Consider the following 72089-nt stretch of genomic DNA (forward strand, 5'->3'; position numbering starts at 1 on the left):
GGGTCGGGGTGGGTCGGACATGGTTTTTTTAAAGTTAAATCGGGTAATTAATGGTGGAATTGGGGATTTTGTCGACTGAGGGGTATATTTGTGTACTTTCTTAACGGAAGGGGTACATTTATCTACTTTGACTAACGGAAGGGGTGTATTTGTCTACTTTAACTAACGAAGGGTATATTTAACTATTAAACTAAAGTAGAGGGGTATATTTGACCATTTTCCCATTTAAAAAAGACTTGACATGAGTATTTTACTAGTCAATCTAATAATCACAATTCACAACCAACCAACGACAATTAGGGTACTAAAATTGATTTACAACCAGGAAGAAAGATTCAATTCAGAATCCTCTACTTTATACATCTACTTGTCAGTGACTACATTACTTCCGAGCAAACATTGCCCCTTCACAATCTTTCCATAAAAAATTCAGTGTGCAAATTAAATAGTCTTAATACATAGTTTGACCCCTGACCTTTTCTAAAAGCGTATCTTTTACACACCACTTTAGGTACGTGTTCCAATTGATCATGCCCAAAATTCGTCCTAAAATAATAAGCGATCGTTTCAACTATAACCTCATTTATGAGTCCTGGGTAGTAAACCAAAAGTATGTCAGAATTGAAACTTTTTTAATAGTTCACAATCTTAAAATAATTTATTTTCAAAAAATATCTTAAGATTTTATAGTAACATATTCAAAGGAAAAAAAGAACAGAAAAATAGAGCAGTGATTATTTAAGAGAACCAACAACTGTATAGACATAGTAATTAATGAGCAAAGGTCCACAAAACCACAATCAAGAATTCTGCATAACAAGAAAAGGACTCTTCCCTCTTTTTACTCCACACTCCACTCTCCCACCTGTTTTCACATTTCATTATTCTAAAGCAAAAAAGTCCTCTCTGCCTCTTAGACTAAAGAGTAAAGAGAGATGCCCATCCTTTTTTACTGATAAAAACCACTCCCCCAACATCACCCTTTTACAGTATTAGCATCTCTCTTTCTTGCCATGGCCAAAGGTAGAGGAAATTCCAGTACTAAGCACTCTAAAACCAGCAAGAAGAGAAAAGAAGAGAAACCACATTCATGGGCAGTTGTACGAAGCCTCTTTACTTGTAAACACCTACAAGTTGAAATATTGAAAGAAGAGAAAAATAATCCTAAAGGCCATGAAGGTAAACAGGTCGACAACAACAACAACAATGATAAAAAGTGCAAGAAACAAGAGAAAAATCTTAAAGGCCATGAAGATGAACGAGTCGATGACAACAACAACAATAACAACAACAAAAAGTGCAAGAAACAAGAGAAAAATCCTAAAGGCCATGAAGGTGAACGCGGCGACGACAACAACAACAACAACAAAAAGTGCAAGAAACTGAAGTGTTCTGGCTCCATATGTAGCAACACAAAGGTCATGCATAGGCCCGAGCCATCGCCATCGCCTCCAAAAGGACGTAAAAATATCGATGGCTCGTCGAATAGATCCATCAAAGTAAATAATAATGGCATTAGTAGTTTTTCTTCTTCTTCTGCTTCTTCGTCTTCGTTACTCTCAGGTTCTCCCACTGCTTCATCTTCGATAAGAGGAATGCCATTCAGAAAGCTTTCGGGTTGCTATGAATGTAGAATGGTTGTTGATCCAATAGCTAGGGATCCTTCTTTGAGATCAACTATTTGTTCTGAATGTGGAGAAATCTTTACGAAACTTGAAAATTTGGAACTTCATCAAGCTGTTAGGCATGCTGGTACGTACTAATTTCTTTTCCTAGATTTTTTTTTTCTAGTTCTAAAGCGCTTTCTAACAAATGTGACTTCATATTTAGCAGAATTCGAACTCGATATCTCTGGTTAAAAAATGAAGGAGTATTTATCAATCCACCGCAACCACTTACACTTGTGGGTTCTTTCCTATATTTTCATTTACAAAAAGTTAATGTGTATTTTATTTTAATCCTCTGTTTCATCAATTGGTTACTACTTTAAAAAGGAATCTCTTTTTCCTCAATTCTTTAGTCAAACTTTTTTCTGTAGCCTCGAACTGCATGACCTCTGTCTCCCTCTAGCTGATTGGCATATTTTATATTTGTACAAGTTTTTTGGCAGGGAGTGTGTAGTCACCATGTTCGTCTCCCAAAATCATTCATACTATGTTGTAGTATTAGTCTTGTTGTCATTATGATTCCAAATAATATATTATATTTCACAGTGTTTAGTATGTCAATTACCTATGCCATTTCTTTAAATGTTGTCATTTCTATCACCAGTTTCTTAGGAAGTTACTACTCCTTCCGCCCCCACTTAAGTGTCGATTTACCTTTTTTCACGTCTACTAATGATATGATTAGAAATTATTGTCAACTTTAATCTTGAATTTCTAGTGACAATTATTTTTGAAATAATTCTTTTGAACTAAAGTGACCTGTTAATCTGGGACGGAGGGAGTACTAATTAGTACTAGTATTGCACTAACCTCCAAGCCTCCACTTAATTCCGCCCTCTCATGCTACCTAATTTCTTCTTCTTCTTCTTCTTCTTTTCCTTTTAGATGTACCCTCCCATAAATTTCTGAACTAATATATACAATGGAAAAGTTTACCGTCAAACTAATCAAATTATCTGAAAGTTGATCTTGATGATTCTACAATATAAATTAAAGAACCGCATGACTTGGGCGCCATACCTAAATATTTAGTCTTATTAAGTTCCTTCGTTCCGCTTAGGTACGCCTGGCAACCGGTTTCATTTAACCGGTTTTAACCGGTAACCGAACCGGTTAAACCGGAACCGGAACTGGAACCGGTATAACCGGTTAACCGGTTCCGGTTAACCGTGTATTGGTTTACCGGTCCGGTTTCAATATTTTGGAAACCGGAACCGGACCGGTTAAACCGGTGAAAAATAATAAAAAAAAAACGTTGGTATATATATTATATATAAATATATAACATATATATATATTAAGTATATATACTTATATAGTATATATTATATATAAATATATATAATATATATACATATATTAGTATATATATTTATATATACTATATAAGTATATATTCTTATATAGTATATATGTATATATAGTATATATATTAAGTTATGCATATATATAAGTATGTATAGTATATAAATATATATATATAGTATATAGTACATATATATATATATATATAAGTATATAGAGTATATAGTACATATAAAAAAGTATATATATTAAGTTATACAAATATATAAGTATATGTAAGTATATATAAGTTATATTAAGTTATATATATATAAGTATATATAAGTTATATATATAAGTTATACATATATATGTATACGAAAAACACTATTCTGTATATACATATATATGTATACGAAAAACACTATTCTGTATTGCTGACTTGCTGTTAGTCAGTAAATATTTAAACTTTAATTATAAACTTGTCTAACATATGTAAATATAGCTACAATATACTAATAAATACTATAATATATATATATAATATAAAAAATAAAAAAAAATAGATTTTAACCACTCCAAACCGGACCGGTTCCGGTTTGGAGTGGAAAACCGGTTAACCGGTTGGAACCGGTTCCAGCCTTACGCTTAGGCAACAAATATAACATGGTAACAAGGAAAAAAAAACATAACTTACCCATTTATTTATTCTTTTGTGTCTATTTTATTCTAATTTTATGAATAATATGAATTGGCAGTATCTGAATTGGGTCCGGAGGACACAAGTAGAAACATAGTGGAAATCATATTTCAGTCAAGCTGGTTGAACAAAAAGACCCCAGTTTGCAAGATTGACAGAATCTTGAAAATCCGCAATACTCCTAGAACTATTTCGAGATTTGAGGAGTACAGAGAGGCTATCAAGGCTAAGGCAACTAATCTTGCCAAAAAACACCCACGTTGTATTGCAGATGGGAACGAACTCTTAAGGTTCTATTGCACAACATTCATGTGTTCCCTTGGCCTAAATGGCTCCTCAAATTTGTGCACTGTCCCAAATTGTAATGTGTGTACTCTCATCAAAAATGGATTCAAGATGGCTACTACTACTGATCATGGTACAAAGAAAGGTATTATTGTTGGAAATCGACTTTCTTTTCATATAAATTTTTATTATATTTACCTTTTCTGGCCGCCCTAAAATATAATAGCCAACAAATGCATATGATTTGTACTTAAATATACATGTAATATACATATTACATACGTAAATATATATTTAATATACAATAAATATACATATTTACTTAAACATACAAAAATTATACATATTGTATACATGAATATACATATTATATAAATGATCGATGTGTTTTGCATATTTTGACTAGTGCCTGTAATTAATTTCGGCCGACGGGCCAAAAAAAAAGCTTGTTATTAAATTACTAGAGAAGAATGATCGATTGAGAGAATAGTTCTTAAATTGTGCAGGTATATTGACGACCGCGACGAGCGGGAAGGCACACGACAACACAAGAGTTGTGTCAAATGAGGAGGATGACAAGAGGGCAATGTTAGTTTGCAGGGTGATTGCAGGCAGGGTGAAGAAAAATTTGGATGGAAATAATAGTAATAATTTGGAGGAGTATGATTCCATTGCTGGAGCTGCTGGAGTTTATTCCAATTTGGATGAGTTGTATGTTTTTAATCCTAAGGCTATATTGCCTTGCTTTGTTGTAATTTACAAGGGTTTCTAGTAAGATACTGATTAATTAGGACGTTGTTTTCCTTCTTGTTCTGTGACAACAATATTTTTCATTTGTTTTTGTTCAAATGAATGAAAATGTGTCAATAACTTCCCGTCTATGTACTTGTTCGTAAGTTATTTGTTTGATTTACTTTTGTCAACGTATATAAAAGGTTATGGCACTTTCACAGTGATACAGACTAGTCAGACACCATTGTTCCGAATTGTGTCTTTATATCATCCTCCTCCTTTTACATTTATCTCAATTTGTATTTTCCATCACGTATAATGAAAATCAGCTTAATATTTTTAAATTATTTATAATATTATTTAGGGAATAATAATAATTGATGAAAAGATACTTTTTTAATCAAAGATGAGCAAGTTAATTAGACTCTCCATAAAGTAAAGGTCTATATATGTACAAATTTGAAATGTACGGAGTTCAATTTGAAATGCTGCCTCTACCAAGAAAAGAGTTATATTTGTTATAGATTTAGTATTAACTTTTGGAATATTCTAAATTATCGTTAAACCAAGCGAAGCGGGTAATACTAGGGATAACGGCAGCATTGGTACTTAAAGTTATTGGTAAATTTTACTTTTGATATTATTGATATATGACTCAACATATTAATCCTTGATTAATTAAATGTGTGATTTTGGTCCATTCGTGTAGAAACTATGTTATATTTGACTATTTATAGAGTTGTTGTACTATCATAGATGAAGTAACAATACAAACTTGACATAACACATGAGTAATTAAGTAATAGAATATTTAAAAATTACTATGATTTATGAATGTTTACAAGTAAAGCTATCAAAGGAGTATCCTTTAATTAATTGAAAGTTTGATATATTTAGTCAGATATAACAAAGATTAGAATCAAAATTTATCTATAATTAAGAGACCAAAAGTGTTATTATCTCATAATACTTAGTACTGCTATATATTTTGACTTTAGACTAATTAATTCCTCCCATTTATGTGGCAAAATATGGTTGGATCCTTTATTCGATCAAGAACCAATTTAACCAAACCAAACTTTTAAGAAACACACATATATACACCAGCAAATGGCTAACGTGGGTCCGGGTATACAAGCATGCTCTAGCCTGTGGTACAGTACAATCAATATAGGTCACGCTCACCACTAAATACCAAGGCACTTTCAACATGATCACAAAAAAACGGACACTTTCAAGTAGGGGTGGGCATGGTATTCTATGATACAGTATTGGATACTTTAGTTCTGTAATTTTGATTTTCAGTTTCAAAAATACTATATACACTATTACCTCATTTCGTATGGTTCAGTATTTTTTAATTCGGTTTTGATATTTTGCGGTACGATAAATCAGTAATCATAGTTTGTTCGATTTCGACTTACATATAGAAAATTATAACTTTGGCTACTCAAGTAACAGTCTCAATTATATCATACTAACACCTTACACATGTAAAACTATTCACAAGCAGGTACAAGCAATTCCTTTTCTTAGTCAATTACTCAAAAAACATTTCAATCAAGATAGAATAGTGAAAGTTCTAACGTCTAAATAACTAATTTTGTATTAATACTAGTTTATAAGTATTTGTTAGTATTATAATAATATATATGAATTATTCATGTACCTGTATATTTCGGTATGATAATTCGGTATTTCGGTTATTTATTTATAAATATTTGAATACCAAAAAATTTAAAATGGATACCAAATACTGCATCAAATACCATAATACAAAAATCGGGGTATCGAACGTCCACCAGAGTCCTATCAACCTCAAATTTTATACATTGTTAGTGTAACTAAATTGTACACCATCATGTCATTCAAATGATAGTTATGGGTAGCTCTCTTTAAAATATGGGATTTCAACTTTCAAATCTTGTACATAAGATATGCTACTTGCCTTAATCAAAAGAATGAAAATATTTAATAATTCGTCCTTCTCAATGCCTATGGAAACTGAAAGGAATTTAAGGTACTACTAGTTCAATTTTGCCTTTATTTAAAATGGAGTGAGGGTAAAAGGAATAAGTGAAGAACACATCCTCTGAAGGAAGGTGTCAACTTTAACTTCACCCACTACAGGAATATGTATCTCCTAGGATTCTTTTTCTAACATTTTGTGCACAATCAAAAACACTTGTAAAGTTATAACTTTGTGGGTTCCAGAATGATATATGATTTACTTTTGTCTAAACATAAAGAGTGTCAAATAAATTGGAACTAGCTATATAGGTTAGATAAGCATCTTAAATAATGATGCAACTTTTTCCAGCTTAAAATGTACTCCATATTATCCAAAATCGGACATATACATAAATTAAAAAATTATCATTGGCGTACCTTAATCATGGCCAGACAATTGGTATTATTGAGTTCCTTACAGTACGTTTTAAAGAGAGAAAGTAGAGAGTTTTATGCTCTGTGCTTGTCTTTTAGCCTGAGTTTATGGTCGCGCATGGCTGCTTTGGTTTTTGTTACGTTCCCATCCCCTCTTGTTTTTTGGGAGTTGGAATTTTATTTTATTTTAAATTATTTTGACTCTTGTTTTGTACTACTCATTAGCTCATAATTTGGACATCATTACTTGTTTGACTATAGTCGGGCAATGCAGCATGGGCTCTCTTAAAATTTACAAAACTTATCGAATCTATCTTCTAATTAACTTCCTTGTTCTGTGATCTGCCACTAGTATTTATTTTATTAATTATACTTTTTAGGGTCATAGGGATGTCAATATAATTTTTTTCTGGGTTAAGGACTAGCTAGCTCTACCTAGAGCCCGTTTGGATTGGCTTATAAGTTGGCTTATAAGCTGTTTTCAGCTTTTTTGAGTGTTTGGCTGGCCAGCTTAAAGTCATTTTATGCTTAAAATAAGCTCAAAAAAATAATTGGACCCATTTGACTTAGTTTATCTAAAGCAGCTTATAAGCTGAAAACAGCTTATAAGCCAAAAAAAATAAGTTGGACTACCCCAACTTATTTTTTTCAGCTTATAAGCTGCAAACAGCTTTAAGCTGTAAGCCAATCCAAACGGGCTCCTAGTGAGTTTACCGCTTTCCATAGTTAAAAGTAGTGGGTTCAAGCTCCATAAATAGTGTAGTATTAACATCACTGATGTCATAGAAAAGATTTAAAAATATATACTGTAGACTTGGTTATAAGCCCTTGATGATGTTGCTTGACTGGCCTAAAGTAAATACATAAAGTATTTGTTCTTGACTGACCAAAATAAAATGCTATAAATTATGTTGTCATGGTAGAATCAATTTTGACTGCTTTGTTTATACGTTTTTTAGTCGAGGGTCTATCAGAAATAACCTCTCTACCTCATAAAAATAGAAATAAGGTCTGTCTATATATTACACCTCCCAGATCCACTTGTGAAATTACGTTGGATATTTTGTTGCTCGTGATAGTGATGGAATCAATTATAAAAGGCGGTTTCTTGAATTCCCAAGGATTATTGCAAACCCCCACAGGCCCACCATATATACATAAAAATCCAAGATAATTCACCTTATCATTGATCCAACTAGCAATAGTAGACCTTGAAATACAGAAATTTAAAGCACAATCCATAGTTCATTGTCTTCTTTAAATATCTTGGGTGACTCATTTTACATGATTTCAGACTTTCAGTGTTCATTACTTGGTTTACTAGTGTATCTACAACAATTTACATACTGTAAAACCAATATCCGTTCTAGTACACGCTATAGCGTACGTTAAACACTCACATAGCTCTTAACATATTCTAATCGTAAAATAGGCTTACCTTTATTAGGTGTAATTTTTATTTTTTATATTTAACCATATGGATTAGAAACCCACAGGTCCAACTAATAAATACCATTTGCAATCGTCATTTCGTTAAGACCCTATTTTTCCTCTTCTTTTTTTACACCATTTTGTTATATAGTATACAAGGTGCAGTAACTTTTATGGATCATGAAGATACATGATCACAGACTCACAATAATCTAGATCAGACTGATTCACTTTAAATACAAAGATAACTCAAGCCTAAAACAGGGAAAAAATTCAGGATGCCTTATTTGGACACAATATTTCGCATGTCAAGTTTGAATATCTCTCAAGACAAATAATTAAGTTAAGAAGTGATTGCTTAACAATAATGTTCTCCTTTACAGCAAATCTCTTTACCATAAAACATAAGTAATCCATACGTCAAACTCTATCCATTCAAAGTTCATAACATTAAATTATAAAATTGAAGCACAAATCAGTAAAAAACACAAATCAATTATGTTGAAAGTTAAAAAGAGACTAATAAACCGAACAGGCAACCAGTAAATAAAATTTCTCAAATTAGTGTATAAAGTCGAGAACAAATTAATGTATTTTTTAAGTCGACGCACTTTTCTTCATTTTTTTTTTGCACTAATCTGTAATTATATTTTTAACATGTCTTTCATAAGGGAGCTCTACATCAAATCATTGTACATGCAGGATTACATGGAAGATCTTTCGAAGAGGTGCCTGTGTAGAGTATCCAAGCGTATGTGTGGGGATTCATGTGAATGCGACGGGACACAATGCATCATTGTACAGAGAAACCTATTGTATACAAGTGCATAGTTCCCCTAAATGAAACTTCATAATTTTATAGATGATGTGCTTGATACATTTGTCTTTTTATATTGGCCAAATACATAGCCCTTTAAACTTGACTGAAATTTTCATTTTGACATCTCAACTTAGGTCAATTTACGTTAACACTCCAACTTCATTCCTTGTGTGCCTATTGAACACAAAGTTGACATGGCAAAAAAGAAGTGTATTTCACACTTGTTAGGCACGTGAACAAGTCTCAAATAATGTGTTTTCACTTTGTTCATTTTCAGAAACCCACTTTATTTAAAGGCCACCACACCAGCAGCTCTCCTCTGCTACTATTCCTTATTTTTTTAGCACGATTTCTATCATAAACAAATTGTAGAGATCATTTCTAAATAAATTATTACTAAAATAAATGTACCTTAATTTTTTTTCAATCTGAAATATAACCGGTGTACAGAAGTCAGAAAGTAGAAAATCAAGAATTTCTACACCCACCAACAAATCTTGTTTCCACGCCACGATCTTCCTATTGGAGATATTGAAGTCTTGTAGAGAAAATTAGTTCATAATAGCACACAATGTCAGCAGATGCCGTAACCATAGAGAAAATTCCCAAAATCATCTTGCTGAGATAGTTCATCACATTTCTGAACAACAATTATAATTTTAACATAAAAAAATTAAAAAAGTTTTTTTCGAGATTTAGAAAATGGCAATCATCTCATCTCTGCTGCTGTCCAAAAGGTTAAAAATAAAATAAAATAACGGTTGATAAAAAATTGAATGTTTGCATATTTCAATCACTGTCTTTCTTCAAATTTCTTTCAACCCAAAGTTGAATATTTTTGTTGTTGTAACTAAAAAATTTCAAGCCAAAAATTAGTTGCCCCACCAATTTAGTTGACTTTTTATTCCTCCCCAACTTTTTAGATTTCGCCACTTTTTTTCTTCAAATTCCTACGTAAGAAAAATTTTCCTTTCAGTTAATCATTTTCTCTTTTTTCTTTATTTAGTTTTTTTACTATTTTTCCCTTTGTTGACTTGTCCTTTTTTTAATTGGTCGTATTTCTTTGGTCTATGGCGAGTAACTTCACGCACTTAAGTTTGTTTAGGGCTGTCAAAAGTGTGTTCAATAGGCACACAAGCAATGCGGTTGGAGTGTTTAATAGAACTTACCTCAGTTGAGGTTCCAAAATGTAAATTTCAATCAAGTTTGAGAGGCTATTTATGTATTAGGCCTTTTATGTTTCAAGGTATTAGACAAGGGGACCCCTTCTCTCCTTATTTATTTATCATCTGACTGAAAATGTTATCTAGAAGATTTATACAGGTTACAATTAAATATCTAAAAGATGTTGTTGTCATACCTACTTTAATGAGCATCTTATATAAAAGTAATAGCCGAAATTCAAATTTCTCTAAGATATCTTAATCTTTTTAATAGGGTTTACGTATGCATGCATACACAAAAAGTTAGTGTCACATTTCTTTTTCCGTATTTTTTATTTATAGGATAATACTATTAAAAGACACAAACTTTAACTTCACAACAAACATTTGATAGTAATATTTATTTATAGTGCTAAGGATTAATGCACGTTAAGAAAATGTTAGATGTGTTTGCACTACATTGCCTTGAATATTATTGTACAAAAAATTATATTTACTAATATAAAATTTGAGTAGTTTAATTCAAAGTTTTAAAGTATTCTATTAGTAAAAACTAGATTTATTTAAAAGCAAATTTATTATGCTCTTGATGTCACCATACAAGAGAATAATAATGTAGCTTTCTTATTAATTCATGAATAAGTCAAATAATGAATTTTTAAATATTCATTGTAACATTTTGACAAAGGTGTTAATTCTATTTCTTCATCTATTAATCCAAACGCAAAAACATGTGTGTGTATAAACATATTAAATTGGTAGGGTTAATTTATAAACCTACTCACTTGACTCCTTAACAATTTTCCACGAACCGAACCCTAACCCCTTAATCTTGATCCAACCCTCTAACCTGAGGGGTTTGAGCAGAGTTCAATTTCTTAACACTAACCAGAGACTAGCTCAATAAAACTGAAATTTAACAGAATATCTTTAATGCATTTTAATTTTGAAATACGCAAATTGTTCAATTTCAATTTGTAAGCCTAGTTAGTTTTTTTTTATTCACATGTTAAATTTGAAATAAAATACATAAAGTTTGAATATTTTCCTTCATTTGTTTCTTGTTAAGTTTGACATTAAAATCTTATTTATTTCAAATTTTTAATTAATCAATTTCAACTTGTAAGAATAAAAGCTATTTATCATAGGAAATTTCAAATTAATAAAAAAAATCATTTGTTATTCTTATATTTGTATCTTTGTGAAACATTTATCTTCATCTAACAACTTAATTATATGGAGTATAATATAACACAAAATATGGAATATAAAAAAAATTAAAAATAAAACATCTTAATGGACTCAACCTGTACGGTTACGGGTGGATCAGGCCAAAGAATATCACAAATGATTCGAGCTCTAATCCAACTAGTGTTAAGTGACAGGCTGGATCAACCTATTAGTGTAACGACTTGTCCTGTTGTTTTGATTATTAATTTTTTCTTTCTAAATCACACAATTCTAATAGGTTCAACATGCATACTATGACTTCAGGGGACGGTTGGAATGGTTTCCGAGGCAATCGGATGAATATCCGAGAAGGAAATCAAAAAGTAAGGTTTTGAGAAAAAATAAAATAAGAGTTCACCAAAATCAATATTCGGGATAAACGGACTCAGAATTGAGGTTTCAAAGTTCCCATAGGCTCGGATGATTATTTATAACTTAGTTGGAAGCTTGGACGAATCCCGATGGGCGGAGTGATTCAGACGCTTGAGTTGCATTCTAGTAGAATTACAAGTTAAGATTTGACCACCGCCAAATAGTTGACTTAACGATTTTGGATTCATGATTTGAAAGTTCCAGCCAGTTCGTATGATGATTTTGGGCTTTTCCATAAGTTTTGGTTAGATTCCGATGTGTTTAGAATGAGTTCGGGTTGTATTGCACTCACATTTGATATTTCGCCGTTGTTTTGAGCATAAACAGTACCACATTAAGCAAATGAGCTCTAAATTGCATTTTGATTGCACCATTAGATCTGTATAGTGATTTCAGAATCATAGCAACAAGAATCGTCAAATTTCGAGGTTGTATGAAAGAATTATTGTCATTAGAGCATAAAAATTTGATGTGGTGCACCTATGGTAGCGATCGCGAAGCTTTAGCCCCGACTGCGAAGCCTTTCGTCGCGACTGCAGACCCTTTACCGCGACCGCGGAGCCCTTTCGTTGTGACCACGAATAGTTATCACAAAAAGTGAACCTAGTCAACTATAAATTGACAGATTCGTCCCCACAATATATTTTCATGATTTTGAGAGCTCTAGAGCTTGAATTTGAGCGACTTTTGAGGGGTTCTTCTCGTTTCAACGAGGGGGTAAGAATTCAATCTCGATTTTTGTATTTCTATTTGATTACCCTTATTTATTAGTGGATTAATTCGTGACTTGGTTGGGAATTTGAGGGTTTTGCCCTTAAATTTAAGAAAGTGAAATTTAGAATTTAGAGGTCGATTCAAAATCGTTTTGGGCTAAAATTTCAAATATAAATTCCTTAAGGGATGAGTAACCTAATTTTGGAAGAAATTTCTGGTTTTGACCTCAAGGGCTCGGGGTTGACTTTGTCACGACCCAGCCCCGTGGGCCGCGACTGGTGCCCTACTTGGGCACCCATACGGACATACAAACTAAATCATCATAGCAAAGCTTAATACAGATTTCATATTCATCATTTTTTTTTAAACAGAGTTGAGAACGAATATTATCTTGCGCGATTGCGCGTACAAAACATTATATCAGAATCAGAAGAGGCGGCAGAATATACATCGCCGAACATATGCACATATATCAAAAAGCCGACAAGGCTATCAAATGTGTCAAAAGCCGACAAGGCTGTCAAATATGTCAAAAGCCGACAAGGATGTCAAATATGTCCAAAGCCCACAAGGCTATCAAATGGCACAACGGCCCAAAACATATACAAATGCATGCCGACAAGGCTGCCATAGCGAATAGGGTCATATAAACTCATCTGTACAGAAGTAGGCACACACACCCACAAATACGTCTACAGACCTCTAAACAGACAAACCGAAACATATGGCGGGACAGGGCCCCTCCGTACCCCCGAACAAATACATATATACATAGCGAACAAGTATATACCAAAATGTGTGCTCTGAAATGAGAAGAGCACTCCAAATAGCAGAAGAGGGTGTCCTAAATGGGTAGATCACCAAACTGTGCGTCTGTACCTGCGGGCATGAAACGCAGCCCCCCGAAGAAAGGGGGGTCAGTACGAAATATGTACTGAGTATGCTAAGCAGAATATACAGAAAACAAACCTGAGACATAAACGAAGCAGAAGTGCCGAACATAAGTACAAATCCAATCATATCAAAGTGTTTAGTTTAAAAATATAAATCATGCATAGAGTACAGAGGAATATGGTCGCCCGCCCGTCGATGGCGCCATAACACAACATAACACCAGAAAGTCTCAAATCTCCGTATCCCCATCACACATCACATCACAGCATAACACCAAATATAAGTGGAACCCGACCCTCTTTTGCGAGTAGCTCGGTGAACCATAAACACAACATAACTCCGGAGTATATCAAAGTGCGCACGACAATAGAACCAGCCCGGGACTCGGCGAAGGAAATAACAAAGTGCACGAATAGAGTCGTGAGTAGTCATATGCATAAAATCATTATCATAAATTCAAACATAAGTAAAATGATCATATTTGAAAATCGAAATAATAGTCTTAACAAATTCTTTCAAAAGTTCCCGAATTACATAAAGGAAAGTCGCGGGACCCGCAGACGGGAATTTACCCAAGTCGGGCCCGCTCATGGAAAACGTACTCATTATTCATAATGCAAACTTTGATAAAAATATTGGAGCAATCCGAGCATTTATGTGAAAGGTATGGCATTCAGAAATTTCGAAGTTCTTTAAAGCGAAACCTTTTTTGCGCAAAGTTCGGAAAACGATTATTTCAAATACATAAAGGTTCATATTTCATCAAATCATACATAAGAGTGCCAAGGAACATATATGGATCATAACATGCTCGGATTTCGAATTTAGAATTTCCTTAAGGCTTATAATCTAGCCTATACAAACTAAGGCATGCCAAAAGAAAGAAGGTTGCCTTACATACCTCGTACGCACTCCAAGATAGCCAATCTAAAGTAAATTTTAATCTACGCCTCGGGCTCCCCAAGGTCTACAAATATGCCAACGAATATCCAATATTAAACATAGGCACTTAAGCCATTTATTCCCACTAACATTAAATTCTACAGAAAATTCGGCAGCATTTCCCCTGTAAATAGGCCATCCCGAGAATTTAACTCGCTCAAAATCAACAACAACAACCACAATAACCAACCTAGCAACATCGATAATCAATTCGAACGGCAAAATAACAATATAAACTCTCTTTTACATCATTCCACAACTTTCATAATATTCGTTTCGACGGCTTACATTCAAGCCACAATATAGCTCATACATTCAATTATCAACCCAAATTCTTACCAACAGCATTCAAGAACATTCTAAACAGTTTACATAATTTTTCCAACGACCCAATAAATTTTTTCCATTTTGGGCCGAAACAGCCCCTAAATCCGAAACAGCCCCTATGCCACACTTCCGACTTTCAATTCATGTTTTGTATCACAATCCACCATATAACGATATCATTCTCATAAAATATACGAATTACATCAAACGTACAATAAGCCTTAAATCAGCCCCTACCATTTCAACATCATTCCTGAGTCATTAAACACTTATTTCCAACTAGAATTCATAACGACGACAATTAAAACGCTAAGCAATATTAATGCGATCTTCGGCATATTATGTGACCCACATTCGTCCACACTACACATATACATATGTTAATGGTTCTCATAAATAAAGATTACATTAAGTGCACCAAATTCTCCAAATCAATCCGCACATTTACCATATCAATTTTGGGACATTAAACTCTCATTCCCAACATAAAAGTCATCACAATAACCATTCAAACGCTAAGCGACATTAGTGTGTTCTTTGGCATATAGCATGACCCATGTTCATCTATCATTACACATATATATATTTCGATGATTTTTATTCTCTTCTCCTCTCTACAACAATCAAATAGGCTACAAACAATTAATCAGCAATTCAATTTTTCAACACCCATTTGCACGGCTAGACCACCCTTCACACAACCCACTTCCAACATACAATATTTCATGATTTCCATTCATATTAACATACTAAAATGTGCATACAACATTTATAACTCATAAACAAGAGAAAAACTTACCTTTCTTCTCCAATTCCACACTTTGGTTAGGGTTTGAAATCCACAAAATTGATGGCTTGATCGCTCCAACGACACTTCCACGCTACTTAGGGACCTCAAAATAGTGGGTTTATACCAAAGAAATTTTTTTGGAGAGGCTAGAAATGATCTTGATTTTTCCATGGTTCAGCCGTGAGGTTGGAGGGGTTTTTCTCCTTCTTGCTATTTGTTCTAAGTGTGGGAAATGAATAAAGATGACTTGGTTTTCATCTTTTAGGTGTCCACCAAATATCTATACAAATCTTTGGCCCACACAATGTGTTGGACCATTTAAAATTGGCCACACAATTGTGTGGGACCACTTCATATACACGGCCACCATGGCCTTATTTTGCAAGATTTTTAAATTCCCATTTTGTGAATTGTGGTCCCAATTTTTTTCCTAAGTGTACAATGCCAACAATTTTATATACAACTTATGTCTCAAAATAAAATCAAATGGTCAAAAGTCCCGACTTCAAATCCCGGAATGGTCTTGGCCTTACATTATCATAGTTAATCCGGGTTGTCCCAATGTATAAAAATACGGGACGTAACAGACTTTTAGTCCGATTCTTTTATACTTGTGTAGATTGTGTATTTGATCAGATTAGGATCGTTCGGAGGCATTAAGGAAGGGAAAGCTCATTTATGAGCTTTGAGACATCAAATCAAAGGCAAGTTTAGACTTTTTAGACTCTATATGGAGATCAAAGACAAGTTTAGACTTTTTAGACTCTATATGGAGTATTTTATTGGTATTTGACTAATTAATAAGGGAAATGGGTAAAAGAGGGTCCCGTACTTGTGAGGTGACGAACACTTGTATGGTACCAGTGCCATGTTATGGATATGTAATCTGTGAATTGATGAAATATTTGACTGATGGATTACATCAGTGTTATTTGAGCATGATTTAGTTGAATTTGAGATGATCCTCATGATAATTGGCTATATGTGCATACATCAGTCTGAAATTCTCGTATATTAATGAAAATGAGCTATTTAGAGAATTTTTCCTGTACAATGTAATTCTCTAATGTGTGCATGTTATATTCATGATTTCATACGGTATCTCATGCATATTACTGGAAAATGGTTCTGGGCGGGTTGATGTGATTGATAACCGAATTGGATGACTACCGATGGGAAATGGTTCCGGAAAAGTGTATGAACCTCGCGAATCCTGCATGGGTTACAACTTCCCACTAAAGGAGTGTGTGTATACCAGGTTCCATTGCATTACATTTCATTCATTAGTTCTGACATATTGAAGCTGCTGAGCTTACAATCGGATTCTAAGATTGATTAGTGATTATCTATGCTAGTTGTTGGATTCTAATACCTAGTTGAATTATGAAGATTAATCTGTCTCTTATCTGTCGAATTTATTATATATTTTTAGTGAACTAACAACCGTTAAAGTGTGGATATAAGCATTTGCAAGACCAACCCTCGCTGCCACTTTAGTTAGGATCGGTCGACGATGTTGCTAAGGGCACGTGCTTTTGTACTCATACAATCATACTACACTTGCTGCACTTTTATGAGCAGGTCTATAAGTGAGTACTAGCTGATTTCAAAGAGATGATGAGAGTTCTGTCATTTGGAGTTCAGGATGAGCTGCTTATCGATCTGCATTGCCAGACTCTGACTTTTCTATTTTATCCGGTTGTCATTTAAACTCCTAAATAGTTTGGTGGTAAATCCTTGTATTTACTTTAAGTTAGATGTTATCGACTCATATCACTAGGTCTTTCGGGTATTTTTTTATTTTATCTTTCGCACTTATTATAAGAAAATGAATTAAATATGAAAATAGTTCGCCTACCGGATTGGGTGTAGGTGCCATCATGACTTAAAAAATTTGGATAGTGACAATTAGTATAGTTTATATCAAGCAGTAAACTTGCATCAACATGAAGTATAGAAAGCTTGTTAGAGAAGGCATTCATATTTTGATAATTGCTAAAAAGATTTCTTCCCAAGCTGATTGTTGAAGTAAAATTTACAAAATATGTCAATATTTTCATTGTAATTGTGATTGTGCTGAACAGGAATTTTGCTATAATTTGGACTATAAAATCGATGTTATGTTTCACGACTTGGATTTGCTAATACCTAATAGTTAGTTACAAAAAGACAGATTATTTTGTTTGTTAGTCGTAAGTTTTACTCTAGATCATATTGATTGCTCAAATTTAATACTTTTCATGATTTCACTTGATTTCTCTTATATAGTTTTCACCCATCAACTTTGTTAAGTACTTTAGATATCAACAGGTTATAACTGATCATGACCAAAAACAGAAACTGGTTATAACTGTATTTGCTCCATACCGATTGCAAGAGTCGCATGCTCTCAATTCCCAATTAAAAAATGGAATAGAAACTTTTTTACATCTCTTTTATTCTAATTTGCATAACCATACAAGGACAAACCAAATGTCTTATCGAGGAAGACTAACAAGAAGAGATTGATATCAATCAAACACAAATCAAATAAAAAGAAATGTCTAGTTAAGTGAAAGCACACATGTAGTCAAGTAGATTTCATACCATGCAACGAGATACATATACAACTAAAGTTATCCCGGGATTAAAGGTGAGATAAGTTTATCCTACTTTTGGTTGAGATAAAATCACGGTATAACTAATCCCGGAATCAGTTATCCCGGGATTATAGTGCTATTTTATCTCTATGGGAAGGTGGAATAACTAACCCCAGGATAAGTAATTTTGGGGTAGCTGTTTCCCAACCAAACGACCCCTAACAGATTTAGGAACATAGAAAGTCGATATGACCAAATTTGAAGGAGATGCCTCCAACTAAATGCAAGATATTGACTTCTAACTTACTGTTATCGCATTTAGGGTCCTCTTATGTTCTTGAAAAAAAAAACTGAATTTGTTAAATTCGTTGAATCTATGATAGACTTAGTCATTAAGCCTAACCAAATGATCAGTATCCCCATTAAATTTATCAAAACTAGCTCTATGCATCCTTCATCTTCTTAGTCTAGGGACAGTAAATTTGAAAATGAAACAATATTTTAAGGTTAATCACCTGGGTGTATAAAGATCTAAAACAACCGACAATGAACCAACTTATTCATGAAGGACCTTATCAACACTTAAGGTCTCATTTTAATGACTTACATGCTCGTTACTATGAGCCTGTATCTTCTAGGGAAATGGATTAAATTTGTCCATTTACTATGCGAAAAGAATTATATTTACTTTTTAGTATATTTTTTTGCATAAAAATACTCACGACGCTATTTATGTGGCTTAAATATTCCCCTCCTCTATTAGGACCATTCAAGGTGGACGTCCAATCTCATATGATACAAACATTTTGGTGAAGTGCTCACCACGTGGCATGTCATCTCACTATCCCAACCACTCTCCTCCCTTTCTATTGCCAACATATACTTCATACCTTTCCGCCAATAATGTGGGCGGATCTCCATCTCCACCATCACTGTCACCATCAATATCATCATTTACGACTTCGACCACCTCACCTTCTCTGTGAACACTTCTATTATAAATGAGTACTCTTTTACCAAGCAATATTTCCCTACTTTTACTTCCAGTTTCAGTCTTATCACCTTTATTTTGCTTGTTAAGAAAGTTATTAAGTTCTAGTTGGTCGGCATTCTTGTAAATCCCTTTTTTTAATGATAGGAAAAAAAATCTTATTTTATAAAAGGTATGTATCCAAGTAGAGAGGTATACTAGTTAGTCAGTGAAGCTATTGAAGAACAGATCGTGTTGCATTTCCAAATCCACTATTGAAAGAGAATCAATAACATAACCCTTGGATCCAATTGAATAAGAAAATCACTTTTTTTAAAAGAGTTCGTCGAGACTGCAGCCCTCTCAATCCAAATGGACTTGTTTATCTCTCGTTCTATTTTGATTTACAAACACTTTTTCTTAGATAAAAAAAGACTAAAAAATTAAAATATAATTAGTCTGAACAGGGAGCATTATGAATGGCATATTACACACATAGAGGCCCTTTCCTGGAGCACAGTTACAACACTTATTCACCTATTATCTGCAAGCCACTCTAAGAAAACAAAACCAGGTGACAGTGACCACTTTGTTTTGAGTAGTTTTAGCAGTAACTTGGCAGAAGACTTCAAAGATGGAGACGGCTTTGTAACTGCCCAAAACCTCAAAGAATCTAGGACTGAAGAAGGCTAAAATGTATGAATCATATTTAACATTACATCATTGTTCCTCTTTCTGAGTTTCCCAACTGTTCTTGGAGTTGAAGACAGAGGGAAGAGACATCACAAAGCAACTTCTGGTATTGGCATACAGGTAATGCCTCGTATGATATTTGACTGGGGTGAACTAGTAAATTTTGGAGTTGCGTACATAGCATCGATGCCTTTACATCGTTTTCACATGATTTAGCAATTAATTGAAGCAGTGTACAGGATTGCTCAGCACGAGCAGGTAATTGTGGTGGAACAGGGGGAACGAGGAATGGATGTTGGAGTAGCTGAGGAATCCTCCATCTTTCATTTCGGTCCCATGCAAGACACTTCTTCATAAGATCAAGTAGCCAGGGGTTGGACAAAGGTTCGTACGCGATTGCATGGTTTGGATCTGTTATAACTTTAAATTTCGCCCAGAAAGTTTTGTATTCTGAAAAGGGTGTTCTCCCGTAAACCATTTGATAAAGGATGCATCCCAATGACCAGATATCTGAGGGCCGACCACACTTTATTGTATTGCCATTTGCATCTGTCTCATTACACATAAAAGCTTCAGGGGACATGTAGCTTAAAGTGCCCACCTGTATAAGAGTTAACATCCACTAAGAAAGCAGAGATGAAGTTGACATTTCTGATTACTATATGTTAATCTTCCTCCACTAAGAAAGCAGAGATGAAGTTGACATTGCTGATTACTATATGTTAATCTTCCTTTTGGCAGTACACTTCTCTTCTTATAGATGCTAAGTGGGGCAATCAGATGCATTCCATGTAAATCGTAAAGAAAAAGAGTGAAATACCTGTGAATCACGTTGAATGTTGGTTGTGTCACACATAATAGCCTTAGCTATACCAAAATCAATCAGCTTTAGTGAGCCTCTGACAAGAAGGAAATTAGCTGGCTTTAGGTCCGAGTGGACTATCCGTTCCTCATGTATGGTGTTAACAGCAAGAAGTATTTGCTGCAAAGTATGTCTAGAACTTTTGAGTACAATTCAAAAATATTAAAATTTTGCCAGATTTCAAGTCTGTAGAATGTACAACATACAAAAGTGGTACATGAAATTAAGGTGGCTAATCCAGTCTTCCCCTATACTAGATGGAAGACCAAAGGGTCCTAAAGTTCTGCCATCAACAGAAGTTTATAATTAAAGAAAAAATATACATACAACCAAATGAGCCAGGTAAATATCTTATCAAAAAGAAATAAAATAATAATAATAATAATAATAATAATAATAATAATAAATGAGCCCGGTATAGAGGCGGGTACTGAAGATTCTTTCTTTAACCAAACTTTCCAGAATTTGAATTCAAAATCATATTATGAAGAAATTTAAGCATAAACAAAACGTGCCATAAATCAAAAAGGTTTGCAGATTGAGATAGAAAAGTGACAATCTCAATTTATCTAGAAGCAACTGGCCAAAGTTCTTTTATTCTGTTGTTTATAGAATTTACTTAAGATATACAGGAACAGACTCCTGAATTGGACTTCGGTTCAATGATGGCCAGTTTCAGTTACCTTAAAGCAACATGGAGCTCCTCTTCCCCTTCACCTTCCCCTTCCCTTGGAAGCATTATGGAAGTGTTTCTCAGGTAAAGTATCTTGCCCTAGGTCTATCTCTAGCTTTATAAGTTTAAGTTGAATATGGAATTGCATACACCTTAAAATTGATCAAATGAAGAGACTTTAATGGGTAAATGAGCAAATCTCCACCATTCCTTTTGGAGTAAAGAATATTGAGGTTCAGGAGCTCATCGAGACATAATACTGAGAGTTGAGAATGGCCATTAAAGCACATTCCTAATAAGAAGACAGCTAGGATCAGTACTTGATTTTCGACATAAGTCCACGAAAAGTATTCCCGGATCAATCAGTTTTGACCTTCATGAACCTTAACATATACACTAAAAATTCTTTTAGCAAAGAACAGCGTGTAAGAGATATTCGCAAAAGGGTCGACTCCAACAAAGGCAAGAGGATGTTTTTCATTCCTAATTTGCAGTTCTTCGTTGTCCAACACCTTCCGCAATCTCCACTACCCAACTCCTAAAAAAGAAAGAAAGAGGATAAAAACCAACCAAGAGAAGAGGGAAAAGGCCGTAAATGCACATTGGTTAGCTGCTGAGTGGTTTTCCCCTCGGAGTCTCCCACATTACCAGTCAGTTGGCTACAACACGGTTTTTTCTTCATCACTACTAGTCTACTACCAAGGAAACATATATGAGATTATTTGTTGTTCTCCATGCGCATGCCATGTGTGGTTTACTGGTTTATGTGTGATTATTTTGTTGTTCTCCATGTGCATGCCATGTGTGGTATTAGCCTTTTAGGGCAGTAATAGTTCCACTTTATACAAGTGGGAGGTGTGTAAAAGGATGCCTGCAAAGAAAGATTTGTAAAAGGATTCTCGTACAAGTTTAGGGGGTAAAGTATGTATTAAGGCATTAACATGAAATGCCGAAGCAAGATAGATTACGAGGGCATAGAAGAACTGGATACATGTTTATCATAAGACACTAAACTAGAACCTGTTAGCTAAAAAAAAATAAAAAAATATTAACAACTTTGACTTCAGAACAGAAAAAATTTAGGACCTGGAATCAGCAATGAAACAACTTCATAAAGATTAGGAAAATGAATCCTCAGTAAAGATTAGGTCATGACAGCAACTTCATAAAAATAATCTGTAACTGCAGAAAAAGGAGAAAAAAGAAGGAAATGACCTGCCAGTAAAATCGAAGCCAGTTTTCATCTATAATTGACTCAGAGCTATCTAGTTCCCTCCATTTCTGAGACAGCATATGAGCCAAATCAATTTCACCGTATTCGAGAACCATGTATATGTATCCATCTTCTTTGACTCTGCTTTCATTATTACTCATCGAACCATTCATGACTTCATCTAGTAAACTCTTATCTGTAACCTAACAAAGAAGTGGATGTCAGTATTTGCTCCAAAAAGCAAACTGCAAATACTCTAAAACCCCAGATGCTGAACCCTCAACACCAAATGCAGGCACATGAAGTTCTAACCACTTTGGTAAGCCTATAGTTTGGGTTGAGGAAGCTAAGTTAGCAATTTAAACACAATCGTATCTAGAGATAATCTTTTTTTTTTTTATAAGGATATCTAGAGATAATCTTATCACAGCGATCTAGCAAGAAATGCAAGCAACCCAGATTTTGTTTAATAAATTCATAAGATTTGAACTTTTCAAGGCCTACGAGATCTGTGTATCAGCCTTCTTGTACTGCACTCATTACAGACTTCATGTTCTGAGTTCAAAATCAAGAGATCATTAAGAATATTGTGTAAAGATTTTCTTAATGATTATATTATGGTCAAGAAAAGCATTAAGATATATGTCATAATAATTAGAATCTCAGGAATTAGGAAAGTTTATGCTCACAATTCCTATATAGGGAGCTCTATTGTTTGTTATAAACCCATTTTGAGAAAGGAGTGATTTTTCTCTTTTCTATCCTCTCACATTCTGGAAGATCCTTGCTTAGTTCTCATCTCTCCAAGGGCCTCAATAAGCCTATGGAGTTGCAAAGGTCTCAACTTGGAAATGTCCATTTCCAGATTGATTCATGGACATTCATATAGCAGTACTAAAAACTTAACTATAAGATTTCTTGAATGTACGCCAACAGTGAAACGTATGAGAAAGAGAAAATTGCAGCTTTATTTGAAACTAGATGTCTAACTCCAGCATATTTAACGTGATCAATCTCAGGCCGCATTCAATTTTCTACACTATTAAGATAAGTTATTTATGATATCAGCATCCTTGGATGTTCTAGTTCTCACTTTGATCAATATCAGTACAAGACCAACATTGGATGGTCTGCTTCACCTAAAGCAAGCTTCTTTTTCTTTTATCTTCTTAGCATACAATTAACACAAGAACCTAGCTTGACCAGACATTTTATATATATATATACATTGCAAGTTTAGCTTATGGTGAGATTAGACGGGACTCTGATGTCTACATACAAACAATTCAGCCATCATGGCTTGATGCTCAAGGAGAATGGTAATAATAGTCGAAGAACATAATCAAGATAAGATGGTTGAAATTGAGAAATTCTATCTAAGAACATAATCAAAATAAGATGGTTGAAATTGAGAAATTCTATCAGAGAGTTATAAGATAGGAAGATACCAACCAAAGTGAAAATCAAGTTTTATATAACACTTGTAAGACTAACAATATTATATGGGATGAATGTTGGACCTGTCAGAAAAATATGGACGTTATGATAGATGTGCAGTCATAAAAGATTAGACAAGATTAGAAATGATCAAATACGTCAGAAGGTGCAAATGACATATATGGAGGATACATGAGCTATACGAGGTCACTTGAGAAGCCTTTTTAGGTTGCTTGAGACAGTTTGATCACGTTCTACGTTGACCTCCAAATGCACTGGCTTGAGGTGTGAAACATGATGATTGAAGGTGTTAAAAAAACACGAGGTAGACCTAAATTCACCAACAAGGAAATTGTCCAAATAGACCTACAAGCTCTTAGAATCCATACAAACTAAGTGAAAACCGAGCATAATGGGGACAAAAAACTATACAAGGGATATCAATTAGTTGAGATTAAAGTTTAGTTATGTAGATACTCTTACTCTAATACCCATTAGGAATCTTTAACCTCGTTTAGAAACTTGTATGGTAGTGAAAATGTAAAGAACCTCCAGTGTTATAAACCCCAAATTATTGATAATTAGATTGAGACGGGTATGAATGGAGTGACATGGATAGTGTTCATAGAGCGGTCCAGGTAGTTGGGATTGAGGGGTAGTTGTTGTTGTTTTACTTTTTAAGAATCCTTAACTGATGCAGCTTTTCCACGAGGTAATCCTAGGCAAATCCAGCCGTTGTTATGTTCCATTAGCATGTTCAAAGATAGACCTGATAAGTAACTACCATCGTCCTCCTGTTAGCTACAGAATGTTTTCAACTGATTTTCTTATGTTTTCAACTGTTGTTCTTCCCTGATCCTTTCAACCAAAACATAAGCTAGAGTTCAACCCCAGCAAACAGTTAATGTTTTTGAAAATCATGAATGCTAACGTAAAGTACATACCTCATAGTCAATTAGTTGAATGATGTTGTTCTTTCCCTTCAGTCTCTTTAAATACTCAATTTCCTGACAAAACCCATATGCAGTAGCATAGTCACGACCTTTAAGCTTGATTTTCTTCAAGGCATAAATTGAGCAATCTGATGCAATGACTTTGTGGACCTCACTACTTCCACCACTACCTATCTTGCCAAGTCTTTGGTAAAGCTTTCCATTAACTTTGAAAAATGTATCAGGATCATAACCTTTTTTACGAGATGAAGATGCTGCTTTACTACCCACGCTTTTTTCTTGCTTTTCAGACTTAGAAGGTTCCAACTTCATGTTGGAAGATGAAACTTTTGACAAGGGAGCTCCAGATTGTATATCTGTAACACATTCTTTGGCTGAGTTATCCTCAAGAGGGGAAGTATGTTTAGGCATGTCACCTTTAATCAGCATACTATTCCTTGGCCCTTCAGCCACATTAGGTCTCTTAACTTCTGAATCAGTTTCAGTGGTAGAACTAGGTACTGCAATAGCTGTCTGATCAGGTGAAAGCCTGTTTTCATTCTTTGGAACCGGATAAGAAGATTGCATCAGATGATCAGATTTCAGTTTAGATTCCCCCAGTGATTCCGTAGAGTTGCTCACAAGATGAGATTGTGGACAATAAGTTGTTGAGCTTAGCATGGGAGCAGATGTCGAGTTTATCAATGTTGTTGTGGTGCAGGTTGACCCAACCACTGAAGCTTGAGTCATGGGGTGGCTCAAATCATTCCGTAAGAAGTTCCTGAATTGGTGAATCTGATCTGCAACTCCTAATGCTCTATTTGCCAATAGAGAAGAGTTCCCGTTACCATCCACATCTGTGGTTTGAATATTTTGATCTCTCAAGACTTGGCTAGCAGCAGTCACAGCCTCCATCTGATTGCCTACATCCCAATCCATTTCTGTCAATGTAAGTGAATTCACATGAGACAACAAGTCCTCCATTCCAGTGACCATTCGGTCATTGACACCTGCATAAATCATATGTAGTATGTGCTATAATGTGCAAACTACTAAACAGACCTAGTTTGCAGTGTGTTAGCTAATAAGACATCTTTAGTTTGATGATAAGCATTAACAGATTATTCAGTCGACTACATATGGAAAAGCTGAAGATATGTCTACGAGAAAAGATGGTCATATGCATTGTAGTTAGAGGAGTTCATAAATGGACCATACTACATTACCCTGAGACCTGGAAGTGCTATCAGCAGCAAAATGGACCTTCTTCTGCCCTTCAGCCAATAAAACCTGCTCACACTCTGTAACCAAGGAAGCAGATGTAATGTTGCTTCTATGACCAGTGAAGGATCTTGGTTGATCTTTCAAACTGTTGAATGAATTATAATTCTCTTCATGTGCGTCTACAGTGGAACCATACTCCGAAGGTTGCATAGATGCATCCTCTTGAGCTTCTACAGTAGCAGAGCCAATGTTCTTTGGTTGTGAAATACAGTCCATTAATCTATGACTCAGGGGAGTCTCATCTTGGGTCTTCTTTGCTTCCAGTGTGCAATCTGTATTCAAAGTAGAACCTCTTGACGCTTGCCGCAGAGGAGCTACCAATCTCCTTGGCATAATACTATTCGACTTCATTGTACCTAAAGAATACTCATGTTAGATCTCTTGGCTTTGAAAGTTGTCACCAGGTAGTGAATCAGAATGGCCAAGCTCCAAGATTTTGGGAAAAGGAAAACAAACCAGAAAAAAGGAAAGAGAAAAAGCTCTTGGAAGCAACTACAGATGAACAGAAAGCAATTTCCAATATGTAAAACAAACATGCAACAGATGTATTTAAAATGGAAAAATAAAAATTACATACGGTCATAAGTGGTAACCGTAGGATAATCAGATCGTTGCTGGGAGGATAATGAAATTTGTAGTGATAAAATAAGGTGAAACCAGAAGTAACCAATATAGCAATATTAGTAGCTGAATGGAAATGATGATATGGTGCCAATCATTAGCAAATAAGTGCCAGGAAAAAAACACAAAGCTTAAGATTGTTGCAGATTTATAAAACAGAAAATATGAGAGCTTCTAGGATCCCCTTCATTCCGTAGCAGAGCTCCCACTTCAGCAACTAATTCTAAGACGTGCACAACTATTCTGAAGACTTGTCACCTTTTCATCCTATCTATCCTCTTTATACGATGTCTATCCTGAAATACTGCTCATAAGCATCTCAAGAGCTACTTGGAAATGAGGCTCGAGTACAGGAGATGGTCATATGCAAAATCCAGCTGCAAGACAACTACTGCCAACTATGTTTCTTAAGCCTATAACAACAGAGACAAGTTACTTTCTAGATTGAGCACCAGAAGGAGGTAATTTTTTATCACCGAGAAATCCTTCAGGAGCCAACCTTTGGATCAACCGCAGCATTCAAAACTCAGGGTTGATGGGCCCGCCTCTTGACTCATCTCCACTTAAATACTGGACTTAATTCGCTTGGCGCAGAGCTATAACTTGTGACCTAAGACACAAATTCCTCAACCTTTGCCCATAGAGCTAACCCCTAGGGGCTAGGGACAAAGTACAATTTTCTTTCCAGGTGCTGTCTATGATTCTCTTTGTGCCATACCCTCAATATATTTTCATAATATTATCAAAAAACATAGGGTGCTTCCGATTGCTTTCAAGTCCAACACAAGTAATACACTTGTATACATGTCTAAATTCTTTAAGGACCCTTTTGGCCATAAGAATTATTCACTTTTTTCCGGAATTTTTTTTCACTTTTTTCAAAAATTAGTGTTTGGCCATGAAAATTAGTTGTATTTGGAATTTGAAAAACTTGTTTTTCACAACCAAAACAAGTACATTTCAACAAAAAATACTATTTGCAAAAACTATGGCCAAACAAAACTCCAACTCCAAAATTCCAAAAAAAAAGTGAAAAGTTTTTGGTTTCTATGGCCAAACGCCTACTTAATAGCAAAAACACCATTTGATGTCGCAATTCCAAGCATATTACTTCACAATAATGCATTCAATTGCCACTTCAACTTAATCATCAAATACTCCTGTCAAACTTCCTGTACTCTTCCTCGCGAAAGGACAAGATATTGGATGTAATCTCAGTTGCATTTGTTATCTTTTCAACGGATAAAGAACATCTTCAACAACCTAAATCCACAACCTTTTAGATTCATGGAACTGAAATGGCTATGTTTCAAAAATAATTGCTTAAAGATGGAAACAGAAATACATCCACGATCCTCCCATGAGTTCCAGCCAAAATATACCCAAGCCTAATAACTCAACAACTAAGAAAAAGCTTGCCATAAACTCGCTAACACTTGTGCATTTTATACTAGCACAACAAGTAGAGAAGGGAAAAAATGAAGCATCCAGATAACTTTACAGAAATACAAGTTTCTCTTGAATTCCAGCAATTTAAATTGACTACATAAAAGAAATTTGCAAAAAAAAGGTCATAATAATCCCACAAGAAGAAGATAAAACTCATCTACATCATACAACAAGCAAAGATTAAACTTCCGTCTTCAATCCTCCTCTCCCCATTGTCATTCTCTTAACTCAAGTACCACAAAACTATTATTACTCCCTCTGTCCCAATTTATGTGGCACACTTTCCTTTTTAGTCTATTCAAAAAGAATGTCACATTTCTATATTTAGAAACAATTTAACTCTATGAGATGATTTACAGCCACACAAATATCTAAGGTTCTTTCTTAAACTTTGTGTCTACTCAAATGGTGCCACATAAATTGGGACGGAGGGAGTAGTTTTCATAGCTCAAGATACAAAATTACCAGAAATTCTCTTAACTCGAGTACCACAAAACTATTACTTCCTCCGTCCCAATTTAAGTGTCTTAATTTCCTTTTTGGTATGTCCCAGAAATGGTGCCTCTTTCTCTATTTAGTAAGTTAACAATTCAAACACCCTACGTGGCAAGTTTAAAACCGCAAGATTCAAAAGACATTTTAGTACTTTAATTTAGGACCACAAGATTCAATAGTCTCTTTTTATTCCTTAAACTTTGTGCCCAGTCACACTAAAAATGTCAGTGAGGAAGTAGTTTTCATAGCTCAATATTACCAAAAATCCCTAAATAGCCAAAAGTAATATCAACAAAAAGGCCTAAAAGGCAGTGTTAGCATTGAGAATAGTTAGTTACCGATAGGACGAGGGCGTTTAAAGGCGGCTTGAATATGACGGAGGAAATCCGGTGGTGAAGATGAAGAAGACGACGTCGTTGTTGTTGTCGAAGACTGTGTAATCGAACGGCTAACATTGACTGATTCTGACAAATTATTTATCGGACGGATGGAAATGGGCTTCGTCACTGCTACTGCTGGTTCTAGAAGGTTCGGCGTCTCACCTTCCATTGATCAATTGCAACTTGCATTTCTCTACAATTTGTGAACACTACATAGTACTACCCAATAATTGGCTAATAAAAGTATATTCACACATATATAGATGAAGATTTATATGGTGTTTAGTTTAGGAAAATGGTGATGAATCTGTGGATCCATTGAACAACAAATTGAAGAAAGAGAGAATTTAGAGCTTTTGTTAACTTCATTCAAAATGGCATCTTGGCGCTCCCAATTACAAATCGGCTGCTTCTTTTGCACTTTGCGCCCTACTTTTGTCTCATTTTGCATTTTGCACCCTTTTCATTTTTAATCCCTTTTTATGATGTGTCGCACTGAGTGAGTGCTTTCAAGAAAATAATTCTAACGGTCCTTAAAATCTTTTTGCGATGTCACATCTCGTAATTGAGTTTGGTGTATTTAGGACCCGTTTGACAACGAGAATTATTCATTTTTTTCGGAATCTTTTTCGCTTTATTTAAAAAATTAGAATTTGATCATAAAAATTCCAAAAATAACGATTTGAAAAACATCTAAATTCCTGTTTTCATTTATTTCACTTTCAATACATTCAAATAATCAAATATATTTACAAAAACTAAAACAAAACACAATTTCATCTTCAACTCTGATTTTAAAAATTCCAAATAACGTGAGAAATGCTTGATTTCTATGGCCAAACACCTACTTAGACTGCATATTTGTTTAGTCAAATACTTACTTTGGTCATTAGAAATGCTTAGATAACTTTTCAAATTCTTTATTTATTTATTTTTTATTATATACTGATATATTTATCTACATATTATTAGAACTTATTTACGTGTTCATTTTTTTATTTTAAAAAAAAATTATATACACATATATCTTTCACAGATTATTAGAACTTATTTACATGTTCATTTTTTTAAAAATAAAAAGTTATTTAATATTATAAAATTAATTTACACTTAAAATAAAAGAAGATCAAACTACATAATTACACTTTTGCAATAAAAAATGATATTGAAATTACTATAATTATGTTATGACAAATAAACAGATCATTATAACTACTATATTAAGTAATTACTTGGGTGTATAATTAGTACCGTGATAATTACACAACCTAGTAATGACGATAAGATTTCCAAACATGCCCTTGTTTATGTAATGTGATTACCAAACATACCCTTTTCTATGTAAAGTAGGTATGACTAAAATATGTACCCTGTAACATAAAGGGTCTTTTCCCATCTAAAAGAAACATAAAAGGTCCTTATGCTTAAAAAAATGGACATTTTCAGTTTAATAACTCTTAAACCAACAATCTCACTAAAGCCCAATTAAACTCAAACATATTTTGTTTGGGAAACTTACGTTAATGTAGCCTTCTCTCATCTAGTTTATCAGACATGGCTGAAGTATACACTATCTATATAATTCGATTGTATATGTAGTGTATAAGTTGTGTACAGGTACTAATTATATACTTCAGTTGTATAACAAAACACAATTACATCTTCAACTCCGACTTCAAAATTCCAAATAACGTGAAAAATATTTAATTTTTATGGCCAAACGCCTACTTAGACTACATATTTGTTTAGTCAAATACTTACATGGTCATTAGAAATGCTTAGATAACTTTTCAAATTCTTTCTTTATTTATTTTTTATTATGTACAGATGTATTTGTCTACATATTATTAGAACTTATAAACATGTTCATTTTTTTATTTTTTTTATTTTTTTATATATACATACTTTATCTTTCACAGATTATTAGAACTTATTTACATGTTCATTTTTAAGAAATAAAAAATATATTTAATATTATAAAATTAATTTACATTTAAAATAAAAGAGGATCAAACTACATAATTACACTCTTGCAATCAAAGATGACATTTAAATTACTATAATTATGTTATGACAAATAAACAGATCATTATAACTACTATATTAAGTAATTGCTTGGATGTATAATTACTACCCTGATAATTACACAACCTAGTAATGACGATATGATATCCAAACATGCCCTTGTTTATGTAATTTGATTACCAAACATACCCTTGTTTATGTAAAGTGGGTATGACTAATATGTACCCTGTAACATAAAGGCTCTTTTTCCATCTAAAAGAAACATAAAAGGCCCTTCATGCTTAAAAAATGGACACTTTCAGTTTAATAACTCTTAAACTAACAATCTCACTGAAGCCCAATTAAACTCAACATATTTTGTTTGGGAAACTTACGTTAATTACCTTTCTCTCATCCAGTTTATCATACACGGCCGAAGTATATACTATCTATACACTTCGTCTGTATATGTAGTGTATATATATGTATAATATATGTATTTTTGATATACTTTATACACTACAGATACATTGTGTTCATATTTTGTAAAGTAGATGAACGAATGATATTTGGCTGTAATTGTTTTTTCACGGTGAGAAGCAAAAACCATAAAGAAAACACTTTATCCGTTAAGGAATTTCTACACCTCTGCTAGCCTCCAAATATCTCTTGTTATGTATGCTGGATTCACCTCTTTCTTCTTCTTCTTCTTCTTCTTCTTCTTCTTCTTCTTCTTCTATTGTTGTTTCTTTTGGAACTTCTTGTATACGACTTTCTTCTTGAACACCATTCGACTCCAATAATAATGGTCAATTTTCAGACCATTCTCTAAGCTATATAAAAACTTGTAATTTCACTAAAAAAAAATGAAATTAGCTATAACTCCATTGCTAACCGTCGCTAAATTGCATGTAGCTAACATAATTTTTTGATAACCCGTCATTAATTTCTGTTTTTTTTAAACAGTATTTGGAGTTCCATGCTTGAAGTAGTATATTCATGTTGCATTTTCACTGATTCTGACTATAATTGACATTAATTGTGTGCTTGTTATACAAAGAGTCCTTGGTAATCACAACGTATAACCTCATTTTGCTCAGGGAATTACATCACCCTCGATCCAAAAATAGTTAAACATGGAAACTATAAGAGGTGTCTGATCACAAAGCATTAACCCACCTAGCTTCATTGTGACACTACAAATTTGTGACTCATGAACAATAGTTGAATCTTGAGAGAGCTGGCTAGAGGGAGAGAGAGAGTTGTTATTTTCAAAAGATGTATTCATTTAAGTCCCACCCAGTGCCAAAATGGGTCTACTAATAGATGTAAGTGTAGTTTGTAATATGTGGGAGGAGTCCCACATCGATGGCCAATAGTCATTGATTGGCTATAAAGAGCTAAGCCCATTTAGTCTAATAAAATGACATATTTATAAGATATGTGCATTTACATATATTTAATTATAAATTTAATCTGAAAGTTTCCAAGAAGTCTCTTAATAAAAAGAGAGAATCAGAATTGTCATCTTTGTGGAAAGAAAGGCCATAAGATTCGAGATTGCGGGTTTAAGAAAGCAGGAATAAATTTTCATTCAAGAAATAATGGAAAATCCGGAAATTCAGAGAAGGTAAGACTAGTGGTTGGATTTCGGTGCAACAATTCATGTCTGTCACGACAAGAATATGTTCAAGACTTATTCGGAAGTTAAAGATCCTGAAACGGTGTTGATGGGCAACCATGTTACAGCCCAAGTTGCAGGGAAAGGAATAGTTGAAATCAACTTCACATGTGGACATAAGCTGACTCTTCTTAATGTGTTCCATGTTCCTGAAATAATGAAGAACTTAATTTCTGTTGGTTTATTTTCTAAGAGAGGTTTCAAGATTGTAATTGAGTCTACTCATGTAATTGTGTCTAAGAGTGGTCTGTTTGTAGGAAAAGTGTACCAGTGTGATGGCATGTTCAAACTAAGTGTCAATGCAATAAATTATGTTTCTGCTTATACCGTTGTGTCTGATTCTTATTTATGGCATGCTAGACTAGGACATTTAAATTTTGGTTCTTTAAATTATATGTCCAAAAATGGTTATATCACTTGCAAAACTGAGCATGAAGGAAAGTGTGAAATATGTATACAAGCGAAAATGACTAAGAAACCATTTCGCAAAGTTGAAAGATTTACAGAATTATTACACTTAGTGCATTCTGACTTATGTGAACTAAATGGAGAATTAACTAGAGGAGGAAAAAGATACTTCATTACTTTTATAGATGACTTTTCTAGATTCACATGTTTATCTACTTAGAACAAAAGATGAAGCATTTGAAAAGTTTAAGGTATACAAGTCAGTTGTGGAAAATCAAAAGAGTAGGAAAATAAAAATTATTCGAAGTGATAGAGGTGGAGAATATTTTTCTTCTGATTTTAGTAAGTTTTGTGAAGAGCAAGTGCTCCTTATATGCCACAACAAAATGGTTTGGCTGAAAGGAACAATAGAACTTTAGTAGATATGGTTAATTCTATGTTATTAAATGCACATTTACCGCATAATTTGTGGGGTGAAGCTTTACTTACTGGTTGTTATATATTAAATAGAGTGCCTTCAAAAAGTGTGCATGTTTCACCTTATGAACTTTGGAATGGTAGAAAACCAAATATCTATTATTTTAAAGTGTGGGGGTGTATATCATTTTATAGGGTTCCTGATCATCAAAGAACAAAGTTAGGACCTAGAGAAATAAAATGTATTTTTGTTGGATATGCACAAAATTCAAAAGCATATAGATTGCTCGATCTAGAATCTAATGTTATTGTAGAATCTATTCATGTTGAATGTTTAGAAAATAGATTCATTAATGACGCCATTGATGAGCAATTGATTGAAGCAAATCGAAGTAGTCTTGACACACAAAAGATGTCACATTCTGACATTTCAAATAAAAGGAAAAGTGACAATATTCAGTTAGAGCCTAGAAGAAGCCAAAGAACTAGGAAAGAAAAAACTCTTGATCCTGATTTCATTGCTTCAGATTCTATAGTTGTTCTGGTAGAGGGAAATAGAACCAATGTATGTAATCAAGTACCAATTTTGTTTAATAAAGAAGAAGATCCTAGAACATTCAAAGAAGCTATGGCTTCAAGAGATGTTGATTTTTGGAAAGAGGCAATTAATGATGAAATGGACTCAATAATGTCCAACAATACTTGGATTTTAGTTGATTTGCTTCTTGGATCTAAACCTATAGGTTGTAAATAGGTATTTAGGCGAAAATATAATACAGATGGTTCTATATAAACCTTCAAAGCAAGACTAGTTGCAAAGGGCTTCACATAAAAAGAAGGCATTGACTATTTTGATACGTATGCTCCGGTTGCAAGAATTACTTCTGTTAGAGTACTTTTATCATTAGCATCTATGTATGATTTATATGTACATCAAATGGACGTTAAAACTGCTTTCCTAAATGGAAATTTAAGTGAAGAAATTTATATGAGACAACCTGAAGGATTTATTCTTCCTGGCAATGAACATAAAGTTTGTAAGCTAATAAAGTCTCTTTATGGATTGAAACAAGCTCCAAAACAATGGCATGAAAAGTTTGATAGTGTGAAATTGTCAGACGGATTTGTACATAATCAAGCCGATAAATGTATTTACTCCAAATTTACAAAAGATTATGGAGTTGTCATTTGTCTTTATGTTGATGACATGTTGATTTTTGGTACGAACGTGCTTGGAATTTCTGAAACCAAGAAGTATCTAACTTCGGTTTTTAAAATGAAAGATTTGAATGAAGTAAATACTATCTTAGGTACCAAAGTCCAAAGAAATAATAAGAGAGTGACTTTATCACAAGCCCATTATATTGATAAGATACTTAGCAAATTCAATCATTTGGGTATAGAGGAGTCTAAAACTCTATATGATTCAAGTATCAAGCTTACTGAAAATACTGGAAGAACAGTGGCTCAATTAGAGTATGCAAGTGCAATTGGCAGTTTGATGTACGCAATGCACTGCACAAGGCCTGATATAGCATTTGCCATTTGTAAACTTTCAAGGTTTACAAGTAATCCAAGTAATATTCATTGGAAAGCTATAAGTAGAGTACTTGGATATTTAAAGAAAACCAAACATTTGGGCATTTGTTATAGTGGTTTTCCTACCGCATTAGAAGGATATTCTGATGCGAGTTGGATTACAAGTATTAATGATAATAAGGCTACTTCAGGTTGGATATTCACTTTGGGGGGTGGCGCCATTAATTGGGCATCCAAGAAACAAATCTGTATTTCCCATTCTACGATGGAATCTGAATTTATAGCATTAGCAGCTGCTGGGAAAGAAGCAGAATGGCTAAGAAACATGCTACTGGATATAAAGTTGTGGCCACAACCTATGTCAGCCATTTCCATATTTTATGATAGTGAGACTACTATATGCGTAGCTCACAATAAAATTTATAAGGGGAAATCAAGGCATATAGGCTTACGACATGCTTATATAACAGAGTTAATTACAAATGGAACTATGGCTATAATATATGTGAGATCAAATAAGAATTTGGCTGATCCACTTGGACTTGGAAGCGGGCCGGGTCGGATCTTTAAATAAAGGTCTTATTTTCGTATTTATTTTGAATAACTTTTTTTTTTGTTTATTTAAAATTTGAATTTAATATTTAAATTTTAAATTTAATAAAACATTGCGTCTGTTCAGAAAAGGAGTGTTTCTTCAGAAATAGTCTCCTTCTAAACTTCTATAAGTACAGACTCATCCCATAAGAAGCGATACAATTTGCATGTACCATCAAAAGCTTTGTTGTATCCTGATAGAGATTTGCTTATAATCCCCAAAGAATATACATGCATAAACTCTTGAAAGATAGTGATGTTTCCCGCCTCCAAGCCTTAATTTTCTGTTATTCTTCTCTAATTTTCTAACAATAGAATTTTCGTTAGATACAAAGTAAGATTATCGAAAAGCTTAGTAAAGTTGGCTGCAATTGATAGTAACACTTTTAAAATAGTATGACATAAAACTTTTTATACACAACCTAATTATTATTATCGTCATAAAAAAGAAACTACGCACATTAGAAGTGTAAAACATTCTTACTTCAAAGAACTTGAGCATATCTTGAAAATTTGTATACCAGCAAAAGGTTTTAAGTGTTATATAGCAAGTCAATTCCTTGTTTTGAGTATTTTGTGTTCATAATAGATGTACGGGAAAATTACGATATATGTCTATTTTTGAAAATATTCACGCCACGTAGTCCATATGTGTATAAACACTTGATCTAGTCCATGGACGTGTATAAACACCTTTTATATCACCCATGTATAATATCGTATAATATTGTATATTGGGCTACATGACGTAAATATTTTCTAGAGCTGGATATTTTGAAAACCTTATATATATATAATGGCTTGTTGAGTTATTTTATTGTAAAAGCATTTTTTGAATTTGTCAAACACCAACACAAGTTAAAAGTAATTTTAAGTTGTTCTGACTAGCTTTTAAGCCCAATTCAGACACCCTCATAATATTTTGGACTTTGTAAGGTTCGGATTGAGACTCGAGGGGCTCGGATGAGTTTTGGTTAGGAGTGTGCACAAACCGCTTTAACAAATAAATCGAATCAGAAAAGATGTTATTAGTTTATCGGTATCGGGTTATTGGATTAATGGTTTTTAAACGGTTTTGTAATTCTTTTTATTGGACTACCTCTTCGGTTTTCGATTTTAAAGTTTTTATTAACGGTTAAACTGATAATCCAATAAGATCCATTAAATGGCCTTTTTTATCCCTAAATATATAAAAATTAGTAAAAACCCTATTTGGCTGGATATCTGCAATTAGCTTTTTAATTCTCATCTCCCTTCAGTTAAAATGATGTAATGGGTAATTTCGATATATGTGTTAGCAAAGTGATTTGTTATGTGGACCTAAAGACTAGCTTTTGATCTGGATCACTACAAAAAAAAACAGCGTTTAGCGATGGACGTATTCCGTCGCTAATCAGCATATATCTGTCGTTAAACATGTGTTGCGATAGATTAGCAACGGAAAGTCGTCTGTTACGATTTTGCGCGTTGCTAACCTCTTTGCGACAGAAAAATGAAATCCGTAGCAAACTTAGCGACAGGGTAGCGACGTATGAGATCCGTTCCACATTATAGCAACAGAATATTTTGTCGCTATTTTTATGAATTCCGTGACTAGTTTCATATTTCATTTCGCCGTTTTAGTAAATTAGAGACGAAAACCTTTGTCGCTAATCCGTTGCAAAATATTATTTATGCCCGACATTTAGTGACAATACAATGTTTGTCGCAGTCCGTAGCCTACTATTTTCCCTCTAGCAACGATCAAAATCCGTCGCAAATCTGTCACAAATATTTTTGTTCTATAAATCTTTTTATTTATTTATTTTAAATACACCTGTTGAAACATACCAAATATAAATTAACAAATACCCTTAAAAATAATTGACATTCACATAAAATAACATTTACAAAAAAGATTCAAAATAGATATCGAAATCCTCATCGTTAAGTCCAAAACACCGACAAGGCCAAGCTATCAACTACCAAAAGAACCCACATCCGTCAAGTATTGTTAGTGCATAATTTTGTTATTTCCAACAAAAAAATAGATAACATAAAAAACTAATGCATGGGTGAAGGACTACGATCATCATCAGAAACTAAAGGATCAACATCGTCAACGTTAGCAGCAGTAGTAGAAGGCACTATGGGTGTCACAACTGATGGATTTTCAATAGGAGTATTTGGATGATGTGATGGTGAAGAAATCACTCCGCGTGCCTTTTCAATAAATAAAGGAAGCAAACGTTCAGTCAGTGTAGGAATCAATCGCATCACTAACTCCTCCATATTTTCTGTCGGTGCTGATTGAGACGTTGAAGGTGGTGCTGATGCTGAAGCATTAAAGCCAGAATTGACGCTAAGATTCGGCCCATAATAACTTTGTGCTTCAGATCCAAGACTCATATATTCTTCTCTTCCTTGTTCCCCCAGGAGCTTTGTAATATGCTTCACATTGATCAATATCAGTCTGAGACTGTGATTTTTCCCGTAATATTTCTTGATATCTTTCCTGTAATAAGTAGTGAAATTAAAACATCAAGAATACTAACCATTCAATTTTACCAAATAAAAAGAGAAATGAATTCCAAAGATAAGAGAACAGATATTTATCCATTTTTCGTTGGAAGTCTCAGGATGACCAACAAAAAAGAGTTTCATACAACTTGGATATAAGTGATCATATATACACTGTCTCATAGTCAAGTAACAGAACATGAAAATAAAGACAATTAGAGTTCCTAAACAACACATAAAAGGACAATTTCAGGCTATTTCCCACTCATTCACTCACTGTCCATTCTCACATGAACAAGCAGTCTACAGTCAAGATTTGCCTAATCCATTGCAGGCTACTCTTTAACTTCTTTACACAATACCATTAAAACACAATAAGGGAATTATTAGTATCTGAAGGAGCATATTCAAATCTAACTTATAAAGTGAAGTGAGGCAGTTGGTATTACATAATACCATCAGATGTGTTTTCTGTTAGTGCAGAGAGAGAGAGAGAGAGAGTTGTGTGGGAGAGAAATTTACATCTGCTAGGTGAACTTCACCACCAGAACTTTGGAAGTGTTGTACAGATATGGTGTTGCTACTGGAAATGCAGAGAAATATGGAAATAACACAAGTCACAGAAGCAGTTCCTTGGTCATTTTTTGATCAACAAATGCTAACTATCATTTCATTATTCAAGTTCTTAGTTTTTATAGTTATTTTCTTAGCAATTTGTAGTATCAACTAAAGTCGTCATATAAGGCTTAAGTTTTTCATTAGTTTAATTCTAAAATTATAAAGTTTTGAATTTACATGGACAGCTCGGGCACGCTCATTAACAAAAGATTCTCCATCATGATCATGTGTATGGACGTGCAAATGTACCTCACCTGGTGTTGGATCTCGGCCCTTTTCAACAACCTATGCAAAAGTTACTCATTTCAGAAAATTTGCAACAGAAGTTTTTTGTATTTTTGTGTAAAAATGAGATTGAAAATAACATATAAGAAAATACTAGTCCCTGTTGATATCCTTTAATCATTGAAATGGACCTGTTTATTCATAACTTAGCTTAAAATAAGTAACTTGTCAAGGATGAGGAATGTACAAAGAATTAATAGAAGCTAATATAAGACTTCATTTGAGACTAATATAGCATCATACTTAAGATTAACCAGCAAACTAACTACTTCATTATTTTTCCAAAATATATTCATTTGTGTAGTGTAATCTTGTTTAAATTTGTGTTATACTACCCTTTCTAATAGATATCATTTATCTTCTTGTTAACTTTTTGTTGAATTTCTGTAGATCAATGATGACGAAATCAAGTTGATCATGAATTCAAGAAAGCAAGAAGCTGGTGGACATGACACCACCAATAGTAAAATATTTTCAAAAACTACTCCATCAAGTTCTTCAAGGCAGCCATGGCACTACTAAAAAAACAGCGTTTCCCAATAATTCAGTCACAATAGACAAAAGTAATATCCTAAAAGAAATCAGCTGTGTGAGTCCCAGCAGTCCATTTACTTTGCTCCAATGGAACAGCACCAGTAGTACCCAAAAGTGGCAAAACATAACTAAAACATGTAACAATCCCAGCTGAAAAAAGTGCTTTAGGAAATGTCTTTTGAGGTTGTTCAACTTCACCAACTAAAGTACTAACATTATCCCAAAAATTCAAGTTCCAAAAAAGGGTATTAAAAACAAGTTCCAATCTGTTTTAACACCCTTTTGGCCTAAACTCAACCATCTACTAGGATCAATCTTTGGAACTGAAAACAATGTAATTAACCAAAAGAGACAAAGGGAAAGTACACCAAGAACAACAACAGTATAACCAACAATAGACAAACCTAAATAATTCAAGAAAGACAACAACATTGTAATCAAGAAAATAGCAATATACCTAGTAAACCAGAATCAAGAACTGGAAAAACCAACTTGAAAAACCAATTTTCAAGTAGTATTTTTCAAGTAGTAAATAAAAAAATATTTAAGAGCGTATGAAAAAATATATACTTATAAGTCTCTTGCGATGCACCCCAATGCAGATAGAGCCACCTGTGTGGATCTGGCCCACCTATGGAACTCATGCAACCTTGTTGAGGACTAACTGTGGTGGGAATGGGAATGGTAGGCATGTTTGCACGACCCGTAGAATCACCCCTAAATGAGGACTTTCCAACACGACCTCCGCTACCTCGACCTCTGCCTCGAGCCATATCTACGAAAAAATATGGACATGAGGAAACTAAAGCAACCATCAGTAAAAAAGTAACCAGTAAAATGCAAGCAGGCTGCTAGTAAAGAGGTTTTTATACCATCATGTTCTTATCCTAATAGAAAAGAAACACACAGTGGAAGTGAAATTTTTGTGAAATTTCCAAATTGATTTTTCAAATCTGTGACTGACCAGCTTTTACTCTTTATTCAAGAAAACAATCATTTTATGACGAAGAAGATTCTACTAGCAAGAAGAGTGGTGTATACCTTAGAGATAATGCCTCTGATGATGACATAGCTCAAAAGGATGATTCGGAAGACTCAACTTTAGATAAAAATGAGTTGAAAGAACAAGCAACTGTTGCTGCTACACCACTTACCAAGTCAAGTTCATCTCATTACTTCAATGACAAATTGACTAATCTAAAAATTCCTATTAATGACGATTTACTCGAGAGATTGACGAACAAAAGTGCAGCTATTAAATCTATTTCCAACTCAGATGGATATGAATCAGAAAAAGAACAAGAAAGTTATGAAGAAACAATTCCTCAAGAATGTATATTGAAGAGGATAAATTCACACAGTGGAATGAAGTCATTTCAATTGCTATCGACTACAATCAGAGAAACAGTTAATGGACATAATGGAGCAGTCACTTAATTGTTGGTTTTCAGTACATCAAGATAGGATTTGAATTTTTTGTGAAATATTAGGAGTTGGCTACTGGTGTGATAGAACTAATGAAACTGCATATGCGGTTTGGTTTTACTACATGCAGTTATTGGTATAAAGTTTTTTCCAGGATCTCAAATTGCAGCACCTGGAAATCTGCAGAATAGCATGATTTTCACATTGCAGAATTTCAGAAAATGCAAAATACATGACAACACAAGCAGTAGTTCTCATCAAATTCAATTTTGGCCATACTTGCTCATCAGTTGTAGAAAAATTGTAGCAGTTCTTTGTCATCAACAACTGCTATTTATCATTTTATACAAATCAATAGTCAAGTTATTAGGTTTCTTATTTGATTCATTAGCAATTTGTAGTACCAAATTAAGACAATCTATAAGTAACATTAGCTAACATATTGTACAGAGAGAGAGGAGATGAAGAACCTTAACTGAGAAGAACTTCAATAGTAGCAACAATACCTCAACAACAACAGCTAAAATGCAGAACCTTTAATGAGTAGCACGTCAATGAATTCTGACCAGCTGTCCCCTACGTATCTGTAATATAAATAACATCAGGAGGATTTTATCAAAGGTTGAACTAAAATGATAATGGAATATAAAAGTCTAATAAAGGATTTAATGGTTTTAGTTACATGTTACTTTACCCCAAGCAAGTATTTTGGCTATGAACTTAAGCATGTAACCCCAAATAAGTAGCCAATAAATAAGAAGGCATATATCAAACAACATAGGCGCATAGTACACTACAAGATTCAACAAGTAACGATGAAAGTGGAAAAATAGGTTAAAGAAAACATATAAAGAAAAACTGTGGTGCAAATCAAAACACTCAACCATCCGTCAAAAATTTTTACACCCAAATCTTAAGAAAAATACAATAAAGATACAATAACACATGTTACTAAGCATTAGTCACTATCTGTTCCTTCTTCGAACTCTTCCTCATCCTCCCCAGTTTCCTCTGTTTCATACTCTTCTTCAGTTTCATACTTTTCTTCTGTAGATTCATCTTGGAATTCATGTTGACATAAACAAAGCAATCAAATTAAAGTTCTATCTTTATATCATTAATACAGCTAGAGTGACCTCTAAATGGAAGAACAAGCTGAAATAACTGTGTTTCTTTGCAAACTTATTAGCTCAAAAACAAATGTCATATAAGAAAAAACTCATAAAAAAATGTAGCCTTTACAAAACAATAATCACTACAATTTCAATCAAAATACAAAACATGGGGAAAGAAGCAGCAGCTAGCAGAATGTATAGTTTACGTACTGTGACTAAATAAAAACTAAGCTATTTACATTTAAAAAACTTAGTTAAACATGGAAAAATGGTATCATTAGGATCACAATTTTCACTACTGTGTGTTGTGCTAATGATCTATGTCTCAATGGAAATGATTTGGTACAACAATGGCTCAATAATGATTCTATCATATGTTTCTTTGATCTTTGCACAGGAAATGATAAGGAAACAGTTAACATGGTGCAATTCAAGGTGTACAGGCTACTATCAACTCCAGAGGTCACTATGTAGCCAAAATACATGCAGCAGTTCATTACTTTTCCACAAAACTGGAGAAGAGAAGAATCAGGTGTGCAGGATTTGGTCTATATCGGTATCACTGATCCTATGCATATGGGAAATGAAGTGGTACAAATGTGGACTAAGGGAAGCAGCTGGTATATGCATCACAACAAATCTGCAGAATTTGAGAGGATGTACTTAGTACATATTGACTGCAGCTGAGTTTTCTTATTGTTCTATGGATTTAATCCATTTTTAATAGTATATGGGACTGTGTTGAATTGGTATTGAGAATAGAAAGAGGCAAGGCACTGATGCTACTGTCTTTGAATAAGGCCATACATGATCTACTTATTGAATCTTCCTTAGTGGTGGTATTAGTACCTTATGGTACTCATTCCACTAAGAGGGAGACAGTACTTGGAAAGTGTATTGGTTCTATGAAAGTTCAAGACCGGGCCATACATGCAAGACAAAGATTCAAAAGAAAACTGCAGCCAGTAGCAGTTCAGCAAAATTGCTAGTTTTTTGCATTTTTCAGCAGGTGTATTTTCTGCAAGGGACTGTCAAAACTGCAGGAAGTAGCTGCATTTTTGTTACAATGACATGGGAAATTCAGTTGCCAATGAAACTTACATCAGTTTAGAATGCAAGTTGAGGTGATAAATTTGCTGGTTGATCTTCAGGAATTTACTACTCTATTGTTAATGATCATGATTGCTGGTTGATTCAGCAATTTCTACATGCAGCACCTCTGGTCAAGATCACAAGACTTCATCTGCTGCATCAAGTAGCAGTATTTTGGTCTTGATTTGATCATAAATTGTTCAAGATCAAGTTATTCATTTCATTTTACACTTTTAATTCTACTTCTTTTAATTAATTCTTTAGCAATTTGTAGTATCAAGTTAAGACAACTATAAGTCTTAATTTGGTCATTAGTTTAATGTGCTCTTATTATTAGCCTTTGGCTACACTTGTAAATAACGTTTGGATTTGCTTTGAGAAAAAAATTATAAAATGAGCCCTAGGCACCAAAATGCCTAGTGGACTTTAATTAAAAAAAAAAATTAGTTGACACGCGTGATTCTTTTGGAAACCTTAATCTTCCCCCTGGTGAATTATTTTGCACTTGCTATACAATGGAAAACTACAAAATGAAGAAAAGATCAATCACAGATCTAATTGAAACACAAAATTTCAGCAAAACCAAACTAAGATTCTAGCACCAACGAAATTCTTTTTCCCCAATTTTAATTCTCACAACAAAAAAAAAACTTTCAATTTACAGCCACACTAGAATGAACCAAACATAGTAAAATTTTAAAAGAGAATGAATTCTTACCAGTCAAGAAAAAGGGCTTAGAAAATAAACAAAGAACAAGAGAAGAATGTACAGTAAAATCTTAAAATATTCAATCAATGCCACTATCATAACAATATTTGGATGTGAATAAGATGAGTTTTAAGAATCGAGTAAGAAACCCAGTTCACTAACACTGATTTCCAATCACAGAATATAAAGAATGTTGAGTTCTTCAAGCTTTTTCTCGACATGCAACGAATTAAAACAAACTTTAAGCACCAAATAATATTACCTTACAAGGTTTAGCGCAACCAAAGGTCGAATTTCCATTTTCATCAGATTTTGGCCCAAATAGAGATTTCCAACACTTAACCTTCAAATAAATTATAAACCCAACAGTTTTTCAAGACACCCAACTTTGATTTTAGCAAGAAAACACTTAACGACGCTCTGTCCTTTAGATAATAAGCAAAAAACACAGATTTCTTAACTTCTATTTCAGATTTAATGTCAGAAAACACAAAGAAAGAGATAAAGAAGAAAGAAATTGCCCATAAAACATAGAAAAACCAAAGCATACCTGTCCTTTAGATAAGAGATGCAGCAGAAGAAGAGAAAAACACAATAGAAACCGTAGATTCACATTATTTTGATCTAAATTCACAATTTCGCACACTGTCTCTCTCTATATTGCTCTCTCTCTCTCTCTCTCTCTCTCTCTCTCTCTCTCTCTCTCTCTATATATATATATATATATATATATATATATATATATATATATATATATATATATATATATATATATATATATATCTGTGTTGGGTGTGCTTGAAGTGAGAGGAAATAAATGAGTGCCCTAGGATATATCTTTTTTGTTTTTTTTAATATTTAGCGACGGACTAGCGACGGATTTTATATTCCGTCGCTAAATAATACATTGACTTCTTTTAATAATTAATATTGCAACGAATTTTTTCGTTGTTGCGAATATATAGTTTTTGGAGAAAAATTGAAAGGTCTGGCGATGGATTTTCCGTTGCTGAATCTGTCACTACATAAAAATAAAAAATTTCGCGCCTCTTCTGTTGCCAAATCTGTAGTGAAATTTAAGGCGCCAAAATTTCGCGCTAATAATTAGTGACGAAATTAAGTTTTCGTTGCTAATCCGTCGCTATATAATGAGATAAAATTTTAGTTGCTTTTCTCGTGACAAAATGAGCATTCCGCAGCTAATCCGTCGTTAATTAGCGACAGAATATGGTCTGTCGCTAATATTCCGACACTAAACGCTGGTTTTTTAGTAATGGATGTTTGTTTCTATACTTACCCAATTTTTAGATTTTCCTTTTTAAGTATATTTCCTTGTCACCAAATGGAAAAGAAAACAAACGAACGGTTCTCGTTTATATATGAAAATATTTAAACAAGGGAAGGGAAAAAAAAAATTAGACAAGCATTTTGTTATCGGTTAATCGAAGCAGAAACCTTTTGTTATCGGTTAATCGAAGCGTTAAAGGTTGCTAACTGGTAAACTTAAAACTGGTAATAAATATTTTATTGCTTTGGTTATCGATTTAGCATGTTCACAAACCGATAACCAAGAAACTGAACCGGTAATATATAAAACCGGTAAACTCGAATCCGGGTTCGTTAAACCCATATGTTGACTTTAGTAAACCCTCTTCATATCTCCACCTAAGAGCTTCCAAAATTAGTTTTTCCTCTCACATACTCACCTGATTGCCATAGGAATTGTGTCACCCATCTCTGCAAGTCAACACACTATTTTAAAGCTTCGGAAAGGGTCATTTAGAAAAAAGGGGCATAGAGCTAAAATGACCTGACGGGTCATTACAAATTTTCCGCCCAAAATCAAGGATTTAAACTATAATTAACGGGAAAATTCAAGGGCAAACATCAAATTAGGGATTAGAAACTTACGCCGGAGCCAAATCGTGCAAAATGCATTTGGAATGACCTCAAATCGAGCTTTAGAACTCAGATTATGATAATGAAAAATGAAGTTCGAAGTTGGGGAATAAATCATAATTCACTACAGTACTTTCTAGCCCAGCCTTGCTATCGCGAACCTGACCCGGTCCAATCATTGCGAATGCGACTGGCCCATCATGATCGCGATGGCTTGCCTCGACCAGGCCCAGACCCATTCCCCTCTTCACGAACGTGAGACCATCTCTTCCACCCTCATTCGTGACACGATCGCCGAGAAGGATCCCTGATACCAGAAACCAGCTACTCAAAAAATCTCTGAACTTTGATTTAACAACTGAAACTCATTCGGAGTCTCTTGGACACAAACCAAATATGCATTTCAATCATAAAATACGGTATGAATGCGCTCCCACTCAAAACACCAATCTGGGTTAGCCTTGCCTCGATGTTGACCGTGGTCAACTCTAATCCTTTTTAACTAGTTTCTCAACCAAAGTTCCAAATCACTCCTGAGTCCCTTGAGATTCGTCCCAATCACTCGACTAAGTTATAAATCATGTTTCGGACCTCATAGAATCGACGAAACTTCGATTCGAGCTCGTTAAACTTTGATGTTGACTTTGGTCAAACTTTTCCATTTCCTTAACTTACGAACTTCAAATTTCACTATTTTTTCTCCAATATTCACCCGATTATTGCGGAAACCGCGCCACCCATCCCCCAAGTCAAAAACACCATCCTAAAGCTACGGGAAGGTCGTTTTGAGAAAAATAATAAAAAAGTTCAAAATGACCTAGATGTAGTTACCTTTTTCTATAAAAAAATTATTGATTTTCTGAGATGGAGCTTCGAAATCAATATAAAATGGTATTTTCATTTTAGCAAAAGGCCAACATTAAGAGCCTGTTTCGAAAGCCACAAACGAATTAGAATTGGGTGTAATTACATAGTTTGTCATATTTGTTTAGTCAAGTAATTACCAAGGTAGAGTGGAATTGGATGTAATTGGAATTCAGAAGAGTGTAATTAAAGTCTACAATTCTCAAATGGTGGTTGATAATTGAGTGTAATTACATGGTTACTTTTTGAATTCTTTCCTTTTGTTTTTATTTTAATGTCTTTTCTTTTCAATTTATTTTTATTTTACATTTTTTTTATATATTTATTTTTTAAATTATTTTTAAAAATATATTTTTCTATTCATATTATTTATCTTTCATTTTCTTTCTTCTCATTACCTTTTCTTCTTGTGATTCCATTTAATTATTCGTATTTATTATTTCTTGGAGTATTTATTTTGTTCATTTAGCATAATTGCTTTATTATTCTAGTTTTTGAAACGACAACTCCTAATATTAGAAAGAATGAGTCATTAACAAATTTGACATATAATGGGTGATGTTATTAAAGTAGAATTTCATTGTTAAATAAGGTTATAGGCTTATGTTGTCCCTTTCTTTTGAATTATATTTACTTAAGTTATATTGGAACCTATTTTATGTCATGTTGAAATTTGAGTTGAGAGTATTATTGTAAAACTCTTATTTGGATGTTGAATTTTGGTTATATTTTTTATTTCAATTTATTTACTTTACCACTATTGACTTATTATTTTTGTTAGCGCAGAAACAAAAAAAAATTAACGTGGTTCGGATCGATGTGATCCTGGTCCGTGGAGAACGACCGACACTTTTATTAATATCAAGGGAGAAAGTAAGTTACAACATTGAATACTCTTAGGTTCTATATTATCTCGTACTTAATAAATCCTAGCTAGCATTTATTTATACTACTAGGCCTAATCCTTTCCTAGAAAGGATCTAAATACCATTAACACTCGAAAACCAACAGAGAAAAAAAGTTTCTTTTTATTTCTTTCCGCTTTTGAGTAGGAATTGGCTTAAATATCTTCTCAACTTCACAATCTCCACCTTGAGATTAATTTCGAGCTTCCATATGAACGCCATTCAGTCCAATATCTTTCAGCCTACGGGAGCTAACTCTGTGTAGGAAATAAGAGACACTGACCGAAACCTTATACATACTAGTAATTTTACCTTTCCCTGCCGTTCTCCATCCTGTCGCATCAGTTGATGCGAACTCCTGCCAAATTCATATAATGACTGAACTTGACAAGAGGAACCACCTTGGTCAACATATCCGCTGCGTTGTCCGTTGTGTCAACCTTCAAGACCTTAACTGTGCCTTGTTCAGTAACATCACGAATAAAATGGAATCTGGTATCAATGTGTTTGGTGCGATCATGAAATCTCTGATTTTTTATCAAGTGAATAGCACTCTGGCTATCACATTTTAGAGTTGGTTCATACTGAACCCTACTCAATTCTGACACCAAACCTTTCAACCATATAGGCTCCTTTACTGCTTCTGCTGCTGCCATATATTCAACTTCTGTTGTGGACAAAGCAACTATAGATTGGAAAGTTGCCTTCCAACTTATGGCAGTACCTACAAGAGTAAAGATATAGCCCGTTGTTGATCTCCTTCAATCAAGATCATCTGCAAAATCAAAATCCCATAACCATGGACCGAGAAGCCTTCACTTCTCATCCTACAAAAAATTAGACCAACATTTGAAGAACCTTTAAGGTATCTCAATATCTACTTTATTGCTTCCAATCTGTCTTACTCGGATTAGACATGAATTAACTTATCACACTCATTACTTGAGCAATATCAGGCCGAGTGCAAACCATAACATACATAATGCTACCAACTGCACTAGAATAAGGAACTTTTGACATGTACTCTACCTCGTCCTTTGATTGCAGTGCCATCGAAGAAGAAAGTCTAAAATGTTGTGTTAACGGTAAAGTAACAGGTTCACATTTATTCATGCCAAACCTCTAAACTACCTTCTCAATATACTTTTTCTGTAAGAGATGTACCTCACCGTTCTTCCTGTGAATCTCCATTCCAAGGATTTTCTTTGCTTCACCTAAATCTTTCATGTCAAACTCCTTACTTAGCAGTTTCTTCAAATCATTTATCTCTGTCATACTATTAGCAGCAATAATCATATCATCAATATATAACAGTAAATAAATATTTGAACTACCAGATACAGTCATGTGATACACACATCTATCAAATGCACTTCTCAAGAAACTTTTAGTAATCATGAATCAAATCTCTTGTACCACTGTCATGGTGATTGTTTCAAACCATACAAACATTTCTTCAATTGATAAACCTGGTCTTCTTTTTCTTCAATAAGGAAACCCTCAGGCTGATTCATAAAGATCGCCTCTTCAAGTTCACCATGTAAGAATGCAGTCTTGACATCAAGCTGATGAAGCTTCAAGTCATAATGGGCAACCAAAGCTAGTAACAAATGAATTGAGCTATGCTTCACGACTGGTGAGAAAATCTCATTGTAGTCGATTCCCTCCTTCTGACAAAAGGCCTTAGCAACCAATCTCGATTTGTATCTAGAATCTTCTACACCCGAAATGCCATCCTTTCTTCTGAAGACCCATTTGCAACCAACAGTTCTCTTCCCCTTTAGTAGACTCACTAAATCTTATGTCTGGTTCTTATGCAGAGAATCTATCTCTTCGGTCATGGCTAAACGCCATTGATCAACTTCACCACATATAGTAGATTCTGTATGGCTTGAGGGTTCCAGATTCTTTATTTCCTCTCGGCAGTAGCTAATGTGTAGGCCATAAGATTAGCTTGCGAAGGCTGAGGATAATTTTTTGGATTAGGCTTCGAAGTTCGTTTGCCCCTTCCAATAGCTATACTGTATGGTTCACCTTCAAGTACTATTGTGTGAGCTTTTTCATTATCTGAGTCCACCTAAGTGACTTGATCCTCCTGCTTAGTGAGTTTCACATTTTCCTCCATCGTTTCTGTTGTAAGAACCTTATGTCCTGCAAACTCAATAGAAGTCTTTCTGGGATCAAGCATAGAGGCCTCATCAAAAGTAACATCTCTACTAATTACCCCTTCAACATATCCCATAAATAAACCTTTTCGAGCTCTAGGTTCTAGTTTTCCATCACTTACATGATAATATGTGGGACATCTAAAGATTCTTAAGTACGAGTAATCAAACGGTTTTCCTGACCATACCTCATTTGGAGTTTTGAAGTCAATCGCCGACGCTGGAGAACGATTAATAACATAACAAGCAGTATTTACTGATTCTGCCCAGAACTCCTTAGGAACTTTGGCATTAGAGAGCACGTCTTGCTTTCTCAAGAAGAGTGCGGTTCATCCTTTTGGATACTCCATTATGTTGTGGCGTATGCCTAACAGTTCTATGTCTCAATACACCATCATTCTTGCAGAAATTGTCAAACTTTTCATTGCAAAACTCCAAGCCATTATCTGTTTGAAGACACTTTAATCTTTTTGTCACATTTATTTTCAATTAATGTCTTCCAATTTTTGAAATTCTCAAAGACACCACTTTTAGCCTTTAAGAAGTATACCCAAACATTGTGTGAAAAATCATCAATGAAAGTAAGAAGATACCTTTTTCCATCCTTGGATGGAACCTAAGATAGACCCCATACATCTGAATGAATGTAGTCAAGTACCCCTTTGGTTTTGTGCTTGCCTATACTAAAGTTGACCCGTTTCTGCTTTTCAAGGACACAATGCTCACAAAAATCAAGTGTACTAGTGATGTGCCGCGGATTTGTGGCACATTCGGCGCCTTTTTACTATGAATTTTGGTTGTTTTCAAGTAAGTCTGGTTCTCGTTAATATGTTTTGTTGTGTTTTAGGAAAACAATGGCCCAAAAGCAAAAAGTAAAGAACAAAGGAAAAATTGGCCAGAAATGAAGAATCGACGTTCCGTCGATCAGCCGACAAACCGTCCTTTGAAGCGTCAATAAGCTTGATTTTCCAGTGATGACAAAGTTGAAGACGACAAAGGACGGAGGCATCGATGAAGCGTCGAACTGATCGACGCTTCGTCATTTGTGTCGTCAATCAGGATCTGTCAACAAGAAGAGAGAAAGACGGAATACTCGACGGAGCGTCGAAATGATCGACGACACCTTCGAATGGAACACATTGCTGAAGGTACAAAGGACGGAGAAATCGATGGATCATCGAACGATCGACGGTCCGTCGATCTTGCTATCGGGGGTAATTTTGTCAGTAGCTGCTGTGCGTTTTTTTGGAGCCTATTTAAAGAACATTTTAGGTTTTTTTTTACAGTCAGAATCTTTATTGTAACCACGTGAACAAAGTTTCATTGGTGGGTGAGCATTGAATACTCCCCTTTTGGAGCTTAGTGAAGACAACAATATTCCATTTTTCATCATCTTTATCACACTTTGTAAGCTTTATGTCTCATTTATTGCCTCCTACTTTTGAAACCATAACGTGTGAGTAGTTTCTTTAATCAAAGTTGTGGACCCAAATGATGGGTGCTATGTAATGGGTGTCTAACCTTGTATATATATATATATATATATATATATATATATAATAGGTTGTGATGTGTTTTATAATTTCTCGTATTCATTGTTCATTGGTGGTTGCAAACACTTGTTCATGCAAAAACCCTAGTTTATTTGGAAAGATGAACTAGGGTGTGATTTGAAATAATATAACAAGGACTCGGGGCGCTAACCCTCATTTAATGAACTCGCTTAGGGATAAGATGAATTCTACTTGGCATATCTTATTTACAACTTTTCTTGATTTGGGAAAATCATGAAAAGAAATACTCTCTAACTATTGAAAAATATTAGAAAGTACATTAGAGATTAAGTGCATACATAACTCCGACCCATTAGAAATATATCATATTGACACCCATAGCATAACATCTAATCATCGCAGGGACACAACTTTGGTTCTCCAAATCCAAACAAATTCTAAACACTTCAAAATAGCGAATACAAACTAAATCTCTTTGCAAAACATTCGGAGTAGGATTAAAGCCTTTAAAGACTAGTATCGCATACAATTAGTACCCTTTTCTCTCCATATTCCCTGTGGGATTCGACCCCAACCTTGTTTGGGTTACTATATTTGACAACGTCCGCTTTACGCCATTAATAGGTGTAATTTGAGCGTATTAAATTTTGGCGTCGTTGCCGGGGAATACGGTTTAGAAATTACTGATTGTTGTGTACTCTTCTTTAAAACGTTTTCTATTCTATCACACCTTGTTTGTTGTTGTGGTGAACCAGGTGAGCATGGCAGGAAGACAGAATCGGAATCAAGGAAACCGAGGTGGACTCCAAGTGAACCCACCTGTACCAGAAGAGGATGAGGATAAGAATATATTTGCGGAATTCATCAATGAAGCTGATTATGCTTCTGCTGTGATTCCTTCTATAACTGGAAATGCTACTTTCAAAATTGATAGTTCTATCTATCAGCTATTAAAACTTGAAGGTTATTTCCGAAATTCTTCGGAGGATTGTCCACTCCGGCATTTGAAGAACTTTTTGCATGTGTGTGCTCAACAATCCCAAGGTGCTGTTTCTGCTGATGCACTTCGGTTACGGGTCTTTAAATATTCCTTGGCTGGCCAAGCAAGGGAATGGTATGAAAATCTCCCCAGCAATTCTATTCATACCTGGAGCGAGTTAGCCAATACATTTTCGAAGAAGTGGTTCCCACCAAGCAAAAAGTTGGGCTTCGTGATAAGATCTTTGAGTTCAAACAACTTCCGGGGGAACAATTATATTCGGCATGGGAGCGTTTCAAATACTATTTACCTCAATCTCCAACTCATGGGTTTCCGGATGCTATTCTCACCGAGAAGTTCTACAAGGGGTTAGATACAATGAATCAAATTGCTGTCAACACTGCAGCTGGGGGATGCTTCATGGACAAATCATTTGTCAGCATCACCAGGTTGCTCGATAAGCTTACCACCCACAATCAAGCTTGGCACTCAAGTGATAGTGAAATCCTGTCATATGGTAGTCCCTCTGCTGCCGCGGTGGCCAAAGAAAATCATGAGCGAGATCATGCTTTTGCTCAATTGCAAACCACCGTGGATTTGTTTTCAAAGAGGCTTACAGAGAAAGAAGCTAAAAGTGTGAATGTTGTCGAAGAGATGCCATCTCATGCTTCCAGGATGTACCAAGTCTCGGAAGAAGCTTATCTAGAGGGGCAGCCACAACGTGAGGATGCTAATTATATCGATCACTCTCAAGGGGGTTATCAAAATCAATGGAGACCCCAACAGCAAAGCAATTAATATGTCCAAAATTAATATGGTGGTTCTGACAGGAGGGATTACAACAACAACAATTATGGTAATCGAAACTCCAATGCCTATGTTCCACCAAAGGGTCGTACTTCTAACTCTCAAAATTGGCGAGAAGGTCCTTTCAATGATCAAGGGACCTCTCGAATGGAATCTATGCTTGAAAAGATATTGGACAACCAGCATAAGAGTGACAAGAAGATGGAAAATTTGACCGAAGTGGTAGGCTCTCACCGCATCGATTCATAAACTTGAGTCACAAATGCGAGATCTTTCTCATGAGCAACATCCACCACAAAGAGGGGACCTTCCTAGCGATACAATTCCAAACCCAAGGGGTAGTGGAGGTGATCACATTGCCTCATGCAAAGCTATTTCTACTAGAAGTGGAAAGATCCTTAATGCGGTAAATCAGAGAGTGGTTGAACCTATCATTGTCGAGCCGATTGTTGATAAGGTTATTGAAGAAGAAGTTGAAGAAGAAATAGAGGCACCAATTGAAGTGCCTATTATTGTTGAGAAAGAGAAGGAAGCACACCCTAGTGTTCTAAAGGGTGACGAGGAGCCAAGTGTTGAAAAGGCTACCGGTGGTAGCACCCAAAAGAGCAAGGTCACGGGGGCAATTAAACCCTTGACTCAAACATATAAATCTCCTCCCCTGTTCACAAAGATTGATGAAAAGAACGGAGGATGCCAAGTGCCAACACTTTTACGACCAATTGAAAGGGTTGTCAATGAATATCTCATTTCTTGATGCATCCCAAGAAATGTCGGGATTTGCTAAATACTTGAAAGATTTGTTGACGAAGAAAAGGCCAATCAAGCGTGATACGGTGGGAGTCACTCACCGTGTGAGCGCTATTATTTCGTCATCAAGGGTTGAGAAGAAGGGAGATACCAGGGCTTTCACTATCCCTTGCACCATCGGTCATCATGATTTTGCTCGTGCTTTATGTGAAAATGGGGCTAGTATTAATTAGATGCCACTAGCCATATATAAGCAAGCCGATTTGGGAACAACTAGACTAACGAGCATGCGTCTCCAAATGGCCGATAGAACCATCAAAAGACCGGTAGGGGTTGTTGATGACATTCTTGTTAAAGTGGGGGAATTCTTATTACCGGCAGATTTTGTCATCCTTGATTGTGCGGTTAACAAAGAAGTCCCAATTATCTTGGGAAGGCCATTTCTTGCCACCGGGAGAGCTCTAATGAACTTAGAAAAGAATGAAATAAAATTCCGGGTCAATGATGAAGAGGTAACTTTCCAAGCTAGCAAGAGCTTAAAATTGCCTAGTTCTTATGAGAGCATTTCGGTCATTGATTCTTTCGATGTGGTAGACGAAGCGGTGGATCATAAGTTAGAGGAGGAGCACTTTGACGAAACACTTTCGGCTATTTTGGTGAACTTCGAGGCGGATGACATGAAGGGGTATATTGAAACAGTTAATTCTCTCATTGGCCGAGGTTCGTACTCTTATGGGCCGAAAAAATTATCTCTTGATCTTGATAAAAGAACCACTCCTCCGGCTAAGCCTTCATTTATTGAGCCTCCAAAACTTGAGCTCAAGCTACTTCCCTCTCATTTGAAGTATGCTTTTCTTGGCCCAGATAATACTTTACCGGTTATTCTCTCATCTTTTTTAAGTGAGGAACAAACTCAAAAGGTGCTTGAAGTGTTGCGGGCTTATCGAAGATCTATTGGGTGGACTATTGCGGATATTAGGGAAATTCCCTTCGGTATTTGTGAATATAGAATCGAACTTGAAGAGGATAGTTCATCAAGTGTAGAGCATCAAAGAAAGCTAAACCCTCCTATGCAAGAAGCGGTCAAGAAAGAGATAATCAAATGGTTGGATGCGGGTGTTGTATACCCAATTGCAAATAGTCCATGGGTTAGTCCGGTGCAATGTGTGCCAAAGAAGGGGGGCATCACTGTTGTCTCTAACTCCAAGAATGAGTTGATTCCTACAAGGACAGTCACCGGATGGAGAGTGTGTATGGACTATCGAAAGCTAAACACCACGACTTGTAAAGACCACTTCCCTATGCCTTTTATTGATCAAATGCTTGATCGGCTAGCCGGAAAACCTTATTATTGCTTTTTGGATGGTACTCGGGGTACAACCAAATTAACGTTGCATTAGAGGATCAAGAGAAGACCATTTTCACGTGTCCTTATGGCACTTGTGCTTTCAGCCACATGCTTTTTTGGCTTGTGCAATGCCCCGGCTACTTTACAACGGTGTATGATGTCTATTTTCTCGGATATGGTGGAAGATTTCTTGGAAGTCTTCATGGATGATTTTTCTATTGTTGGTGACTCTTTTGACAAATGTCTTACCAATCTCGGTAAGGTATTGAAACGGTGTAAAGAAACCAACCTTGTTCTTAATTGGGAGAAATGTCATTTCATGGTGACAGAAGGGATTGTCCTTGGCCATAGGATTTTCGAGAAGGGTATTGAGGTAGACCGAGCAAAAGTTGATGTCATAGCCAAGCTCCCTCCACCAATCTCTACAAAAAAGGTTCATAGCTTCTTGGGACATGCCGATTTCTATCGATAGTTCATCAAAGATTTCTCCAAGATCGCCAACCCGATGTGTAAGCTTCTTGAAAAAGAAGCTAAGTTTGCATTTGATGAGAAGTGCCTTAAGACATTTAATGAGTTGAAGGAAATGCTCACCTCTACTCCAATTATTGTATCTCCGGATTGGTCAATGCCATTTGAGCTCATGTGTGATGCAAACGGATTTTCTATTGGTGCGGTGCTTGGGCAAAGGCACAACAAAATCATGCACGCAATTTATTATGCTAGCAAGACCCTCAATGGAGCTCAAATGAATTATACCGTCACCGAGCAAGAGATTCTAGCCATTGTCTACGCGTTTGAGAAGTTCCGGGCCTATCTACATGGATCCAAAGTGGTTGTTCATACGGATCATGCGGCCTTGAGATATTTGATGACAAAGAAAGATGTAAAGCCACGATTGATTCGTTGGGTATTGTTGTTGCAAGAGTTTGACTTTGAGGTCAAAGATCGAAAAGGTTGTGAAAACCAAGTTGCGGATCATCTATCTAGACTTGAGGAAGCTGGGAGACCGAATTGAAATCTTGAGTTAAATGATGTTTTCCCCGATGAGAGGCTCTTGGCTGTATCTTGTGAGGTTTCCCCTTGGTATGCAGGTATCGCCAACTTCTTAGTGACGGGTCTTATCCCCGACGATATCAAGGCTTATCAAGAGAATAAATTCTTGAGAGATAGTCGTCAATACTATTGGGATGAGCCCTATTTATTCCGCACTTGTGCCGACAACATCATTCGGCGATGCGTGGTCGAATCCGAAGCCATGGTAATCTTGAAAGCTTGCCTCGACTCTCCTGTGGGAGGTCATCACAGTGGGAACCGCACAACAACTAAAGTGCTTGAATGTGGCTATTATTGTCCCACCCTTTATCATGATAAAAATTTGATGGTGAAATCTTGTGACCAATGTCAACTCCAAGGGTCAATTGGGAGGAAACACGAAATGCCAATGAATTTTGTCATGGAGGTTGAGCTATTTGATGTGTGGGGCATCAACTTTATGGGCCCATTTGTGAGTGCTCGTGGTACATCCTTGTTGCGGTTGACTATGTGTCCAAGTGGGTTGAAGTTATAGCATTGCCCAACAATGATGGTAAGAGTGTCACCAAATTTCTCAAAAGAAACATATTCACAAGGTTTGGCACCCAAGGGCAATCATTAGTGATGGTGGCACTCACTTTTGCAACAAGCAATTCGCTAATCTCTTGGAGAAATATGGAATGCAGCATAGGGTGGCCACTCCCTACCACCCCAAACTAGTGGGCAAGTCGAAGTCTCTAATCGGGAGATAAAGAGCATCTTAGCCAAGACGGTTAATGCAAATAGAACTGATTGGTCATCTAAGCTTGATGATGCTCTTTGGGCTTATAGAACAGCATTCAAGACACCCATTGGTACTTATCCTTAACGGTTGTTGTTCGGTAAAGCTTGTCATCTACCTGTTGAACTTGAAGACAAAGCTTTGTGGGCATTAAAAAAATTGAACATGAATTGGGACGAAGCAACCAAGCTGCGGTTGTTTCAAATGAATAAAATGGATGAGTTTCGGTATCATGCCTATGAGAGTGCGAGTTTGTACAAAGAAAGGATGAAGCACTATCATGATGTCAAACTTCTGAAGCGAGATTTTCAACCGGGTGATTCGGTGTTGCTGTTCAATTCAAGGTTGAAGCTCTTTCCGGGCAAGTTAAAATCCAAGTGGTCTGGCCCTTTTACTTTGGTGAGTGTGTCACCCAATGGGTCAATGGAGTTAAAGTCCGATGATGGGACACGTACTTTCAGGGTGAATGGCCATCGGGTAAAGCACTACCATTAGATGGTTGATGGAGATAAGATTGTTGATGCTCACCGATTAAAACATGGCACCGGACCTTAGCATAAGAAGTGGTATTACGTCGTGCCGCGACGTTAAATTGTTCGCTTCTTGGGAGGTAACCCATGTGCATTTTCGAAATATATTTTTTTTCATTCCGTTGATTTTTGTTGTGTTGTTTTAATGTTTGTTGATGTGTTGAGAAACCTAAGTGTTGAACCCAGAAATTTCCAGGAAAGCAGTAACACAACACATTCGACGAAATGTCGATCTGATCGACGAGACGTCGAATGCACCGTCGAGTGGATCACATGAAAGATTGGTCACTGGAAATAATGGCAAATCGACGACAGGTTTGACGCTCCGTCGAACTGATCGACGGGCGTTCTTCTCTCTTTTTCATATATATAAAAAAAAAAAAAACTCGACGGAGGGGGGTGTTCACTCGACGGAGCGTCGAATTCCTTTTACCGCGACGGTTCAAAAACGTGGGTTTATAACCCACGTCCTTTGCACTGATTCTCATTTTTTTTATAACGTCTCTCTCTCTCTCTCCACCTTTCCCCCTTTCCATAACCGTAACCCCACCCACTTCCCCCTTCCTTCACCACCCCACAACCGCCACTTCCCCCTCCCCCCTGCATTACTACTCTGTCCTTCTGTGTGTGCGCTTCTTCGGGTGTTTTTCCATCCTTAAGGGCTGAAACCATATTCTTTCTATTTTAAGGTATGCCGCCAAAGAATCCAGTCAAGCGGGGTGGAAGCGACAACCTTGATATTCCCATGCCTTATCACGCAGTTGTGTAGGTTGGCCCAGGTGAGGCACATTGATACATTTGCAGCTACTCTTCCTCCAACAAAGGTTTATGACATCACACGGTGTAGGGATGAGACCCTTCGTACATCTCAGGCCACCAGTACTTCATTGCTAGATCTCATGGGTGAGCAGACTGAGCATGTCATGGATTCAGTACCATATGGAACAGTTGATATAGCCACGGAAGGACTGTCCACAATAGAGGCCTCCACACCATCTGTAGTTAATGCTACCCCTTCTTCAGAGGCACCACCTCGGCCTGCCGTTCCATCTGCATCTCCAATTCCTCCGTCAGCCGCAGCATCAACTTCCAAGGATCTCTTTGTCCTCAACAGAGCCAACTTCAGAGAGTTTGCAATCAAGGCAGAGCGTGCTGATCAGCAGGTGACCCGGATATTATAGTAGTTGGGTAGGTTTGTCCGGAAAGAGATTGCCCCGGAGTTGGAGCCTCTTCAGGAGGCTATGGAGAGGCATCATGCTAGAGTCAATGCACGACTTGATAGTTTAGAGATGCGAATACTCACTATTGAGAAGAAGAGTGAGTCTGGTACTTCAGGAGATTTGAAGACCGAGCATGACCAGCTTCGAGCTGAGATTGCGGCCCTTCGGACAAGAGAGCAGGTTATTATGGATGACCCGACACCACCTGCACCGGTCGCTAGCATTTCCGATTTGATCAGAGTAGTTGACTTGGTGACTGAGGATGAGCCTAGGGAAAGTCGCAAGAGAAGAGGCCTGTCACATTGGCTGATGATGATGATGAGAAGGAGGATAATGAGGATGAAGACCCCGAGCTTCAGGAGGGTATTCGGCGGTCGCGCTTGGACATGAGGTTCACCGGCGCATCTTCCATCACTAGTGCTATCCCAACACCAGTTAGGCCGATCACGATAGCTCCTCAGGACCTGCAGCCACAGAGCCAGTCAGCTCCACTGCTTCAGTCTACTGAGCCAGTAGTAGAGAGGGCCCCCATTCACACTGCTGCGGAGGAGACACCTCAGCAGCAACAGCAGGATTAGAGCATTTCAGGTCGGCCCTGATGTGCCGTGAATTTTAGCACATTTTATGCCTTTGTAACTAGACATATTGCTTGATTTTAAGTGTTTTTACATTGTTTCTTATGTTATTTTTGTGTTTTATAGGGTTGATTAACTAAGGATCGGAAATGAGAAGTAATACTGAAAAAACGGACAAATTGGAGCTAAGCGACGCTCCGTAACTCATGTTACGGACCGTAACAGGGTCCGTAACTCATGTTACGGTCCGTACCTTTGAACCGTAACAGGGCCTGAATTTCCAGAAAGTTTTCATTGAAACCATCAGTGTTACGGTGGAGTGTTACGGTCCGTAACTCATGTTACGGTCCGTAACATGTCACCGTAACATGTGCTAAATTTCCAGAGAGTTTCAATAAAACCTTCAGTGTTACGGTTTAGTGTTACGGTCCGTAACACTTCACCGTAACTTCAGCCAAAATTCCAGAGAGTTGCCAAGTAATTGTCACCACTTACGCTTCAGAAGGACGTACCGTAACACAGGGTACGGTCCGTCGCATGGTGGCCGTAACGTCAAAGTGGTCAAATGACGAAATGAAGGACGGACCGTAACCTGAGTTACGGTCCGTAACAACGCGGCGTAAAGGCATTTTTGTCCAAAAACTTGGCGCGATTTTTGGCTCTATAAATACATAATGTAGGGTTTTAATTCATTATTCAGATTTTATTTTAGAGGCATAAACCCTAGGTTTTTAATCTTGAAGTGGTTGGAGCATTTAAGGAAACAACTTCACTCTCATTCCATCTTGTATTAGTATTGTAAGTGTATTATGTTAATCTTTAAGCTTTTTCTGTCAAGAAACATTATGAGTAGCTAATTTCAATTCTAAGGTTGTGAATCCCATGATGGGTATTATGTGAATGGGTTTCTATTTATGATATATGCATAATGGTTGTTGTTATTTATTCTATCTTTGAGTTGTAACGTTGGGTAATGATTGCAAGCATTAGCCGAAGCCATTATATTGACTTTTCTTGGGAAAGAGAGTCAATATTGGTAAGATTGAATAACAATGACTCGAGGCGTTAACCCTCGTTTAATAGACTAACTTAGGAATAAGAATAAGTCTAAATTGGCATTATTGGTCGCTCTTCGATTGTAACTCTTTTATATTCGGAAGAATCATAAAGAGGAAATACTGCTTAACTGTTGGGAAACATTAAGAAGTCTTTAAGAGACCAAGTGCATATTCATAGAACAACCATTAGAAGTATATCACCTTGAAACCTGAAGCATAATATCTAATCAAATTGGGGAACACAACCTTAGTCTCTCTCTCTCACATTAATTACATTTTAAGTCAAAGTATTCAATTACATTATTCAACAATCAATTCAAACTATCCGGAATAGGATTAAAGCATTTAAAGATCGGTATCGCATACGATTAGTACTCTTTTCTCTCCATATTCCCTATGGGATTCGACCCCAACCTTTGTTGGGTTACTATATTTGACAATGTCCGCTTTACGCCATTAATAGGTGTAATTTGAGCGTATCAAATTTTGGCGCTGTTGCCGGGGAATACGGTTTAGAAATTACTAATTGTTGTGTACTATTCTTTAAAACCTTTTCTATTCCATCACACCTCGTTTGCTGTTTTAGTGAACCAGGTGAACATGGCAGGAAGACCCCATCGTAATCAAGGAAATCAAGGGGGAATCCAAGTGAACCATCCTGCACCAGAAGAAGAGGAGGATGAGAATGTATTTGCGGAATTCATCGACGAAGCTGATTATGCTTCAGCTGTAGTGCCACCTAGAACGGGAAATGCGAATTTCAAAATTGATAGTTCTATCTATCAGCTATTGAAACTTGAAGGCTATTTTCGAAATTCTTCGGAGGATTGTCCACTCCGACACCTGAGGAATTTACTGCATGTATGCTCTCAACAATCTCAAGGTGCTGTCCCTGCTGATGCACTGCGATTAAGGGTTTTTAAATATTCCTTGGCTGGCCAAGCGAGGGAATGGTATGAAAAGCTCCCCAGTAATACTATTCACACCTGGAACGAGTTGGCCAATATATTTCTGAAAAAATGGTTCCCACCAAGCAAAAAGGCTGAACTTCGGAACAAGATTTTTGGGTTCAAACAACTTCCGGGGGAACAACTATATGCAGCATGGGAGCGTTTCAAATATTATCTAGCTCAATCTCCGACTCATGGATTTCCAGATGCAATCCTCACAGAGAAGTTCTACAAGGGGCTTGATACCATGAATCAAATTGCTGTCAACACTGCAGCTGGGGGATGCTTCATGGACAAATCCTTTGTCAACATCACCAGGTTGCTCGACAAGCTTACTACCCACAATCAAGCCTGGCATTCGAGTGATAGCGAAGTCCTATCATATGGTAGTCCCTCTGTGGCCGCGGTGGCCAAAGAAAATCATGAGCGAGATCATGCATTCGCTCAATTGCAAACCACCGCGGATTTATTATCGAAAAGACTTATGGAGAAAGAAGCCAAATATGTGAATGTTATTGACGAGATGCCACCTCATGCTCCCGGAATGTACCAAGTTTCTGACGAAACTTATCTAGAGGGGCAGCCTCAATATGAGGATGCGAATTATGTCAATAACTTGCAAAGGGGTTATCAACGACAAAACTATCAAGGTCCCGGTAATCGCCCATGGCAAAGGCCTCAACAACAATTCCAAGGGAATAATTATGGAAGAAATGATCAGGGCAGTTCCAATCAAGGGAATTACAACAACTATACTTATGGCAACAAGAGCTCCAACCCCTACATTCCACCTAGGGGGCAAACATCTAATTCCCAACCATGGAGAGATAATTCAACTAATAACTCTGCTGGCAACACGTCTAATGATTCTGCTGAACTGAAGAGTATGATGCAGAAAATGCTGATGAATCAAGACAGAACAGAGAGCACAATCAAGGGAATGTCTCAGGTCCAACTATCGCATTCAGCTTCCATTCAGAAGCTTGAAGCACAATTTAGAGACCTTTCCCGAGAAGTGCATACTCCTCAACGGGGACAACTACCGAGTGATACAGTTCCTAATCCAAAAGGTAGTGGAGTGAACTCTGTGGAGAATGTACTTGCTATTAGCACCAGAAGTGGAAAAATACTTCATGATGCTAATAAAAAGGTGATTGATTAGGAACCAATTGTTGAAAAAGAAGCGCAGCCTGATGTATTGGATGATATTGTGGAGGAAGAAGCAGGGGAGGAAGTCCCTATTGTGGCCCAAGAAGAGCAGAATATTAATAACCCCAATGCACCGGTGGAAAACCAGGAAAAAAGGAAGGCAAAACTTTCCGGTGCTCTTCGCCCCTTGAGCCAATTGTTCAAATCTTCACCGCCTTTTCCTCAAAGGCTGGTGAGAAAAACAGAAGATGAGAAGTGGTTGCGGTTTTATGATCAACTCAAGCAGTTGACGATGAATATTCCTTTCATGGACGCTGTCCAAGAAATGCCTGGCTTTGCTAAATATTTGAAGGATCTTTTAACAAAGAAGAAAAAGCCATTGAAACACGATACTGTGGGTATCACTCACCGCGTTAGTGCCATTCTTTCCAAGACCACAGTGCAAAAGAGGGAAGATCCTGGAGCATTCACAATTCCATGCACCATAGGGCAGCAAAATTTTGCCAGGGCTTTGTGTGATAACGGGGCCAACATAAATCTTATGCCTCTGGAAATTTTTAAGAGATCGGGGCTAGCGATGCCAAGGCCAACTACCATGAGGTTGCAGATGGCTGACATATCTATAAAAAGGCCAGTGGGGGTAGTTGATGATGTGCTGGTTCAAATAGGGGAATTTCTACTGCCGGCAGATTTCGTGATTCTTGATTGTGCTATTGATCAAGAAATTCCTATTATTCTGGGAAGACCTTTCCTTGCCACAGGGAGGGCTCTTATGGATTCCGAGAAACACGAAATAAAGTTCCGGGTGAACGATGAAGAGGTGACTTTTCACGCAAGCAAAGGTATGAAATTACCTAGTCCTTATCAAAGTATTTCCGTCATCAGTTCTGTTGATGAGGTGGATGAAGCTGTGGAATTCAAAATGGAAGAAGAATGCTTGAGTGACGCACTATCGGCCATCTTGGTGAATTTTGATGCTGAACAAATGGAGGTATATACTGAGACAGTGAACGCACTCATTGGTCTGGGGTCTTACTCTTATGAGCCCAAGAAACTGTCTCTTGATTTAGAGAAAAGAACAACTCCTCCAGCAAAACCATCAATTATTGAGCCACCGAAGTTGGACCTCAAGCAACTTCCATCCCATCTTAAATATGTGTTTCTTGGAGCGAATTCCACTCTTCCAGTCATTGTGTCATCACTTCTGAATGAGGGCCAAATCCAAAGACTCATCGCAGTATTGAGGAAGCATTTAAGAGCTTTGGGATGGACTATTGCAGACATCAGGGGGATTCCCTCCGAAATTTGTGAGCACCGAATACAGTTGGAGGAGGAAAGTTCGCCAAGTGTTGAGCATCAGCGAAGATTAAACCCACCGATGCAAGAGGTGGTGAAGAAGGAGATTATTAAGTGGCTAGATGCTGGGGTGGTTTACCCCATTGCCAACAGTCAATGGGTAAGCCTAGTCCAGTGTGTGCCAAAGAAAGGGGGTATCACTGTTGTCCCTAACTCTAGAAATGAGTTGATTCCAACAAGGACTGTCACCGGGTGGAGAGTGTGTATGGACTACCGGAAGTTGAATACCGCATCCTACAAGGATCACTTCCCTATGCCTTTTATTAATCAAATGCTTGATCGGCTAGTTGGAAGATCTTATTACTGTTTCTTGGACGGGTACTCAGGGTACAACCAAATCAATATCGCATTGGAAGACCAAGAAAAGACTACTTTCACTTGTCCCTATGGGACATTCGCTTTCAGCCGGATGCCATTTGGTCTTTGCAATGCCCCAGCTACCTTCCAACGATGCATGATGTCCATATTCTCTGATATGGTTGAAAACTTTCTTGAAGTCTTCATGGATGATTTCTCTGTGGTGGGAGATTCATTCGATGAATGTCTGGTTCATCTTGATCGGGTGCTACAACTGTGTGAGGAGACCAACCTTGTGCTCAACTGGGAGAAGTGTCATTTTATGGTCAAGGAGGGCATTGTCCTTGGCCATAAGATCTCAGAAAGAGGGATTGAGGTTGATCAAGCTAAAATCGATGTGATTTCACAACTCCCTCCGCCCGTTTCAGTAAAAGGAGTTCGGAGTTTCTTGGGACACGCTGGATTTTATAGAAGGTTTATCAAAGATTTCTCCAAAATTGCAAATCCAATGTGCAAACTCTTGGAAAAAGATTCCAAATTCAATTTTGATGAGAAGTGCATCAAGGCGTTTGACGAGTTGAAGCTGAAATTAACCTCCGCACCTATTGTTGTGTCCCCAGATTGGTCACTTCCCTTTGAATTAATGTGTGATGCCAGTGGTCTTGCAATTGGCGCTGTGCTTGGTCAGCGGCTAAACAAAATCCTGCACCCAATTTATTATGCCAGCAAAACATTGAATGGAGCTCAGCTGAACTATACAGTAACGGAGCAAGAATTACTTGCTATTGTTTATGCTTTTGAAAAGTTCCGGGCTTATTTGTTGGGTGCCAAGGTAGTGGTTCACACTGACCATGCTGCATTGCGCTATTTGATTGCGAAGAAGGATGCTAAACCTCGGTTGATAAGATGGGTGTTGTTGCTACAGGAATTTGACTTTGAAGTCAAAGACCGAAAAGGGTCAGAAAATCAAGTAGCTGACCATCTTTCCAGACTTGAAGCACCAGCGAAACCGAGTGATGTGCTGGATATTGATGACACTTTTCCAGATGAAAGAGTCTTGGTAATCTCCAATGATGTAGCACCATGGTATGCCGATATTGCCAATTATTTGGTAACTGGCATCATTCCTAAAGAGTTGAAGACATATCAGAAGAAGAAGTTCTTGAGAGACTGTCGACAGTATTGTTGGGATGAGCCTTACTTGTTCAGAACGTGTGCTGACAACATGATCCGGAGATGTGTGGCGGAATCTGAGGTGATGGATATTTTGAAGGCTTGCCATGATTCTCCGGTTGGTGGACATCACAGTGGAAATCGAACATATGTTGGCACGTTCTTGTGATAAATGCCAACGCCAGGGCACAATAGGTCGGAGGCATGAAACTCCGATGAATTTTGTGCTTGAGGTGGAACTATTTGATGTATTTTATGGGGCCCTTCGTAAGCTCCTATGGCCTGAAATACATTCTTGTCGCGGTGGATTATGTCTCCAAATGGGTGGAGGCGGTGGCCTTGCCTAACAATGATGGTAGGAGAGTAAATGCGTTCCTCAAAAAGAACATCTTTACCATATTTGGCACTCCTAGAGCTATTATTAGTGATGGTGGCTCTCATTTCTGCAACAAACCATTTGCTGATCTTCTTGAAAAATATGGCGTGCATCACAGGGTTGCCACTCCATATCATCCTCAGACGAGTGGTCAGGTTGAGGTCTCAAACAGAGAAATAAAAAGCATCTTGGCAAAGACGGTCAATGTGAATCGCACTGACTGGTCTAAAAAGTTGGATGATGCTTTATGGGCATATCGCACGGCATTCAAAACGCCTATAGGGACTTCACCGTATAAGTTGGTATTTGGGAAGGCATGTCATTTGCGTATTGAGCTAGAGCATAAAGCCCTATGGGCATTGAAAAAGCTGAATATGGATTGGCATGAAGTAACCAAGCTGCGGTTGTTTCAAATCAACGAGATGGATGAATTTAGGTACAATGCGTACGAAAGTGCAACACTGTACAAGGAAAAGATGAAATACTATCATGACTCAAAGATCCTAAAAAGGGATTTTCAGCCAAAGGATTTGGTCTTGTTGTACAATTCGCGCCTAAAGTTCTTTTCGGGCAAGTTAAAGTCTCGGTGGTCTGGCCCTTTTGAAATTGTAAGTGTATCCCCAAATGGAAGCGTCATTGAGGTGAAATCCGAGGATGGCACTCGGACTTTTAAGGTGAATGCACAAAGAGTGAAGTATTACCATTGGTGTATTGATGATGGTAAGGTCGTGGATAGGTATCGTTTGAAATATGGCTCCTGAACTCGAAAATGAGGTACCACGTCGAGCTGTGACGTTAAACCAAGCGCTGTGTGGGAGGAAACCCACATTTACTGCTTTGTAAGTAGTTTAAAGTTTGTATTTTCTTTGTGTTCTTGTGTGTTTTTGAGGTGCTAATGTGGTAGGATTTGGAGCACTGAAGAGGCAAATCACCTGCTGAGTTTTTCCAAACGAGACAATCCACGTTACGGACCGTAACTAATGTTACGGCCCGTATCATGGAGCGTAACAAGCTAGAAAAAAACCCAGAAATCACTGAAGAATGAGGAATAGTGTTACGGTCTAAAGTTAAGGACCGTCGTACATGTTACGGACCGTAACACAAGACCGTAACTTTGTCAAGAATTATGGGCATTCACTGGAAATTTCGCACCCGTTACGCCAGGTGATACGGACCGTAACACACGTTACGGTCCGTAGGCTGTATTGCCAGGTCATTAATGAATAAGTGAAACGGGGTCGTTTGGTTTACCGTAACACGTGATACGGTCCGTATCTAGTGTTACGGTCCGTAACAGGAAACGTAACCGTCGGTTATGTTTAAATACATAACCCGACGGTTAAATTTTTTTTTACATAACCAAACGAACTGCCTCCTTCACATTTTAATCAGTTTCCCCTCTCTATATCTCCCACTCTCCTTCCTATTTCTTTAAATCTCATTGCTATCTTCTTATCACAATCATTGTTTTAAGTTCGACTTTCATCCTTACAATCGCCAACAATCAGGTATTACATGTCTTTACTCTTTTCTTTTAGCTATCGATGCGAGTTCTATGATGTTTATGAGTAATTTCGTATAACATTTGTTGAAATTCGTGTTTTGGGCTGTGTTGATTTAGTTTGAATTTCAATTGATAATTTATGGGGGATTTGACAATGGTTGGGGGTTGGGATTGGTATTGATGTTGTTTAAAAGATTTATGGGCACAAGCAATTGCTTCCCACGGAATTGGAGGGCAAATCCGATTGAAAGTTTCATTCGTAAAATTACTAAATCGGTTTGCCCACCAACTGTTCGATAAAAGTCCCCAATGAAAACTTTAGTAAAACCGGGTGAAGTCTGAGTAACCCGAGGTATGTGAGGGGATAAAATGTTGTTTTACACCATACATATGGAGCATAAAGTTGAAAATTTTGGCCTCGTGCTTAAAACGAAAAAAAAAAAACATTTTGGCCAAAAAGTTTGTATGATAATATGTTGTCCGTCGTTCTGTGTTACGGGCCGTAATTGGTGTTACGGACCGTAACACCCTTCGTAACAACTCTCAAATTTCCAGTAACTTTCTGGAAATTTGGCTGATGTTACGATGGGTTGTTACGGACCGTACCCTGTGTTACGGACCGTAACACCACACCGTAACATTGATGGATTCCATGAAAACTTTCTGGAATTTTGAGAGACGTTACGGTGAGGTGTTACGGGCCGTAACACTAGTTACGGACCGTAACACCTCTCAAATTTCCAGAAAGTTTTCTGAAAATTTGGGTCATGTTACGGTGAGCTGTTACGGACCGTCGACTGTGTTACGGTACCTCAATTAATGAAGTCTTTAACTTCCATCAATAAAGTTTATAATTGAACAATTTCTCGTACATCATATCTAACTTTGCCTTCCACAGGTATGGGTAAACCACAAAAATCAAAGAAGGTTTCACCTAAGGTAGCGGAAAAAGGAAAAGGTCGTGCTGCAAGCAAAGTAACCGCACGGCTGCGCGACGACGATCTAATCAAGGACACCAGGCCTACAAAGAGGCCAGTCGCACCTGGCAAGCCAGCCCCACCAGTCGCAACCAGCCAGCCAGATCCGCAATCAGAAAGTTCCTCCTCGGCTGAGGAGGCCAGAGAGTCGAGCTCGTCGAGTTCGTCGAGCCAAAGTGAACCCCAGCGGGCTATCACACCAACACACCGACCTCAACCACCCATTAGACATCCTACTGCGGAGGAGCGCGAAAAAGAGCGCGAACAGGAAAGGAGGAAACTTGACATTCGACTGCAAGCTATGACTGAGAAGATCCTCCGGTTTAATGTGGAGGGATCTGAAGATTTGTATAACAAGGGGTGTGAGCTGGTAAAAGGTGAGGGAATGGACCCAAGGCGGAGTATTTTCGAGGAACGAAATGTTATCTTCGATGGAATAGAAGGATATCCCGGCATCCGTGATACTATCCGATTCCACAAGTTGGAGTTTTTGAAAAACCCCGTTGGGTCCTACATACCGGTTTTTGTTAGGGAATTCTACGCTTCATATGGGGAAGCTGTATTTAAAGTAGTGAAGAAAGGGCAGTGAGCAACTCAAGTACCGGCAATGAATGAGGTTGTATTCCGGACAAAGAAGATAGATGTCTCTCCATCGGCTATAAATAAAACACTATTCGGGGAAGATTATATAGAGCCTACAGCAGTGGAAGAAGGGGAGTTTGCATACAAAATTGAACAGAAGGATACAATCCCCGTCCGAAAATGGGTAGCTTCAGTTATTGCACGGACAACAGATCATGAATGGGCCATAGTACCAAAATTGACAGCCACCACGCGGATTTGGAAAAACACCCTAACGCCAGAAGCAAAGTTTTGGTGGCAGATTGTTCTATTCCGCATCCGTCGTACCCAATCAGATAATTATTTGACTCCAGACAGGGCTGTTCTGGTGGCGGCCATAATATCAAGGTATAAGATCAACTTCGGACGACTGATAGCCGACGATCTCCGAGAAAGAGCCACCCAGCCGGCCACTTCCCTCATTCATCCATGTCTGCTTACGCTACTATGCTCGCGTGCAGAACCAGAACCCCTAACCCATATCGATCACAGTGTGGTTGCCAGCCATTTTTATGACATCACAAAAGGGAAAGATGATGTCTTGAGCTAGGGTTCAGTGCCTTCTGTGTCGTCTTCTGAGGTGCCGGAGGGGCCTACGGGGTCAGATGTTATACCTTTGGCTATCATGGGTGCTGAGGAAGCTGCTGCGGGTCAGCCCACAGATTCTGGGGTTCCACCGGCTGCGTATGCTACACAGCCCATGCCCGTTCCAGACGCGCCTACTTCGGGTGGTCCTACCTTTTCCACTGGAGCGAGCCCAGCACCAGCGCAGCCAATACCCGGAGTCCCACCCGAGCTTCGAAGAAAAATGATGCTCAACCGGGAAAATTTTGGGGCAGTGGTCCTGCAAGCGGATCGCACAGACAGGCAGGTCAAGCAGCTCATGACTGAGCTAAAATTGTACACAAAAGGGCTATTGATACAGCGCTGCGACCGATAAAAGAACAAATGGCTGCGGACCACCTACAAATCCACTCCCGGATAGATGGCATTGAAAACAGGATGACTGAGCTGACTAGGACACACCCTACATTGGAATTGGGCGCTATTCGGAGTGAGTTGCGGTCTGTCAAGGATGATGTGCAGAAATTGAAGGCCCAGGGAAGTGGCTGTGGCGACAGACCAGCTTCCTAAAGTACACACAGAGTTGGTACAGAGCCTATACCAGCCAGTTTAGAGCCTACTAGGGGATGATGACAACGAAGACACAGTTGAGGAACAGCACGACGAGGAGTTGGAGGAGGATATCCCCTCTGTGGACAAAGGGAAGCGAAGCAGAGCATCGCCAGATCTCGAGCCCATTCTCCAAAGTCTTGATCCATATGCTGAGTTGTGCCCACAGAATAAGGAAGAGGAGCGGCGTACTTTGAAAAGAATCCGCCAGGAGTCCCGATTCACCGTATTTCTCCCCCACCCACTGATCCACCCCATGATACTGCGACAGATCTGAGTGCCTAGTGCGCTCCAGGGAGGCCCTCCATTTTTTTTAATGCGTTATATTGATGCTTTGAGGGCAATGCATGCTTTTAAGTTGGGGGTGTGGTATTTGCTGATTGGTTGTTGGGATTGCTGTTTTAGTATACTAGATATTGTTTTTAGTGTTTTTGTTTTGATGGGTATTTTATCCCAAAATTGTGATAATAAGCATGTGTTTAAGACAATTGTTATTGTTTTTTTTTGTTGGTATTATTTTTATTAGCAAGTATGTGTTAGGACGTTCTTCGGCTGTTCTTTGCTATGTGTTTCTATTCCCGAAGAATGCTATGTGTATGTTAAACCTAGAATGTTTAGGATGTTTAATATAGAAGTAAAGTAATGATGACTTAAGTGGTAGTGGTCCGTGTTTCTAGCATAGATATAAATGGTTTTTACAAGTTCAATGATATCCCTCCGAAAAATAATTTGTGATATACATCAAAAATGAGTTGTTGATATTGACATGTATGGTCCTTTTAATGACATTGCAAAGAAAGGGTGTTTATGCATATGAAATCTTCAAACGGAAATGAAGTCGGAATATTTAAACAATCCTTATACCATTGTGTGGTGAGTTTTTAGCTTCTATTTGCATATGATGCTTGCAATCTAGAACTTGCCCGGTTGGTCGTGCGTGAATTCTAAGGAGAATTTGATTGTGAAGTGATCTTAGGCTTTCTTTGTATTAACCCCCAAGTATCTTAAATGAGCCTGGCCCGTACAGAAAATGATCGCTAGTCTCCCATCTTTGAGCCTATAGACTTTTTCTTCGATTAACCATGAACTAACCTATTTCCCTTCTGTGAATAAACCCATTTGGCACCAAGTCCCTCCTTGACACAGAAGAATGGCAAATGAGGCTAAAAGCCTAAGTTGGGGGTGACAAGTCAAAAGTGCGGAAAATGAGGCTAAAAGCCTAAGTTGGGGGTGATAAGTCAAGATGCGGAAAATGAGGCCAAAGGCCTGTTGGGGGTGATCACGAGTATAAAGGGACATAATTCAGTGTGGATATATATATATATATATATATATATATATATATATATATATATATATATATATATATATATATATATATATATATATATATATATATATATATATATATATATATATATATATAATAAAAAAATAAAAAAAAATCCACGCTAAAGATGGAGGGTCGGAAATGATAGGAAGAATGGTGAATGAAGTCAAAAAGAAGTGTCGAGGAGAGTGAGTCACCGATATCCAAATATTCATCCTACCCATCCCTAAGCCAATGTTACAAGCCCAAAAAGTCCTAAAGTGATCACGATCAAATTGTTCATAGTTGAATGCATGGAAAATAAAGGCAAGCCTATGGTTTGTGCACGCATGGTATGCAAATTTCTTTGTGAGTATGAGTGTTCTTCTGTCTCTTTAGTCTTCTGTCCCATTTATGTCGTAAATGTGTGTTGGGACATTCTTTGGTCTATGTGAGGGCATAAGGATTGTAGGTTTCAAAGTAAATGGCTTTCCGGAAATCGAAATTCATGTGCATAGAGACCCCCGTACTATGAT

General features: G+C 36.6%; 3 protein-coding genes and 2 non-coding genes across 6 annotated transcripts; 1 reads left to right on the plus strand and 4 right to left on the minus strand.

Moving 5' to 3' along the window:
* The first annotated feature begins 796 nt into the window (after nt 1-796).
* LOC132627045 (uncharacterized) lies at nt 797-4892 on the plus strand. Its single transcript, XM_060342106.1, has 3 exons — nt 797-1752; nt 3710-4081; nt 4443-4892. The coding sequence occupies exons 1-3, from the start codon at nt 1014-1016 to the stop codon at nt 4706-4708; spliced, it is 1377 nt and encodes a 458-aa protein (XP_060198089.1). The 5' UTR covers nt 797-1013; the 3' UTR covers nt 4709-4892.
* Nucleotides 4893-19575: 14683 nt separating this feature from the next.
* Nucleotides 19576-29782, minus strand: LOC132627046 (serine/threonine-protein kinase MPS1). Of its 2 annotated transcripts, none has more exons than XM_060342107.1 (6): nt 29283-29782; nt 26322-26735; nt 25108-26105; nt 22729-22929; nt 20799-20960; nt 19576-20579 (listed from the first exon to the last, which is right to left on the minus strand). In XM_060342107.1, exons 1-6 carry the CDS (start codon nt 29491-29493, stop codon nt 20001-20003), a joined length of 2565 nt encoding a protein of 854 aa, XP_060198090.1. In that variant the 5' UTR covers nt 29494-29782; the 3' UTR covers nt 19576-20000. The 2 variants fall into 2 exon arrangements, with proteins under 2 accessions (XP_060198090.1, XP_060198091.1); XM_060342108.1 differs by having other exon boundaries at nt 25108-26036; nt 29283-29780.
* Nucleotides 29783-37852: 8070 nt separating this feature from the next.
* Nucleotides 37853-40141, minus strand: LOC132621853 (uncharacterized). Its single transcript, XM_060336321.1, has 2 exons — nt 39262-40141; nt 37853-38461 (listed from the first exon to the last, which is right to left on the minus strand). The coding sequence occupies exons 1-2, from the start codon at nt 39309-39311 to the stop codon at nt 38011-38013; spliced, it is 501 nt and encodes a 166-aa protein (XP_060192304.1). The 5' UTR covers nt 39312-40141; the 3' UTR covers nt 37853-38010.
* A 12654-nt stretch (nt 40142-52795) lies between these two features.
* On the minus strand, nt 52796-52902 carry LOC132629619 (small nucleolar RNA R71). The gene has a single exon (XR_009578383.1). It is a non-coding gene; the product is annotated as a small nucleolar RNA R71 (small nucleolar RNA).
* An 8810-nt stretch (nt 52903-61712) lies between these two features.
* Nucleotides 61713-61819, minus strand: LOC132629530 (small nucleolar RNA R71). Its single transcript, XR_009578301.1, has one exon. It is a non-coding gene; the product is annotated as a small nucleolar RNA R71 (small nucleolar RNA).
* Between the last annotated feature and the right edge of the window lie 10270 nt (nt 61820-72089).

This window comes from Lycium barbarum, chromosome 2 (assembly GCF_019175385.1).
Source record: "Lycium barbarum isolate Lr01 chromosome 2, ASM1917538v2, whole genome shotgun sequence".
Classification (NCBI taxonomy): Eukaryota; Viridiplantae; Streptophyta; class Magnoliopsida; order Solanales; family Solanaceae; genus Lycium; species Lycium barbarum.

Bases quoted from the DNA above. Each gene is read 5' to 3' on its own strand.
- LOC132627045 (XM_060342106.1), top strand. From the start codon at position 1,014: ATGGCCAAAGGTAGAGGAAATTCCAGTACTAAGCACTCTAAAACCAGC. The intron at 1,753-3,709 runs GTACGTACTAAT...ATGAATTGGCAG, and splicing joins TCAAGCTGTTAGGCATGCTG to TATCTGAATTGGGTCCGGAG. The intron at 4,082-4,442 runs GTATTATTGTTG...TAAATTGTGCAG, and splicing joins TGATCATGGTACAAAGAAAG to GTATATTGACGACCGCGACG.
- LOC132627046 (XM_060342107.1), bottom strand. From the start codon at position 29,493: ATGGAAGGTGAGACGCCGAACCTTCTAGAACCAGCAGTAGCAGTGACG. The intron at 26,106-26,321 runs GTAATGTAGTAT...TGATTTATGCAG, and splicing joins TAGCACTTCCAGGTCTCAGG to GTGTCAATGACCGAATGGTC. The intron at 22,930-25,107 runs GTATGTACTTTA...CTTCTTTGTTAG, and splicing joins TTCAACTAATTGACTATGAG to GTTACAGATAAGAGTTTACT.
- LOC132621853 (XM_060336321.1), bottom strand. From the start codon at position 39,311: ATGATCATGATGGAGAATCTTTTGTTAATGAGCGTGCCCGAGCTGTCC. The intron at 38,462-39,261 runs GTAAATTCAAAA...TACTTATTACAG, and splicing joins AGCGTGCCCGAGCTGTCCAT to GAAAGATATCAAGAAATATT.